We start from the raw sequence: 54416 nt of genomic DNA on the forward strand, positions 1-54416 counted from the left end.
TATTTAAGATATAAAGGAGGGGCTGGGGCTGTGTAGCTCAGAGGCAAAGCACTTGCCTCGCACGTGGGAGGCACTGGGTTCAATTGTCAGCACCACATAAAAATAAAATAAAGATATTGTGTCCATATACAACTAAGAAATAGGAAACAGACCAAGATCATGTTTTATTGAGGAAAAAGAAAAAAGTGGTTTTAGGATATAAACTCAAAATGATTTTCTGAAATATTTACACAACGTGTACTGTGTGAAACGTTTATTTCACATAATGAGAAACTAATGAACTCAACAATTGCTTGAAGAGGTCATGAGGTCTGTGGCAGTCCCTTCCTGCAAGGGACAATGTGGCATCCAATAATGTAGTGGCATAACAAGGCTCACCTGAGACCCAATGCCAATCTTCCTAGTCATGTTCAAAAAGGGTACAGGAAATGGCTTTTCAAAATTACTTGATAGAAGTTCACATTTTATGCTCATAGGCCTCACACAGTCTTAGTTTAAATTCTTGCTGCATTTGAAAGGTTAAGCAGGCACTGCACCTTTACAAAAGTATTGTCACCTCCATCCTTTCTGATAGGGGAACCTCTATATTAATTACCCCATTACCACATTATATCAGTCATCCTTCACAGCCAGAAAATTCACTTTATTCAGTGCTTGGATGATTTGAGTACAGATGCCTCCTTTTCTGTAAGTAAATGCTTTGCATTTTTTTTTTTCTTAACACAGAGATTCACCAAGGACAGTAGAAAATTGAGTCGAAAAAGTCTTGTTCTTTAATTTTCTTAAATAATCCTCATGTATCTTTCCACATTGTGGAAAAAAAGAAATACGCAGTCTGGATATAATGCTAAGATTGCAGAATACTGGCACACATCTGTATTTTATATGTATTATAGTCTGACACTAACAGATGACAAGCTTATACTGCAAGAAGTTTACAGATGAAACTTTACATTTGAAAGTTTTAGATGTGCCAGAATTCCAAACTGCTCCAAAAAGAGTACATAGGACTAGGTCTGAAAGTAACTCCATCCCAGTTCTGTTTGGTCACAGCAGCTGCACTCTGTATGCACCTATCAGCAGCTTAACCTAGGGAAAGGAAAAATGTATGCATTAGTATAGTCTAGACATAACAATGGCAGTACCAATGCCTAAAACAGGGGTTACAACTGCTAGACAGAGATGTTCTCAGATTTAACCTTCATCCCATTCCTGCCACATTGTCTTACAAATTTTTCAAGTCAGACCCCCATGCATCCAGTACTCTTAACCATAAGGAGTACTCCTCTCCATGACAGGCACACTGAAATTTCCAGAGACTAAGATAATTTTTTTCTAAATGATCACCAAATATCATGGGACAGCAACCTGAGTAGTAATGCTAAACATGAAACGAGGACTCTTACCTTGGCAGAGGGTGCTTCTGTCAACCTTATAAAGAGCTTATTGGGGCCTGCAACAGGGCTGAAGGAGTAAACAAAATGACTATCCTAGAGTAGAAGGAGACAAGGAAACAAAGTTAGCATTTTTTCAGACAAACCTCAACATCTACAAACAGATTATAACTTTAGTACTAGGGATTCTCACAATGGTTAGATAAGCACTCTACTGCTCAGCTACACCCCCAACCCTTATGTATTTCAATTTTGAAACAGGGTCTCACTAAGTAGCCCAGACTGGCCTCGAATTTGTAATCCTCATCCCTCAGCTTCTCCATTCCAATGGAGAATCGTGTATAAATCAGTGTCCTACAATTTCTTTTCCTTTGATTTAAAAAGATACAAATCATAGAAACAATATCCAGAAAAAATGTCTCATTCAGCCCAAGGAAACAATTTTTGAAGTGGCAAAAGAAGTATATAAAGATTCTTCAAGATCTTTTATGATGTCCAAAAATTTATAGCCACTGAAAGATAATGACTAAAATGAGCATAAATACAACCAGTATATACAATGGTTGTATTTAGGAATTTGAGGCATTAAAGTTTCCTAAATTTTAAGTAAATATTTTTTTGGAATTATGATGGTAAGAGATCTGATACTTTATGGTATTCTTATGTCCTAAGAATACTTTATGGTATTCTTATGTCCTAAGAATTTACATTCAGAATAATGTTGGTTCTAAGACAATATGGAAACATTGACAAAAATTTAGGATGAGTATGTGAATTTGCTCATTCCCAACAAGTGGTATATAGATATAAATTTAAGTAATATGAGCTTTTAGTTAGAAGAACTTTCAGTATTGGACTACAGAAATTCTTACCAGAAAAACAGGAAGTTGAAATTTATCATTTAAAACTACAGCTTGTACACTGCATGGTCCACAGAGCCGAGCAATAACTTCTTTACCCAAAAAGTTTGCATGAAAAATAAAGAGGAGGATGCCAGAGCCTGAGGGAGGGAAGGATAAGGGAGTTATTAACTTCCAGACCCTGAGGCAAGGCACCCCTGCAAGATGGGAGTCTCAATGAGACTCCACCCAAAATTTATGGAAGACCCTCACTCTCTAGCTTCATAATGCGACTTTCCCTTGCCTAAAGCACAGAGGATAAAAGGCCTGCAAAGAATGTACGGGCAGTCTTTACTTTTAGCACCACTATCAAGTAGCAAACAGGATGTGAGGTTGTTTTTGTAACTTTGGGGCAGGGAGCACAGACAGCCCTCACTAGGGCCTGCAGTGAATTACTGGCAGAAGAATCACAACTCTTGCTTTAAGGACAGATTTCTGTTTCTGCCAAACAAAATGACTACATAAGTGTCTTAGAGGAGTGTTGTTCATTAATTCTACTGAGGTAAGAGTTGTTTCAATAAAAAAAAATCATATTAACTGTAGCTCTTAAGAAGCCATGGTTGGTCTATCTAAATAAACTCATCTATAATGTAGATGAATTTAAATATCTAAAACTTTTAATGTGCTTACAAATCACAAGACTGACAGAAGGGCCAGTCTGGGCCTGTGAGCCTACTGCTTGTCTTTAGACCACATTCAAGGATCAGGGTTTGGAAAAATCTATCAGGGTATTAATTTAAGGATGACAGGGCATCTTTGTAGGATTTCAGATGAATAATAAGAATTTCATAGGATTCAGACATTGTAAACTTGCAGCAATTAACAAAACAAAAATAAACTTGGTAGGCCCATCAGTCTAGTCATGTCAGTTCCATCAAATAGCCCATCCCAATAATGTCTGGGTGAATAGTCAAAACTACAAAGTATGACTTCAATGCTGAGTTCACTGAACACTAACATTATAATTGGCTATCTTTAATTGGTGTAACTGGACTTAATTTTCTTTAATACATTTTTCACTGATGAATACACACTTTTTAAATAGAGGTTGGAGACTTAACAAAAAGCCAGAGCCCTGCTTCTTATCTATAGCCAGAGACAGCGTTATCTGTACCTTCTGTATGCAGCCTCTTTGTCCTAAAGAAGGGTCATGGTCTTCCTAAACAGGAGCTTTTAAGCAGTGGCTAGAAAGCAGGGCTGTAGTTTACATTTCTGTTTACTAAAATTTATGGGGAAAGACTTTTCTTTTTAAAGGGGCAAAAATTATTAGTAGTAACAATTCTAGCTTAGAATATTTAAACTATTTTTAGTAATGCTCTAAAAACAGTTATAATTATTAAGACTCAACTCCCATACATTTTAAACAGGGTTAACAGTATTCTGAGGACCCTTCAACATTGCCTGGGATTGTGGCTCAGTGGGGTCTCTTTTCTGCCACAGCAGCTCTGCTGCTAATTTTATTTTACATAATTATTATACATAATGGCACTTCCTTCAGGTTTTGTTCAAAGAAAGAGTTGTGAAAATCAGTTGATAATTGTGACACTTCAAACTGAAAGAAGCATGAGGATAAAGTATAGGTTTACCTTCTGGTATGTTTTGTGGAGGTTTATAATTGAAATCTGTTGAGAAATCTGGCCCCTCACAGAGTCGATGGCATGCTATTGGGAATACAGGTTCCAGTAGAGCAAGACGAGCTTCAAAGTAATCCTTGATTGTCTCTTCTGCCACTCTTGAAAGCCTAGTAAGAGGACAGGACTAGAGCTGTTAATGTAGATGAGTTTAAATATTGCATTATACTGCATAAACAAGAATGTTAATGAACTTTAAAAAAATGTTTAGTGGAACGTTAGCTAGTCTAATTTGATAATTACACATGGTATACATGTATCAAATTATTACAAAGGTATCCCATAATTTGTACAATTAAAATTTCAGAAAATATATATTAACATAGAAAAGAACAAGACAATTTATAATTTAGAACAACAATCTGCCTGCCCAGATTGAACGTTTTATTCCTCATCTTGCTCCTCTGCTCTTTTCCTCTTGCACTGGGTACTGACATAATGTACTGTGAATCCGTCTCACTGGAATTTAAGTTCCAAGATGGGAATTGTTTTCCCTACTGCTGCCTCTATATTCCTGGTACAAAGAAAGACTGTGCTTAAATAAATACTTGCCTAATGACAAATGAAAAATCAAAATTGAGAGCCCCTCAATCCTGGAAAACAGGAACACTGGCCAGTGGCTGGATCCTTGCAGCTATCCCATGTGGACAGAAGAGATGAACTGGCTTTCTGAGATTCCCAGCAGCTATATAAGGCACACTGTGGAGCAGGCAGTTGGAGATGCCAGCACAGGGCCTTTTTGGCTTTTGGTTTCTTGTCTAAGATGTATTTTCTGTTCAGAACACAGATGCTATGTCTGGAATTACAGCAGCACTCTTGCAGAGACCAAGAACCTAGTGATTTCTTAATATAGTGAGATTAGGTGGTGAGAAGAATGGCTCATCCTCCTGGGGCTGCCTACCCTAAGATACTTCTTGTATAGAAAATAAGCACTTTACTTTCTGCAGTTATTAGCTTCTATTTCTAGAATTTCTAGCAAGTCTTACCAAAAGAATTTTTGTTTTTTGTTGTTTTTGCAGTGCCTGGGATGGAACCCAGGGTACTTGCACATGCTTGGCAGGAGCTCAATGCACGCCGAGCACACCTTGGAGGGGTTACACACCCCCGACACCCCCGGCCCACCAAGAAAATTCTTAAGTGATTAAAAAAAAATTGCATTATAAAGTATGAACTTTGAATAAAATAAAATTTAGAATTCAGGAGCTGGGGTTATGGCTCAGCAGTAGAGGGCTCGCCTCGCATGTGCAAGGCCCTGGGTTCGATCCTCAGCACCACATAAAAATAAATAACAGTTACTATGTACAACTACAAAAAATAAATATTAATGATAGTGTGGGAGGCTGTGGAAATAGCAGGGCAGCAATAAACCTAAAATTGCTTTAAAAAATAATTTTGAGAAAATGTCAGCCAAATTAAGTTCATACTTAAGATTTTAAGGCAATACTCTCGGATATGCCAATGTTATGTTCAAATTTTCTAAGACTTTCATAATTCATCTACTAATAAAAGAAACCCATTGGGACACATACTTAACCTTTTTCTAAGCAGTTGTCTCACATTTCAATTATGAAGTGTCCAAATAGATACATAATACTATGAGACTTAACCATGGTACCATCACTTCATACTTACGTCTCTAAATGGCTCTTCAGCAAATCATACACAAGCACATTGTTACACTGCTTTGCAAAATGCAGCGCACTATTTTGGTGCTTTGACAAAATATTGCAGTCAGCTCCACATTCAATTACAAGCCGTACAATGTCTGAATTTCCTCTTTTACAGGCCTATGTCAGGAAAAGAGTAATAATTTACCCACTTGTAAACTGTAACTACAAATTAGTGTCAGTCTCTCTTTCACACATGTTTAGGAGTTCTTTGGGAAAAGGGCAGGGCATGATGGAGAAGGGGCAAGACAATAGGGGGCCAGGTCTCAGCAAGTGTTAGCAACTGTGCGGCATACTACATGTACCACTAGACCTCCCTGACACACTCACCAGGGTGTACTTGTCTGCCAACACTTTGCCCAGGCTCTCCAGACTCCCACCTGCCATCCTCCTTTCACTCCCCTGGTCTTTCCCACACTTTGGCTTTTCTTATATTTCTGTCTCTTATTTTCAACCTGTGGCTAGGCTACAGTTACTGTCACTAAGAATGATGACTCACACATATGAATTTCTACCCACACCTGTCTCCTAGGCTGTGGGTTCCTCATCCTAAGTGAAATGCCTGCCGAACAGCTGAATGCCCTGCTTGCCTCTGTGCTGCTTACACTCCCAACTTAAAACAAGGCCTCACCTGTTACCATAATCTGTGAATCCTATAAAGTTGTAGAACTAATCTACTTTTACCCCGTCACTATTTAGGTATAGACCGCCATTTTTTCACTTAATTTTAGAAGCCTGCCTAAAAACTGCCAGTCTTTTCACCAATCCATTCTCCCTCATCACTAAGGACTATTAAAACATCCAATTGATCCTTTAATCTGATGATCTCTTTCTCCATCTACCTTTCAGTAGCTCCAAAGTCCCCTCAAGATTCATTCCCAGTTCCTCCTCAAGCTGTACTAAGTGCTGGTGTCCACTCCTCCTCTCCCCTCCCTGCTATGGAGGTGTCAGTGCCTGCTGTTCAGATGCACTCAGTGGTTTGTCAAGGAGATGATTCTTTGAGGTACCATCTCTGGTTTACATGTATGGCAATAACATACATAAAGGAAGAGTAAAGACTCAAAAGCTCAGGCTGTTGAACAAAATGACATTTTCATGAACCAAAAATGAAAAAGAAAAAACAAAAACCCTACATAGTTTAGACCCCAACTGTGGTCAAAGATCAGAAAGGGCTAGTAGCCTGTGTCCTTAGAGCAGCAGGCTCAGAACAAAACTCAGTGCCAGGCCTGCTGCAGAGCCAGGAGTCACACTGTGATCTGGTCATACTTGACAAGTTTAGAACCAGGTGTCAGATCCCTCCTTGGATCACAACTTACATAAAGTTGCATCCTTGGATCACAACTTACATAAAGTTGCATCTCCCAGTTAGGAGATGGGAAGACAAGAGCCATCTACAGTTTGGTGTCTGGACCTGTTATGTCCTAACACCATGCTAGGTCATGAATATGGAACTGTCAGAGAGGAATGAACCATACTGGGTTGGGCCCTGAGAGGCAAATCAAACCTGCTACATAGAGAGCAATACTGGGGGCCTCCAACCACCTGCCACTCAAAATACATCTGCAAACTGCAATTCCAAAGGAAATAGATTTATCAATACAAAATAATACCAAACCGACAGCACATCATGCTTTCCTAGTCCCATGTCTCTGAACATTGATCTAACATGATTACTGCCATCTTGTTTGTAGTTGCCATTATGTCACTATGTGACTCCAGCACACATCTCAAACCCTACTAAATAAAGTTGGCAGGCTAGGGGTATATCTTAGTGATAGAGCACTTGCCTAGCATGTGTGAGGCCTGGGGTTCCATTCCTAGCAGAGTTTTTTTTTTTTTTTTAAAGCCAAGTATATGGTCTTATGCCATTAAACATGTTAATAGTTTTTGAGAAAGGCAAAAACTTGGCTTATCATATACACCCCTTCTTCTTGTCTTAGAGTATGGGGAATCCACCTGTCTGCTACTCAAGACATGCTTCTGCCAGAAAGTCCCCAATAAATTACCCTTTATGCCATTCAGGACCTGTATGACTCTTCAGCTCCTTTCACTTTTGGCAGAGAATTCTCATACAATGGGACTGTAGTTTTTCTAAAACAATTGCAGTCCTCCTATTTTTCTGTTTCCACTGATGCACTCCTGTTATTTTATATCCTTTCAGAACACAGCTTTATGCTTATCACATCTACCCTAAGATTCACCCTGGGTCCACAAGGCCAAGCTTGGGAGCACTTTCCTATGTTTGCTCCAATCACATTACTAACCACACCACACCCTGCTGCTCTGCTGGGCCACTTCTACTCATCTGTAAGCTGCTAGAGTCCAGGAACTATTCTGTACCCATGTTCTCCCCATCCCCAGCACAGGGTCTGACAGTGGTAGGCACCAACATGAATACTTGCAGAGACTGAGGAACTTACTTTCATGAGTGCTGTCTCACCATTGCTCTGCTGGACATTTACAAAAGCTCCAGCTTCCAAAAGAATAGCCACTGTGGTTAAAAAGTTCTATTAAAAAAAAAAAAAAAAGGTTTAATTTCCAAAATTCTTTACACAGTTTTTAGAAATTATGAAATATTAAGTCATCAGGAAAACCACTGGGCAGATTTCATCCCAAGTGTTGGGTGGCTACTACTTTGCAGTGTTTCTTCACTGCAAAGGTCCACAGCAGCATAGTGTTGAATGTTGAGGGTGGCGCCTGCTTGGGCACCTGCTCATAATCATGTGCTTCTATGCCAGCAAGTGCTATCTGACGTTTAGTCATTGGTTTCTATATAAGAACCTCTGCAGGGGCTGGTGTTGTGGCTCAGCGGTAGAGCGCTCACCTCGCACGTGCGAGACCCTGGGTTAGATCCTCAGTACCACATAAAAATAAATAAGTGAAATAAACGTATTGTGTCCAACTACAACTAAAAAATAAATATTTTTTTAAAAAAAGAACCTCTGCATATAAATCCTTTAAAAAGTTAATACATGGGAACATTTTAATTAATAGCCAAGAGCAGAACTTAATTTCAGTTTGAAAAATAATGTTGAAATCAGTACTGGTACTTTAGAGGCCAAGTTTAATATAAATTACTTCCAGCTAGATAAATCACATTTTGAAAATTTAATTACTAAGTACTAGTGATGATAACAAAATCCATTCATAATATATCACAGGTCAACTGAAATATCAAAGTATAAGGTTATGTTATCATATGACCATTATATTTCACTGCAGAAACAGACTAAATTCCTGATACAGTGAAGTTACAAACCTTCTCAGCGGCATGGATGAGGGCTGTGGTTCCATTCTTCTGTCGTCCATTCACTTTTGCACCTTTGGTGATAAGAAGTCTTAAGAGGTCATCCTGCCCGCCTGCTGCAGCAAGCATCACCAGTGTCATCCCACTGGAATCCTTTGTTGGTTTATTAACAAAAAAGCTTATTAGTCTTTAATCAAAAAATTTCTGGTACCAAGTCTCTTCACCGAAGATGTTTCAATGCGAAATCACTAAAGGTACTGATTTAAAGCATCTATTTTTCACCACAATATGCTAAAAAATAATTAGAAACCATAACCTTTAGAACTATTTTTACACATGACTGTTGGCATAATTTTTAAAACTTTACAACATCCGTGTATTAAATTCTAAAAACACATCAACAACAGTTTGCATGATGTAAAAATGAATGTTGAATTATTTGGGGGCAGATGGATCAAATTCTCTACCTAGAAAATCCAAAGCAAGTAACTTAAGTATATAAATGAAGAGTCAAATGTACAAAGTTACTGTATTCATAGATGGAAGACTCAAGATACAAATAAAAAACAGTTCTCTGCCAAATTAATCTACATATTTTATGCAGTTTTAATCAAAATTCTAACATTTTTTCCCGAAGTATTATCCCAAAGGATTAAACCTTAAAAATATACAAAAAAAGCAAAAACAAAACAGAAGATATCATCTTTTCAATGTGAGAGTAGACACTCAAAAGCACTGACAGATGTGACTATCCTAAAGTAAGAATTCTTTAAGCAATATAAGACTTCAAACAAAAAAAACTAAGAAGAAAGGGCTGATACGCTTCTACATAAAAAACACATATACACTAGTGTGAAAAAACCCCCAACAACAAAGAAAAGATGGGCAACTGCTATAAATGGGCCACCACCAAAAGGACACACACAATGGCCACATGAAAACAGTACTTTTTCATTTTTCACAGAGGCAGAGGGTAAGCCAGAGCGAAGCCCAGACAGAGCAAAACCAAAAGAAATCGTCATTTTGAGAGGTTGGATTTATAAGTTCTGTATGTTTATACAGCTCTATACAATATATGAATTTTACAAAATGAATATGCATTACTTTTGTTATTAAGAAAAAAACTGGGTGAGGTCGTTGTAAGCACTAGTAGAGGTGTGAGTTGAGACAGGGTTTGGGGCGCGTTTGGTGGAAAACTCATTGGGGGCCAGATTTGTTTGTGTTCTTTCTCTGGACTCAAGCAGCAGTGAAAAACATGAGTCCCTTAAGATCAAAACAAAAGCACAGAAGAAGCGGGTCAGATGCCAGAGAAAATAGAAATCACCTGGAATAAAAAGATGCTGAGAACTGCTGGCTTATGCACCACTAATGAGACACGACACCCCAAAAGGGAGCGCTATGCCAAGATCAAGATTTCTCTGAAAGTCTGTGACTCTGCAGACCACCTCCGTGATACTTTGATCCATGAAATATGCCATGCAGCTTCCTGGCTGCTTGATGGTGTCCGAGATTCTCATGGTGATGCATGGAAGTATTATGAGAGAAAATCCAATGCGGTGCACCCCGAGCTGCCCAGGGTCACTCGTTGCCATAACTATACAATTAACTACAAGATTAATTATGAATGTACTCAGTGCAAAACCAGGGTTGGCCACTACACCAAATCGTTGAACACAGAACGCTTTATCTGTTTCAGATGCAGAGGGCCTCTGGTCATGCTGCCATTAACTCGTAAAGATGGAACCCCCATTGAGCCCCATGTGAGACCATTTGCCAAATACGTGTAGGAGAATTACCGAGTGGTGTTTCAAGGGACAGCTGGGATCAGCCATGGGGATGTGATGAGAAAGCTCAGCAAGGATTATGTTGCCAGTAAACAAAAGAAGAATCCTTAGAGTATGTTTATATGAGCTGAATCCTTTACTGATGAAAAGTTTTAGAAAAAAGTCTCTATTATTGTGAAGTTATGAATATTAGAGTTTAAATACATGTTTTAAGATTCTTGTTATTCATGATTATTGTTCTTAACTAAGGGCTCTATTGCTAGTCATTTTGTCCAGGACCATACCCTGAAACACTCCGGATCCACCTTGGGTCTTATTTTGAAAGCAAGTTTTAAAATGTAGAAGAAAATAGAGAAGAAAAATGAGTTTTTAAGAGTGGCAGATTGAGAGAATGAAAAGGATACTGGGAAGAGAACAGTTTTAAAAGCAGCAGTTTACACAGGACTGTTGTCAGATATAACCTGCTAAACCCACCTAGACAGAAAAGACAAACATGTTGTGTGAATTCAATTGCTGATGACACCGAGTGAAGCTGTCAAGCTATATAATTATTCAACAAATAAAATGTTTTTGCACCTCAAAAAAAAAAAAAAAACTAATATCAAATTTTTGTTTGTTTTTTGGCACGAAGGATTGTACTCAGGGGAACTTTCCACTGAGCTACATCCCCAGCCCTTATTAAACTTACAGACAAGGTGTCAACTAAATTGCTGAGGCTGGCTTCAAACTTACAATCCTCCTGCCTCACCTTCCAAGTCAATAGAATTACAGACATGTACCACTCAAATATCAAAAGAGCTATTTTCCATGTTCCTTGAGATTTTTCAAAGACATATTACCTCTTGGTCCAGGTTGTATTCTTCATTTGAGTTAAGTGCAACCTTTACAGTAATATAATCCCCATTTTTCACAGCATCCCTCAACAAGTCTAAAATGAAAGGAAAGGTGAATTAGATTTTTATTTATATATATATATATATATATATATATATATATATATATATATATATATATATATATATTTGTGAAAGGGAACTGAATAATTCCAAAACCACTCACTACTTGGAATTGTATCTGTTGTGACAAAAGTCTCATCTTCTCCATCGAGGTGCTTTTGAAAATCTTCTAATTTCATCCATTCCAGCTGCAGGTCCATGCCCAAACTCAAAATCTGTTGCCTACCATCTGGAATATACAAGGGCCTTCCTTATTAACATACACTTTTCTGAAGTATTATAAAAACCCACAATGTTTTGTGGTGTTTTAACCAAAACTTTATGTATACTTTTAACATAGGTTAATAAATAATTCCATCTTTAACTGATAAAATTCCTGACTCTCTTGAGGAATTTTATAATAAAAACTATCTACATTTAGGTATTCCAAAGATATAAAGATAAATGGGTAACTTGTAATTGTAAAATGGTGAAATATGAAATTTTTAAAACATTTATTTATGCTGTTCATCTACAACTACCAAAAAAAAAAAAAAAAAAGATGAGAGAAGTTTAGAATAGCTCTGAGATTTGTCAAGCACATCAGAAAATGATAGGCCTGGTTTTCACACAGATCAGAGTCCCCGCCCCTCGCCACTCCAGTCACAGAGGAAGCCAACATCACAGCACCAGGCAACCATGTGAACAGGACAGAGGAAGATTCATACTAATTGAGATAATACCATCAATTCACAGGACTACTGTAAGAGAGAACAAATATAGACTAGAACCATTGAAAAGACTTTAGCTACAGTTCAGATTCTGTTCTCTAATGAAGCAAAGTGATTTTAAAAATCTATGTTTATTCATACTATGTTCTGTATTGTTACTTCTGGACATGATAGGTTTATCTTTCTCTAATTTTAATAAAAATTAGATGTATAACAAAGAATGCATGTTGTGAAGCAAAACAATCAAAGTATGCATCTGTGACCAGTCTTTCAGAGAACCTGTACCTTCACCCCTAACTGCCCCTCCACAGTGTTATTTCCATCCAGAATCTAGTTTAGACTGATTTGGTCAGGCCCTTTCTTAAAACAATTTTGCCACAAACAATATATACCCCTAAAAAAAAAAGTTTTTGTTTCTGAGCTTTACAAAATTATAGTTCTTCAAATATTCTGGATACCAATGCTTTGTCTTTTCATTTTTTAAATAGTAGCTATAGTGAATAGATTTTATAGTCAATTTTATCACTCTTCTTTTATAAATTTTTTGTCTTAAACATTTCTCTACACCAAGGGTCACAAAGTTATTGCCCTTCTTAATCATCTAAATACCTAACATCTAAATATTATCTGTCAAGGCTTCATTCCATCAGGATTTCATGTTCATCCATGGGGTTTTGTCTGCATGAATAACCAATTATTCTGACAAAAATAACAGAGCTTTTTCATTCTTGCATGGTAACCCTTCCACATAAGACCAGTAAAGCCCTTGAATATAAACCCATAAAATAAAAATTATTTCATATTAATAATTATGACTATTCAGTCTATTTTTTCTTAGGTCAGTTTTGTTAAACTACAATTTTCCAGGAATTTTCCCATGTTATTCAGCTTTCAAATCTATCCTAAGAAACTGCACATAGAATCCCTTCATCTTTTTTTTTTAATATTTATTTTTTAGCTTTAGGTGGATACAATATCTTTATTTTATTTTAATGTGGTGCTGAGGATCGAACCCAGTGCCTCACACATGCCAGGTGAGAGCGCTACTACTTGAGCCATATCCCCAGCCCAAAATCCCTTTATCTTTTAATCTGTACATAATCTGTAACTTTTTTTCACTTGAAACATTATGATTTCATTCCTTTCTTTTCCCCTTTTCAACAATATCAGAGGCTTGTCTTTTCAAGGAACCAATTTTTAAATTTACTGATGTTCCCCACTGTTTTTTTGTTTTGTTTTGGTTTTGTTTGGGTAATTCTAAGAACTAAACCAAAAGGCACTTTACTACTGAGGTAAAAAACATTCCAAGCCCATTTTTATTTTTTATTTTGAGATAGTGTCTCACTAAGTTACCCAGGCTGGCCTTAAACTTGTGATCCTCCTGCCTTGGGCTCTCAAGTAACTGGGTTTATGGGAGTGCTCTCAGACAGCTTGCATCTGCTCTTTATTGCTTGGTGTCCTAACAATAGTGCTATCTCTAGCATTTGCACTCTTGAGCAACCATCTTCCTCCACCTTGCCTACTGGTCCTGGAAATTAACCCAATTTCCTACAAGCTCAGCAATACATCCAGAAATATGTTTTACATAGTATCTAAGATCTAGTTGTTTTGCACTAAAAGAGGATCTCCCAGAATATCTTGTCATGCATTCAAATTATTATTGTCAGCTGAAATCCCAGCTACTCAAGAGGCTGAGGGGCAGGATGATCCAATAATTTGAGGCCCATCTGGTAGCTTAGTGAGGCCCTGTCTCAAATAAAAAACAGGACTGGGTATAGCTCAGAGGTAGAGAACCCCTGAGTTAAATCCGTAGCACAACAAAAAATAATAAAATAAAAAATTCTCAATCTACTTATCAAGACTTACAAATGACAACCTCTTACTTATCAGATTAAACTTCCTTATGCACATGGTAGGCAAGTGCTCTACTCCTGAGCTACATTCCCAGCCCCTTTTACTTTTTATTTTGAGAAAAGCCAGACTTGAGGTTGCAATCCTCCTGTCTCAGGTTGAGCAGCTGGTATTAATATGTGTTTACTACCACATCAGGCCACTATAATTTTATTTGGTGTTATTTACTACAAAGTTAAAAGTTAAAAATAAATGTGTATGTGACAATTTTCAAAAAGAAATCTAACGGTGCACAACTGGGCTAGAAAATCAGAAAACTTTATAATTTCTAAATGCACTAAACGTATGAGCAGAAACTTAGAAAATATGTTACCTCATTTAAAAGTCAAAGAATGACTTGATCTTCAATATACAAAAGACTTATCCAGTGATGCAAATAAAATCTTGTTATTTTCTGATATGAGATCAGAATTATAGTCAGAAAAGAGTAAATAATACAGTACATTACCCAGAAATTCTACAAAACAATGCCAAACAAATTCACCTGAATTCTCATCCATGTGGCACATACTGTCCAAAATCTCCTGATCACCTTCTGCAGCAATGTATGCCCAAGTGTCAGTTTCATCTCTGGTATTCCTCCTCTCTTTAAATGAATACTTGTTTTCCTTGGTTTTATGATCTTCTGTGGTTTTACAATCAAGTGGTATTTCTTCTCTTTTCCGATTATTCTCAGGAACATCATTTTTCTCTTCTGTAGTTTTTTTAAATAAATCGAATGCATTTCTGATTTCTTTAAATGCTAGTTCAAAAATTAAAACTGATGTTAAGTATGAGTCGTAAATTTCTTTTGCAATCAAAAGAAAATCTGGGTTTAGTATTAAAGAATAAGTATTTTTTCCCCAACCTTGGGATTTTTAAATTTTTAAAATATTTTTTTATTTGTTCTTATTAGTTATAAAGTATTTTCTTAATTTTTACTAATATTTCTCTTGGTTATAAAGCAAGATCAGATTTACTATCAAAGTCACAAAGTGATTTCAACTGGTTTTTCTATTAGCAGCTTGTTATCAAAAGGATGTCCGGGGTGAATAGCTGTCCAGGTATTCTGAACTATTCCCCTAAAGTTGTGACAAAGGTCTAGTCATCTTGAGCAGCTGGTATTATATATGTTTACCACCACATCAGGCCAATATAATTTTATTTGGTGTTAAAGTTAAATGTTAAAAATAAATGTGTATGTGACAACTTTCCTACTGCCAGAGAAATCAGCCTAATAAAAATGTATCCTGGGGCTGGGGCTTAGTGGTAGAGTGCTCACCTCTTACGTGTGAGACCCTGGGTTCGATCCTCAGCACCACATAAAAATAAATAAGCCAAATAAAGGTATTAAAAATGTTTTTTTTTTTTTTTAATGCATCCTGTAATTAGGACAGAAATGGTTTCTGGTGGTGAATGGAAGAAATAGCAGGCTGCCAGAGTCCTGAATCTGTACTCAATAAAATGACTGGATACTACTAGCTTTGAATTCTCACTTTTAAGTGAGAAGAAAAGCTGGAGGTATAGTTCAGTGATACAACATGTGCTCAGCATGTATGAGATAAGAAAATTGGCAAAGTACTTAACAATTGGAAAGGACTCTATTATAAACTCAGGGTACACAGTAGACAGGTTTTACTAACAGGGATACTGAAAATTGGACCCATCAGTAAATACCATTATAAATGGGATGAACATTAGTTTCATTTGAGGTTATAAGTTCACAGCAAAAAAATGTGCCTGAAATTGATATACAAGTTATAAGGAGGGGAGCTGGAGCTATAGCTCAGTGGTAGAGCACTTGCCTAGCAATCACAAGGCCCTGGGTTTAGTCTCTAGCAATCAAGCACATGCAGACAGAAACACACATGCACACACACACATAAATACACACAAAGAAAAATGTTAACAAAGTAGAACTAATTATAAAATATTTTTAAATCTCTAATTATTCTTTCAAGAGATAGTAAACTTAAGATATAGTCACTTTATGTGTGATCCTCCAAAATAGCTATGCACCTGTCTGGCTTTAATTACCTGCTACCACTGCCAAACTCCAGCCTAGGCTTAGAACAAAATCTACTTTTAGGACTAGAGATATAACTCAGTGGTAGAGTGCTTAATAGGCATGCAAAAGACCTGGGATTCATCTCTAGCACCATAAATAAAAAGAGAAAAAAAAAATCTACTTTTAACATTACTTCAGTTAACATTTAACTTTTAACATTACTCCAGAGAAAAGATTATAATTACTATTTAGAATCACTTTTTTTTTTTTTTTTTTTTTTATCCTGGGATTGAACCCAGGGGAACCACATCCCCAGCCCTTTTTATTTTTTACTCTGAGACAGGATCTCACTAAGTTGCTTAGGGCCTTGCTAAGTTGCTGAGGCTGGCTTTGAAACTGCAATCCTCCTGCCTCAGCCTCCTCAGATGCTGGGATTACAGGTGTACAACAGTATTTCTAAGTGAACATATTTTCTAAGTACTTTTGGTATATAAATTGTTTATTTGGTGGGGTTTATTTAAATACAGCAATGGTGATTTTTTAAAACTAAAGTACTTGGTTCCAATAGTAACTTATGTTATGGATTCTTAATTATTACATATTGTCTTTTGCATGTGGTAATGAGAAAAGAATCTAGGGGCAATCTGCCACTGAGCTACATTCCTATACCTTTTATTAAAAATTTTTGAGTCTTGCAAGTTGCCAAAGCTAGTCTCAAACTTATGATCCTCCTGCCTCAGCTTCCCAAGACACTGGGACTACAGATATGCAACAATGCACCCTGCTCTATTATTAAGTATCTTGAATTGATCAAAATGTGTATTCAATATATTTATATATATAAATGAGAGTTTGATACAATTAACATAGTAAACAAAAAAGTTTGCTTCATTTAGCATCCACTAAAAGACACCTTTACTTTCCTGCCACAATGAATTTCCTGTCTCTGTGTAATTCTAACATTCTACCATCATACTTCTGAAAGGTAGGAAGAACATAGCGAACAGAAAGAAAATAATACAGACACATAAAACTGTTATACATGTTAAGCCTCCCTCACCAAAAATCTGAAATCTAAAGTGTTCCAAATTCTGAAACTTTCTAAGCACCACCAATGCCAAAAGAGAAAAATTCCACAGGTGACCTCATGTCATAGTCAAATACAAGTACAGGGGCTGGAGTCGTAGCTCAGCATTAGAGCACTTCCCTTGTATGTATGAGGTTTGGTTCCCAGCACCACATATAAGTAAGCAAATAAAATAAAGGTCTGTCAACAACTAAAAAAAATATTCCAACAAACAAAAAAACACACAGGTACACTAAAAATACTGTATAAAATTGCCCTCAAATTATATGTACACACACACACATAAATGATTATATGAAATATAAATGAATTGTGTTTAGACTTGGGTCCCATCCACAAGATAGTTCATTATACATATAGGCAAATATCCCAAAATCAGGGGGAAAAATTCTAAATCTGAAATACTTTTGGTCTCAAACATTCCAGATAAGCACATTTCACCTGTGTAATAAATTTAGGTAACTGGTTAAATAAAAGTAGTAGAAGGCTCTAAGTGAATATTCACTATTCCCCAGTGAATAAAATTTTCCGATTTATAACACTGCAGGCTAAAAAAAGAGATTATCTTTACAGGAAATTAAATTCTTTGTATAAAAAGATGGCGACAAAATTGGCAAAATGTTTTTATTTACACTTACTCTTCAATCCCTTTGGCTCTTTTCGACCTTTTTCTTCCTTGTCTAAATCATGTCTTTTCTGGTACTTTTCTTTAGGTTCAATTTTTTTGGTCTCTTTCTCCTGAAAAAATATTTAAAACTCAAAACAAGAATGGATAAAGAGCTGATAGTGTAGATTTGAAGACTGAAAAATGTAGATAGGTACATGGTGCTATTATCTACCTATATGTTAATAGGGTACATGATCACTGATCATTTAATCTTTTTTACACTGCTTCCTCAATCAATATTATCCTTCAACTATTTGATAACTTACACAATATCAAATTCAAAAAACCTAATGCCAGCTTCCCAACTCTTCTTTGGGAATTTTATTGTTAAAAAATAAAATGCTGGGGGCTGGATGGTGGCTCAGTGGCAGAGCACTTGCCTTGCACATATGAGGCACTGGGTTCCATCCTCAGCACCACTAAAAATAAATAAATAAAATAAAGGTATTGTGTCAATCTACAACTAAAAAAAAATGTTAAAAAATAAAATAAAATGTTGGGCTGGGGTTATAGCTCAGTGGTAGAGCACTTGCCTAGCATGTGTGAGGCACTGGGTTCGATCCTCAGCACTGCATACATGTCTATTGACAACTAAAAATATTTAAAAAATAAAATGTTATAAAAAATAAAATTCCAAGAATATTTCACCTAGTCTCATCAAACATGACTATTTTTATTTCTCCATACTCTCCCTTCATCCTTATATATAATTCATTTTTCACATGTATGTATGGTTTCTTTTCCATATTTTCTAAAGTTTTCCCTTTTTATTACATTGACCTCAATATTTCAATGGATACCACACTTCTCAAATTGATACAGTTTCTTAAACATTTTCCCCATATCTAGACAGTATTTTATTGTTTTTTCACTGCTGAGGATAATACAGCCATAAATATCTTTGGGTAGAGAGCATTTCCCCACTTTAAAATGATTGCCTTAAGATAAATTCCTAAAACTGGGAATAATGGACATAAAGAAAGTAGTCGTTATCATAGCCCTTGATAAATACTACATATGGATACTTTAATAACTTGGAAAATATTTTCATTTGTATGAAAGATCCTACAAAAAATTTTATTATAACAATGGGACAAATGATAATAAATAATTTTGTATGAATTAAAACTTATAATGTTAATGTACCCTGTATTTAAGTTTTATATTCTTAAGACAATAGAGCAAAATACCAAGTAGGATGGAAAAAGCTAATAAATTAAGTTCATGAAGCTACAGTCTGAGTATACAACAATTCCCTAATGACAGAAATACTTCATAGTTCTACCATTTTCTTTTCATTATTTGTGAAACCTCCCGATCACTTGACACGCCTTGGTCTGCTTTGGGTATTTATGTACTCTAAGATTATCCCTACTACCCTTACCTCCTCAGTTGAGTCAGGGGACCTGAGGACTCTCTCTTCCCCACCAGTCCTGGAATCCTTCTGTGTTTGAGCAGATGAAGGTGGGCTCAGTTTATCTAATTCTGTGTTACTTCTACCCTTGTCTTGATTCCTTTGTTTTTTAGGTATAGTTTTTTTCTCTGAGAAGATGATGTTCTTGTTTTCTAGCCTTTTGCTCTCTTTTGGTTCTTCAGTCTTCCTCAACTTCTTTTTTTTCCTCTTGGCTTTGACATCAGCATCCTCATCAGCACTTACAGTTTCATCCAACTGTTTCTCCAAACTACCCTCTTGAAGTGCCTCCTGGCATGTTTTATCTTTTATACTTTTAATTTTTTGTTTCTCTTCTCTGTTGTCATTAAGTAACTCTTCACTGTCATCCTCCTGAAAAGGAGAATCATTAAGCACACTTGATTCAGACTCTAGCTGAGATTCAATACATTTCTCTTTTTTTGTTTTTCTGTTTTCTTTGGGATCTTCTCTCATTTTAGTCTTTAAATCTCTTATTTCAGCCTTTTTAACTTTCTTTAATTCCTTAGCTTCTTTGATTTCATCCTTTTTGGGCTTCTTAGAGTCCTTTAATTCTTCTTTGGCTTCCAAAATTCTTTTCTTTGTCCTTAAATCAAATACAAAATTTTCAGAGGAGCTCTCTAGCTCTGGCCTGGTTTTATCTTTTAGTTTCCCAGTCTTTGTTTTTTTCTTTTTTAAATCATCCGGGCTTTTCTCTTCTTTGTGCCTTATTTTTTTCTTTTTCTTCCTTGGGGAAGTATCTTCTTTTGTCTCACTTTGCTGATCACTATCAGAGTTTGCTTCAAATATGTCGTTATTTAAAGATAGTCTCTATAAAATACAAAAAAGGATAGAACACTAACATAATTTTAAAGATTTTGAAAAACTAATAATAATTTTAAATGTTTAAAAAAGTGGTACTGCCGGGAGCAGTGGTGCACACCTGTAATCCTAGCAGCTTGGGAGGGTAAGACAGGAGGATCAGGAGTTCAAAGACAGCCTCAGCAACAAGGTACTAAGCACCCTGTCTCTAAATAAAATACAAAATAGGGATAGGGATGTGGCTCAGTAGTCGAGTGCCCCTGAGTTCAATCCCCAGTACCTTAAAAAAAAAAAAAAAATGATACTAATAAAATCTGGGAGAAATTTTTTAAAGCATATTCAACTTCTTAACATTACCTACACTGAAGCTGTATAAAATATTACCTATTGGGGAAATACTGGGAAATAATATTGCCCAAATTATATTATATTGTGTGCATGTATGAATATATAACAACAAATCCCACCATTATGTACAACCATAATGCACCAATTTAAAAAAGATACTACTTATATCTCATTTAGCAAATAGGTCCTGATAGTAATAATAAGCATCAACTAAAAAAAATGGTAAAATACAAGCTAGATGTGGAGTTATATGCCCATAATCCCATCTATTAGGAGGCTGAGGCAGGAGGATCTTAAGTTTGAAGCCAGGATGGACAATTTAGTGAGATTTCAGTTCAAAACAGAAGTTTAAAAAGAGCTGGAGATATAGTTCAAAGCGAGAGTGTTTGCTTGGCACATGTAAGACCCTGAGAGGGATGGGATAGATGAACAGAGAAATAGAAAATGTCAAATCCCTTGAGGCCCCATGTATATGACTTTAACTTCAAACTTCCCCAACACATAAGAAAGTAATTTTCACATTGTTATAAGCAGTTATAATCCAAAGACAAAAATTTTTAAATACTTTGAAATACAGGATGTTCTTAAATTTGCTGTTACGTTTCACAGTTTTATATGGACCAAGCAAGCTGTACAGAAATCTTACTTCCCTGATTAATTGTTAAATAATGTTAAATATTTCCTATTAAATTATATTTTCCAATTCCAAAAATTTAAAAAGTAATTAAGAATAAGGTATTTGTATAGACACAAAATGTTGTGAAAACTATTTTAAGTTCCCATTTCCCAAAACTGTCTTATCTTAAATAACTGGAGAATGGAAAGTAGGGGAAAAAAAGACAGGTAAACTTAAAATGTTTCACGTACAGTGCCTAAGAAATGGATGCCACCAAGGTTAAAAAGATAGAGGGAACAAGGTGGTACTGGCTTAAATTTTTAAATCTCCCTGAATCACTCCATAAAAAACAAAGCAACTGGGCTGGGGTTGTGGTCTAGTGATAGAGCACTTGCCTAGCATTTATGAGGCACTGGGTTTGATTCTCAGCACTGCATATAAATAAATGAATAAAATAAAGGTCCATCAACAATTTTTAAAAAATTAAAAAAAAAAAAAAAAAAACAAGGCAACTACAATTGCAAAACAAAATCCCACAGACACCATTTATAACAAAATTAGGTGGTTGGGGTCAGAATTGTAGTTCAGTGGTATAGCATATACTGTGTTGGATAGACACACACACATACACACACACTCACAAATCAAGTGGCAAATTATCTCCAGAATATAAATAGGTAGGGACAAACTATTAAGAGCTTTAAGATCTACACAGTTATACATACCTATATAGGAGTAAGGGAAAACAGCAAACACTAGGAGATTGTGGTGTGAGAAATAACAGATTCTTTGAGAAGAACACCTCACCCAGGTGAATTATGCATAAGTGAATTATGCACTATGAACTCCCCAAAATAACCAGAGTCGCAGAAAAGGGAGGTGGGATTGGGGGTGTAGCTCAGTGGTAACGCACTTGCCTTGCACACATGAAGCCCTGGGCTCAATCCCCAGCTATGTTTTTTTTTTTTTTTTTAAGAAAAAAAAGTAACCAGAGCAAGCTCACTCCCGTCACTTGCACAAAGCCATAATGAGGAGAAACTGCTATGACTGAATTCCAGATAAAGCTGCACAGAAACAAAGAAAAGATCCAGAAATCAGCTGGGCACGGTAGTGCATGCGTATAATCCAAGCAACATGAGAGGCTAAGGCAGAAGAATTTCAAGTTCAAAGCCAGCCTCAGCAACTTAGTGAGGACTGTCTCAAAACATAAAAAGGGATTGGGATGCGGCTCAGTGGTTAAGTGCCCCTGGGTTCAATCCATGGTACCAAAAAAAAAAAAAAGGAAAATTCAGAAGTCAGTGGTGGTTGGGTAGGGTGAAACAGAATCTTAAAAAACCCTTATAAAGTAATGCCATATTTTTGAACCCTTCAATACATAATAAAGGCAGCTGCTCAGGAGCCGTGGAACTAAAAAGAACCTGTTTTCTTCTGCCTTCTAAAACTTAAGGAAAAGTCATTTCATATAAAAATAAATAGTACTAAATGATTTGGATAGAATATTTTGTTAAATTGTTAAGAAAAAAGAAGACTAAGGAACTCAGTCACAAGTCAGGCATGGTGGTGGTGTGATCCTTGTAATTCCAGCTACTTGAGAGGCTGAGTCCAGAGGTTCATTTGAGTCCAAGAATTTGAGCCAGCCTGCGTAACATGAGACTCTTAAAAAAAAAAGAAAAGAAAGTTTTGGGGCTGGGGCTTAGCTCAGTGGTAGAGCACTTGCCTTGCACATGAGAGGTACTGCGTTTGATCGTCAGCACCACATAAAAATAAATAAATAAAGATATTGTACCAACTAAAACTAAAAAAATATTTAAAAAAAAGAAAAGAAAGTTATAGAACTGGAGTTCAAAAACAACAAAATCCTAAAAACAACAAAAACATGCCAGAAGGCTTGGGATATATATAGCTCAGTGGTAGAACACTTTCTTAGCAAGTATGAGGCCCCAGGTTCAATTCCCAGTACTATAAAAAAGAAGAATAAAAAAAAAAAAAAAAATGCCAGAAAGACATGCCTCTAAAACATTCAAACAAACAAACAAACAAAAAACTCTGAAGCATCAGTCAAGAAGTCATTTGTAAGAGGAAGAAATCTGGATCAGATGTTGGAGAGCAATAGGTAGTACATATTTGTGGCACGCATGAACACAGATGAAGAGATGTTGAATGATGCAATTTTTCTTTTACTGACTCAATTTCTACATTTACAATGAAAGAATAACAAAGTTTGTAAATGGCCAAATGATTCTGCTAAAGAGGGAAAAGCCCAGTGACCAGATGTATTTCTTGCCACATGCCCATTCACTTATAAGACCTCAATGATTAGGCCCAAGTGTCATACAGTAAATAATTGAATACTTTGGAAATGAAAGAGTTCACAGGCTGATAAAGAAAACAGATATTTCAGTCACATAAATTAAAAACTCAGAATGTTATTAATGCCTGGAAGTTTCAATTATTTTATAAAATAAAGATAGCTTTGGAAAAGAAACTTTCAAATAAAGAAGTATTTTCCTAAAATTAGGATATTCTTATCCTTTTTAAGCTCAAGAATGAGCTTCAAACACACTTGTCTATCAATAATTTAAAAATAAGAGGAGGTTGGGTGTGGTGGCTCCCACCTACAATCCCAGGAACTCAGGGCAGAGACAGGAGAATTCCAAGTTTGAGGCCAACCTGGGCAACTTAATGAGATCCTGTCACAAAATAAAAAAAATTTTTAAAAAGGGTGGTGGGATATAGTTCAGTGGTAAAGCACCCCAAATCCTCCTCAGTACTAAAAAAAAGAAAGAAAGGAACCACAAGTTGGCTTTAACCAGAGGTTCAAAAAGTAATTAATAAATGAAAATTTAAACACCACCATATGTAAAGGGAGCATAAAGTTAATATTCCATATGACAAGACTACTTGGGAATTATTATTATTTTTTTTACATTAAAAAAAATTTTAGTGGTAGTTGGACACAAACCTTTATTTAGTTTTATATGGTGCTCAGATCAACTAGTGTCTCACACATGCTAGACTAGCGCTCTACCACTGAGCGTTTCTTGAGAGTTTTAAAAGATTTCTTACAAAGACAGGGAAGAAATATATTATAGAAAGATTTTGAACAAAAGGCCTAAATTTTGAGTTTTATATATAAACCAACTGCTTAATAAAGCAGACATGTGGGTACATGTATATGCTTTAACAGAAAAAAATAGGGAAGGGGGGCTAGGGATGTGGCTCAAGCAGTAGCGCGCTTGCCTGGCATGCGTGCGGCCCGGGTTCAATCCTCAGCACCACATACAAACAAAGATGTTGTGTCCGCCGAAAACTAAAAAAAAAATAAATATTAAAATTCTCTCTCTCTCTCTCTCTCTCTCTCTCTCTCTCTTTTGGTCTCTCAAAAAAAAAAATAGGGAAGGTAGCAGTAGTATCTATTCTAGAAAAATGAAATACAACATAAGGAAAAATTTTGGGGGAAATAACAATCTAATCTGAACTCATTTTTATAAAGAGTTTCTGTTATAAAAATTATAAAACTGAGCATTTTGGTTGGTAATTTAAAAACTATACTATGGAGCTGGGGTTGTAGCTCAGTGGTAGAGCACTTGTCTAGTACATGAGGCATTGGGTTCAATCCTCAGTATGATATAAGTAAGTAAATAAATAAATGAAGGTATTGTGTCCATCTACAACTAAAAAAAGTAAAAAATGTTTGGACATGCATTCACTTCAAAAAAAAACATACTATTAAAAGTCCTGCCACCATAGCATAAATTTTAAAAATCGGCAATTCCACTCTTCTAACTGGATTTCAAGTTACGAGCCCAAACTAAAAGACAACCTAGCATAATGGTTAAGAGTGCAGTTGCCTAGTTCTATGAAAGTGGGTGAACTTGGGCTAGTTAACTTAGGTAAACTTCAGTTTCTAACCTTAATCCATACAGAATGCTAACCCAGTGTGTATAAGTTACTATTCAGCAAATACCAGTTGCTTCTGTTAGTGCTATTATTACCATTAACAAGCATTGCACATAATCAGAACAGGGTCCTAATATAGCTTTGGCCATTCAAAAAAACACTAGGTATTCTTTTTTTTTTTTTAATATTTTTATTTTATTTTTATGTGGTTCTGAGGATCGAACCCAGTGCCTCACGCATGCTAGGTGAGTGCTCCACCTCTGAGCCACAACCCCAGCCCTGCACTAGGTATTCTTAAAAATCTCCAACTGTAGGGAGAAAGGGAATCAATGTTCAGTCCTTACAATAAATTTTAAGTGGGCTAGAGATGCTCAATGGTAGATCACTTGTCTACTGTGTGTAAAGGCAGTGAGTTCGATACCTAACACTAAAATAAAATAAATTATAAGCCAGAGTCAGCTGTCTATGTGAGAAATACAGTGTGCCTTCACTGTATTTACTAATAAGTTTTTACTAATAATATCAAGTATTTACTAACAATAAGTTAGTTACTAACTAATAAGTTCAAGAATCCTTGCCAATATTCTAAGAAATGACTATATTTGGCAGGCAGGGCATGGTGGCACACAGGATCCTGTAATCCTAATGACTGGGAGGCTGAGACAGGAAGACTGCTAGTTAGGAAACTCAGCAAGACCCTGTATCAAAATAAAAATTTTTAAAAGGCTAAGGATGTAGCTTAGTGGTAGACTGCTGCCTAGCACATAAGATAGAAGGAGGAAGAGATGGACAATTACTTCTTCTTCTTTTTTTTAAATATTTTTTTAGTTGTCAGTGGACTTTATTTATTTATATGTGGTGCTGAGAACTGAACATAGTGCCTCACACATGCCAGGCAAGTGCTCTACCACTGAGCCACAACCCCAGCCCAGGACAATTACTTCTAAGAAGAAAAAGAAAATTAATGGCAAAAATGAGAAGTTGAGTACAAATTGGTTCAATTTGTAAAGAGAAATTATAAATGAAATTAGTAAAAGGTTAATGGAAAAACTCATAAGATTATACTAACTCAATTATTCATGGAATGACAGAATAAAGGATAAAATAATGAGGGAAATTAATACAGCAAAAATAACAAAATTTGTGCATGAGTTTAACATTATCCCACTTCAGTCCACCTTCCAATCTTTTTCCAAACTTTTAAGTACAGAAGTTTGACTCATCTGAGTTCGTCTGATTACTCTTGACTACCATCAGGAAGAGCTATGTATAGCCAATGAAATAGTTAAATTATGATATGGCTTTGTTTTCTTCTCTTTTAGGTTACTCTTTCTTTTCTTTTCTTTTATCTTTTGAGGTGCTTGGAGACTGAACCCAGGGCCTTGATGCAAACACTCTTATCACTGAGTTACAGGTCTATCCCACTCTTAAAAGAAAATATTAACCAACATTCAAGTCTGCTATCTCCCCCAAAACTATGTGTTGAATGCCCGGTCCTCAGGGTGATGCCACTGGAAGAAGGTGAGGGCCTAGTAGGAAGTCCTTATGCCCTCAAAAAGGATTGCAGACCCTGGTTTCTTCCTGATTCCTGGCTTATGAAGGCAAATAGATGGCACCTCCACATGTCCCACCTTTGCCATCCAACACCCCCACAGGAATGGTCTGTGTGATATTGAACTGGAACTTTCAGAACAGTAAACAAAAATCTTTTCTGTTTATTATAAGTTATTTATCTCTGGTATTTCATTATAGTGTTAGCTGACTAACACAATGACTAAACTAGTTTGTGAAATGCAATTTACAGATTGGTTACAGACAGAAAAGTACTGCAAAAATTACTGAAAGCAGTCTGTGATAATAAATTAACTATATGAAATTTACAATAAACTATTGCATATTTAATTACTTGTAAGATATTTTTTATACAGTTAATGTCAGTAAAATTCATCATAAACTTAAATACAAAAAGCCAAAAGAGAAATGTGATACCTGAATATCCTTCTTGACTGTTTTAGTTTTGTTTTCTGCAACTTTCTTCCTAAATTCAAGAAGAACTTCTTTACAGTCCTCCAAATGAATCTCAGGCTCCCATGTATCATCATCTGATGTATATCCTTTCCATCGAACTTTATAAAGGATTTTACCCTGTGGTATAAATTAAAAACAGGCAAATAAAGCATACCATTAGCTGATTACATTTCTAAAAACAATACAACTGCTCAGAATACATGAAAGAACTTGAAAACTACTTTCAAATAGAAGTTAACATCATATTATAAACTATATATATTCATCTCCTGAGGCAAGTGGGTTAATAAAGAATAATACTATTGATCTACTTTTTACAAACCAAAAACTAATTTTCTGATTATGTAAAAAATTCAATGTATAATATTGGAAAAGCAATGAAAAATAGGAAGAACCAAGTAAAAGTCACCCAAGGATAAAAATTTTATCTCATTTCTTTACTTACTGCATTAATCATGTTTAGTGCTTTTTAAGATATTAAAAATATAATACTATAATGGTTAATCTTGGTCAGGTGTGGTATGCACACCTATAATCCCATCAGTTTAGGAGGCTAAGATAGGAATATTGAGTCCAAAGCCACCCTGAGCATTCTGTCTCTAAATAAAAATACAAAATAGGGCTGGGGATGTGGCTCAGTGTTTGAGTGCCCTTGAGGGTCAATCCCCAGTACAGCCCCCACCAAAAAAAGATTAATCTTGCTTTCACTCACATATCAAGCTGTTTTTAAAACATTAAAAAAAAATTTTTTTTATTTTTTAGTTTTCAGCAGACACAACATCTTTGTTTGTATGTGGTGCTGAGGATCGAACCCGGGTCGCACGCTTACCAGGCGAGCGCGCTACTGCTTGAGCCACATCCCCAGCCCCTTAAAATATTTTTGAAAGACATGATTTTTAGTGACTGAAGACTGTTTCATCACATAAATACAACAAAACTGTCCTTTTATAAACCAAGTACTAAAAAAAAGATGAAACAAAAGCAAAGAACAAAATTAAAGAATATTCTTCCTACGGGAAAAAAAACAAACAAGTATTATTGTGATTGTTTTTATATAAAAAGTTGTAACATCCTTGTATATTCCTGATAGGTTGATGAAATAAATCCCAACAGATCAATTAAGTTTAAAAAAAAAAAAAAAAGCAAAACAAGTTGGGAATACAGGTGAAGTGGTGGTAAAGTACTTGCCTAGCACATGTGAGACCCTGGGTTTAACACTCCCCCACCCCAAAAGAAAGAAAGATAGGGAAAAAAATCCAAATTGGAAAGGAAGAAGTAAAACTCTCTATTCACAGATGATGATACTACATATAAAACGTCCCAAAAAGTTCCACAAGAAAGTTACTTGGAAAAAAAAAAAAAATGCAAATTACCTAAAAGAAGAAACAAATTCAACAAACATGTAGAGTACAAAAGAACACAAATCATTTACCCACAATGAACCAATTCAAAAAGGAAATTAAGAAAGCAATTCCATTTTACAATAGCATCTAAAGGAATACTTAGGAATAAATTTAAGCAAGGAGGTTGAAGACTTTTGCACTAAGAATTACAAAGTACTGCTAAAAGAAACTAAAGATGGCCTAAAATAAGTAGAAAAGCATCCTGTATTATTAGGTAGAAAGACTTAATATTTTAAGATTATTACCACCTAAAGCAATCTACAGATTCAATGCAACCATTATCAAAATTCCTACTGCCTTGTTTGTATAAATGGAAAAGCCAATTCTCAAATTTATATGGAACTGCAGGAATTCCTGAGCATCCAAAACAAAAGAAAAATAAATAAGATAAAGCAGATGCATTGTACTTCCTCAAAATTAAATCTTTCTCCTATCAAAGGACATTAACAGGCTGGAATGTAGTTCAATGATAAACAATTGCCTCGCATGTGTGAAACCCTAGATTCAGTCCCCAGTGCCCAATAGACAAAAAGACCAATAGAATGAAAAGATCCACAGGATGAGATAAGATATATATACAACTCTTTAATTTACAAGCAAGATAAAAAACATAATTCAAAAAAATAGACAAAGGAAGGCTGGGCATGGTAGCACATGTCTATAATCTAAGCTACTGGGAAGACTAAGGAAAGAGACCACAAGTTACAGGCCAGCCTCAGCACCTGAGACCCTGTATCAAAATAAAAAAATAAAAGGGCTGAGGGTGTAGCTCAGGTGTAAAACACCCTTGGATTCAATCCCTAATACTGGACAGGGGGCGGGGGACAGCAAAGGACTAATAATTACTTCTCCAAAGATATACAAACCAGCAACAAGTAAAGATGTTCAACCTCATGAGTCCTTAGGGAAATGCAAATCATAACACAAAATGAGATACCATTCCACACCCAGAAAATTACTGAAGCAACAACAGAAAATAACAAAATAATCAGTGTTTGAAAAGATAGAGAAAATGGAAGCTCCAAACATGGGTGTTGAAAATGTAAAATAGTACAGTTACTGCAGAAAACAGTTCCTCACAAAGTTAAAGAGTCACCCTATGACTCAGCAACCTCACACAAAGGTATATACCCAAAAAAACTGACAGGGACTCAAACAGATATTTTACACCAGTGTTCACTACAGCATTATTTACAAAGCCAAAAAAAGATGGAAGCAACCTAAGTGTCCATAATGAATAAATGGATAAAAAAAATGCAATACATAGCCGGGCGCTGTAATCCCAGCAGCACTGGAGGCCTGAGACAGGAGGATCTAAAGTTCAAAGCCAACCTCAGCCTCTGTAAGGCACTATACAACTCAGTGAGACCTTGTCTCTAAATAAAATGCAAAACAGGGCTGGGGATGTGGATCGGTGGTTGAGTGCCCCTGAGTTTAATCTCTGGTACCCCTGCCCCCGCTCCAAAAAAAACCATAAAAAAATGCAATACATACAATGGAATATTATTCAGTCTTAAAATGTAAGGAAATCCTGTTATATACTACAACATAAATGAACCTTGAAAATATGCTAAGTGAACTAAGCATAAGCTAGATACAAGAAGACAAATATTTATTATTTCACACATGAAGTACCTACAATAAGCAAATTCACTAAGAAAGAAAGTAGAGGTTACTGGGGAATAGGGGAAGGGAGGAGAAAGAATGGGAAGTTACTGTTTAATGGTAAGAGTATCTAGGATAATGGGTGTCTGGGTTTGGGAAATAATGGTGATGGTTACACAATACAGGGAATGTAATTAATGTCACTGAATTGTATACTTAAAAGTGGCTAAATGGCTCATTTTGTGATATAAACACAATTTTAAAAAAGACCTTTATTTACCTGTTGCATCTTTTGCCCATTTTTCTTGCTCATTTTTAAGAATTTCTTTTTTCTTTTTTTATGTATTAAAGATTGAACTTAGGGGTCTTTTATCACTGAACCACATCCCCAGTCATTTTTAATTTTTTGAGAAAGGTTCTTGCTAAGTTGCTGAGGGGCTCACTAAATTGTTCAGGCTGGTCTTGAACTTGCAAAAATCATTCTGCCTCAGCCTCCTGAGTTGCTAGGGTTACAGGTATGCATGATGAGAATTTCTTTTTAATACTTCATGGTTATTAAATCTTTGTCATATTCCAAATGTTTGCTTCTCCAGATTCTGCTCAATTCACAATCTCACTGAGAAGCAAGAACATACAACACAGTTGTCCAAATGAACTGCAGAACACCATATAGCAATATATTTAATAGGAGCCTGATTTTATTCATACTACCATTAAAGCAATAAACTTCACAAGCTGGATATGGCAGCACACACCTATAGCCCTAGCTATTCAGAAAGCCAAGGCAGGAAGATCCCTTGAGTCCAAGTTCAAGATCAGCCTGGACAACACAATTAAGACCCTATCTCAAAAACAAATAACTAAATAACGTTCCAAGCTGACTGCCAAGATCTGATGACATTAAGAGGAAGAGATAAGGCTGGGAGGATGGGGAGATGGGCGCCTGGGTAACTTCTAGGACAGTAGAACACAAAGGGCACCTGCAGTTATTTGCTAAGAAACTTACAAAAAGGCTATTTTTAAATCAGGACATTTGAGGAAGTCCATGCCTCTTCAAAGAAAGAAAAATGCCTGATTAATATTTTGAATGTACTAAAGGCTGCATGAATACCTCATGGACACAGAATACCTTACCCAGGGTTGGGCAGGGGGCTAACTTCTTAAACTTACAATTCTATATAAACTATTAGACAACAGCTGCTCTTGAGGATCTCTTTTTGGGAGATCTGCTTTGTATTACTCTAATAAATCCTGTTACTTTGCTCTCCCCTTTGTGGATTTTATTCTTCAAATTCATGAGACAAAGAACCCAACTCTATGCTCTGTGCTACCCTGATATGTCACTTTACCTTTCAGTCTTTTGGGGGAGCAGATATTGGGGACTGAACTCAGGGGCACTTGACCACTGAGCCACAAAACCAGCCCCATTTTGTATTTTATTTAGAGACAGGGTCTCACTGAATTGCTTAGCACCTTGACTTTGCTGAGGCTGGCTTTAAACTCATGATCCTCCTGCCTCAGCCTCCTGAACTGCTAGGATTACAGGTAGGCGTCCAGTTCAATCATTGTTTTAGTCAGTTTTTTTGCTGCTGTGACTAAAGAACCAGACCAGAGCAACTGTAGAGGAGAAAAAGTATATTTGGGGGCTCATGGTTTCAGAGGTTTCAATCCACAGACAGCAGGCTCCATTCCTTGGAGCTCAAAGTGAGGCAGAACAACATGGTGGAAGAGTATGGTGGAAGGAGGAGGCTCACATGACGAAAGCAAAGGGACACCTATACTTGCCAAATACAAATATATAGTACCAAAGCCACCAAAGCCATATATAGAACCTACCTCCTCCAGCCACATCCCACCTGCCTTCAATTACCACTCAATGCCCATCAGGGAATTAATTCACTGATTCAATTAAGCTTCTTATAAACCAATCATTTTTCCTCTAAACCTTCTTGCATTGTCTCACACATGAGCTTTTGGAGGACACCTCGCATGCAACCCATAACAGTCATACTCACTCCTTCAATCATTCTGTCATCTGTGGAACATCAATAATGTTTTATAATTCAGCAACAATAACTAAGTGGGGGGAGAACAATGTTATATCAGATGAGAATGTAAGAGCATTTATGAAGGTTAGTTAAAATTGAAGAACTAAAACAGATTAGACAGTATTTTTGTTTAAGAAACTTAAATTATAAGGGAATGGGGAAGAAAAGTAATCTTAGTAGTATGAAATACTGCCTAAAAGAAAGCAATATGGTTGGCCTTGGTAGAAATATCATATAAAGAAGTATATCATTATTGTAGAGTATAGAAATATGCTAATTTACCAATAACAGGTCACAGGAATGCATGATATTGTTTGCGTGTATGTGAGTAAAAATTCTGGCACTGGGGATGTAGCTCACAGGTAAAGCACTTGCACAGCATGTGCAAGGTCCTGGATTTTATCCCCAGCAAAATAAAATAAAATGCAAATTTGTCATTAAATGTAGTTTTTAAAAACAATACTTAATATCAAATGGGCCAGAAAAAAATAAAGCAAATATGATAAATTATTTTTAATATCTTTATTTATTTTTATGTGGTGCTGAAAAATCAGTGCCTCATGCATGCTAGGCAAGTGCTCTACCACTGAGTCACCCACAACCCCAGCCCTGATATATTATTAATAACTGGGAAATCTGGGTGAAGATATATGAGAGATCCTATATAATTCTTATAATTTTTCTGATAATTAAAATAAAGCAGCCAAGAAACTAGTAAACTTTACTATGAACACAGTCATAAATTTAATGCTTAAGCCTGGTACATTGGGGCATGCCCAGCTACTCTGGAAGTTGAAGGAGGAGGATCACTTGAGTTCAGTAGTTTAAGGCCACCCTGGGCAACACTGCAAAACCCCATCTCAAAAAAAAAAAAAATGGGGCTGGGTTGTGGCTCAGTGGCAGCGCGCTCGCCTAGCATGCCCGAGGCACTGGGTTTGATCCTCAGTACCACATAAATGTAAAGTATTATGTCTACCTAAAACTTAAGAATGAATATTTAAAAAAAAAAAAAAAAAAGAAAGGAAGGAAGGAAGGAAGGTCTGGGGATGTAGCTCTCAGTGGTGAACCACTTGCCCAGCATACATAAGGCCCTAGGTTCCCAGCACAGAAGGATGGAAAGAAGAAATGAAAAGGAAAGAAGGAAGGGAGTCTCAACTAGGCTTGGTGGCACATGCCTATAACTCAGCTACCTCAATAAGATTCCAAGTTTGGACAACTTAGTAAGACCCTGTCTCAAAATAAAAATAAAAAGGCCTGGGGAGAGCTGGGGCTGTGGCTCAGCGGTAGAGCATGCGTCTCACATGTGTAAGGCCCTGGGCTTGATCCTCAGCACCACATAAATAAAATAAAAAGGTGCTGTGTCCACCTACAACTAAAAAAAAAAATTTTAAAAAAAAAAGGCCTGGGGATATAGAACAATGCTAGAGCAGTAGAGCATGTGCCTAGGGTGGGCAAGGCCCTCAGTTCACTCCTCAGTAGTGGGGAGAAAAAAGTTTTAATAAATTTCAAAGAGTATAACATAGAGAATTCTCTGACCAAAATTCAAGTAAACTGAAATTATTCTTAAAAGATAAACAGAAGTTGGGTTGGAGTGGTAGCTCAGTGGTGGATTGCTTGCCTAGGTATGTGAGGCACTGGGTTCAATCCTCAACACCACATATAAATAAATAAAATAAAGGTATTGTGTCCATCTATCAAAAAAAAAAATATATATATATATATATGAAGATAAACAGAAGCCGGGAGTGGTGGCGCACACCTGTAGTCCTAGCTACTCAGTAGCTAGGAAAATGGTAAGCTGGAGGCCAGTATCAAAAACTTAGCAAGATCCTGCCTCAAAATAAACAATAGAAAGGGCTGGAGATGTGATACAGAGGTAGAAAGCCCCTGGGTTCAATTCCCAGAATGGAAAAAAGGCAAAATGATATGAGGTAGATACAGCAGAACACACCTGTATAATCCCAGTTACTCCACAGGCTGGGGAAGGAGGACAGAGAATTTTAGGCCAGCCTGAGCAACACAAGAATACTTTCTCAAACAACTAAAAATAAATTTTAAAAAAGTTATAAAGATTTCTACCCAGAAAGGTATAAGATTATTGAAAGAAACTGACCTTAAATATATCTAAATTCAATGCAAATCCTAATAAAAATCCCAAAAGTTTTTAACACATGTATTAATCCATTTTTCATCCCTGTAACCAATACCTGACAAGAACAACTTAGAAAATAAAAAGTTTATTTGGGGATCATGGATTCAGTCCATGGTTAGCTGATTCCATCACTCTGGGACTGTGATGAGGCAAAACATTTTGGAGGAAGAGTAGATCAGAGGAAAGCTGCCTCATCTCAAGGCAACCAGGAAGCAGAGGAAGGTGGGGAATGGGTTTCAGAGAAGATGAACCCTTCTAAGGATGCTCCCTGAGACCTACTTCCTCCAGCTACATCCCACCTGCCTACAGTTATCACCCAGTCAGTCCGTAAAATTATTAATCCAGATAATGGACTAAATGGATTAATCCACTGATCAGGTCACAGGTCTCATAATCATTTCACCTCCTGCCTCAGCATGGGAACATTTGGCAGATCCCTCATATTCACAACACCCTGGAAGGAAACTGACATGTTTACCCTACAACTTCCAAGGCATTATTAAAAATCAACAATAAGGACTTCCTCATAAAACCTGACCCCTGTATTATACTATGTAGAATATCATTTCTAAGTTAAGTATAAATACAAAATGTGAAAGGCAAAATAGAGCTCATAGAAAAGAAAACCATAGAAAATATGTAGGATACAGAAAGATTTCTCAATAAGACACAAAAAGTACTCAACATCAAGCCTTAAGATTAAATATTACTACAAGAAAGATTTGGGGTGGGTAGTATGGTTCCATGGTAAAACACTTGTCTACCAAGCCGGAAGGTCTAGGTTTCCATCCCTAGCACTACAAAGTAAATTAATTATTTTTTAAAAAATATATATATAGGGGCTGGGGTTGTAGCTCAGTGGTAGTGCATTTGCTTATTAGCAAGCGTGAAGCACTGGATTCGATCTCAGCATCACATAAAAGTAAATAAATAAAATAAAGGTATCATCCATCTACAACTAAAAAATTTTTTTAAAAATATATTTTAGGGCCCATTTTGGGTCTGGGCACCTGGAAGTCTCCCCCAAACAAAGTCAAAGAAGCCGTGAAGGTGGCCATTGATGCAGGATATCGCCACATAGACTGTGCCTACGTCTATCAGAATGAGAATGAGGTGGGAGAAGCCATCCAAGAGAAGATCCAAGAGAAGGTGGTGAAGCGGGAGGACCTCTTTATTGTGAGCAAGTTGTGGTGCACCTTCTTTGAGAGGAAGCTTGTGAAGGAAGCCTGTCGGAAGACCCTCAAGGATCTGAAACTGGACTATCTGGATGTCTATCTTATTCATTGGCCCCAGGGATTTCAGGCTGGGAAGGACTTATTCCCCAAAGATGATAAAGGCAACAACCTCATCAGTAAAGAAACATTCTTGGATGCCTGGGAGGTCATGGAGGAGCTGGTGGATGAGGGGTTGGTGAAAGCTCTTGGTGTTTCCAACTTCAACCACTTCCAGATTGAAAAGATCTTGAATAAGCCTGGACTCAAATATAAACCAGTGACTAACCAGGTGGAGTGTCACCCATACCTCACCCAGGAGAAACTGATCCAATACTGCCATTCTAAGGGCATCACTGTCACAGCCTACAGCCCCCTGGGCTCTCCAGATAGACCTTGGGCTAAACCAGAAGACCCTTCACTATTGGAGGACCCTAAGATCAAGGAGATTGCTGCAAGGCACAAAAAATCCCCAGCCCAGGTTCTGATCCGGTTCCATATCCAGAGGAATGTGGTGGTGATCCCCAAGTCTGTGACCCCAGAACGTATTCTCGAGAACTTTCAGGTCTTTGACTTCAAATTGAGTGATGAGGAGATGGCGACCTTACTCAGCTTCAACAGAAACTGGAGGATCTGTGTCCTGGTGACCAGGCTAATTTGCCAGACTAGCCCTACAATGCCGATTACTGAAGCTGAATCTCCTGATGAGACACCTGGTGGATTCTTTCTCTTCATGAAGTGGAATTTGCTCTCCCTGAGGCTCATTTTAACTAAATTTATATGAAATTATATTGTGCTTGATCTTGTCAGAATCTAGGCAAAATTTAAAAAAAAAGTTTATTAGTGCATTATAATTGTACATAATGGGATTTTTTTAATGCTCTAATTGTCCATGCACGCAACATTAGTTGCTCAATCTCCTTCCCAGAACTTTCTTTCCTTCTCCTCCTCCCTCCCCCTAAGCAAGGTTTTATTTAGATCCATATGTTGACCCAGGGAAAGACTTATACAGGGAAGTATGACTCAGATGAGTAAATGACTATTTCTTCCACTTATTTGATCTGAACAAATGTTTGTTAAACTACAGGGTCTCTGCTACCATTGAGGATGCAAAAATAAAAAAATAATGAAAGTAATATATATATATATATATATATATATATATATATATATATATATTAGTTATCAGTGGACATTTATTTATTTATTTATGGTGCTGAGAATCAAACCCACTGCCTCACACATGCTACGCAAGCACTCTACCACTGAGCCACAACCCCATTCCTAATTATTATTATTATTATTTTTAAAGACAAGGTGGTGCATTCCTGTAATTCCAGCTATTTAGGGGTTGGGAATATAGCTGAACAACACAGCACTTGCCTGGAATGCTCAAGGCCCTGGGTTCAATCTCTTTTGTACGCCCCAACACACACACACACACACACACACACAAGATTTTTAACATGGAAGAACTGAATTCAGAGTATGTAAAAGTCTGCAACAAATCAATAAAAAAGAAACAGGTAAAAAAGGGATTTGAAAAAGTACTCCATAAAAGAAGAAAATCAACTGAACAATAAATGTAAGAGAAGATGTTCAATATTTTCAACATTGATTACTAATGTTAAGATCTATAAAAATACAAACAAACACTAGAAAATACCATTACATACCCACCGCTACTAGTTAAAAATATAACTATACAATTAAAATTTTCATCAACCACTGGTGGTAGTGTAAATTGGTACAACCATATTCAAAAACAGTTTCCACTTAAAGCTGAAGATAAACATATACCTATGACCAAGAAATTCCACTCCTAGGTTTGTATACCAAGAGAAATGTACACGCACAATATACTAGGAGACATGTTCAATGATATTAGCATTACAACAGTCAAAAACCATTGCCCAGGGGCTGGAATTGTAGCTCAGTGGTAGTGCACTTGCCCAGCATGTGTGAGGCCCTGGGTATGATCCTCAACATCACGTTAAAAAAAAAAAGTAAATATAAAGGTATAAAAAAAATTAAAAAACAATAAACAATAAAAATAAAGCTATTGTCCAAATGCCCACCCATAGTAGTAGAAAAGAGATCTTGCTGGGCACAGTGGCACACACCTGTAATCCCAGAAAGTTGGGAAACTGAGGCAGGAGGATTTAAAGTTCCAGGCCAGCCTCAGCAATTTAGTGAGATCCTGTCTCAAAATAAAAAAATAAAAAAGGCTATGGATATGGCTCAGTGGTAGAAAGCCCCTGAGTTCAATTCCTAGTGCCCCCCAAGACAGATTTTAATACATTCATATACTAGAATTCTGTTCACTAATGAAAATGAAAGAAACAATAACTCTCATACAATTTAGATTAATCTCACTAACATATTATTGAACAAAAATGCAGACAGAGCTGGGAATATGGTTTAGTAGTAAAGTGTTGCAATAGACTGGATGTCTAGGACAGCCCAAAAAATACGCATTTCTGGAACTAGTTGTAAAATTTTAAAAAATAATCCTTATCTACTAAATAATATAAAAATACCACAAATATCAGAAAAAGTATCAGTTTATTATGCAAAAATGATTTCAATTTAACTGAAACTAGAACATGACATATGTCATAACATGTCAGATTCAATTTTTCTAAAAACTCAAAAAGTACAGGTGACAATAAACTAAAGGAAGGGATATGGTTAAATATATAAATTCAGTGTTTGTTTTTTTAATTTTTTAGTTGTAGTTGACAATATCTTTAATTAATTTTTTTTTTAAATGTGGTGCTGAGGATCGAACCCAGGGCCCTGCACGCGCCAGATGAGCGCTCTACCACTGAGCTACAACCCCAGCCCAAAATTCAGTGTTAATACCATTCCTCCAAGCCAGTTTTCATCACAAGGATTTCAACAAGCCATTTCCTTGAGAGAAAAATCAGCCAAGGTATTTTTGAATTATATTACATATATTCTTTAAATTTTAGGTGCTTTATTCTCATTTAAAACTTTTTTTTTTAAATATTGTTTTAGGGGGCTGGGGATGTGGCTCAAGGGGTAGCGCGCTCGCCTGGCATGTGTGTGGCCCGGGTTCGATCCTCAGCACCACATACAAAGATGTTGTGTCCCCCGAAAACTAAAAAAATAAATAAATAAATATTTAAAAATCCTCTCTAAAAAGAAAAAGAAAATTAAAAAAAAATATTGTTTTAGTTGTAGATGGAAACAATATCTTTATTTTCGTTTTTATGAGGTGCTGAGGATCGAACCCAGTGCCTCACACAAGCGAGGCAAATGCTCTACCATTGAGCCACAACCCCAGCCCTCATTTAAATTTTTTATTAGAAAATGTGGGCACACAGAGTGTGGGCAAGTTTAAAAAAGAAGAACCATTTTATCCATAAAATGTTGTCCATATTAAGCTTTACATGTGGTCTGGCACTGTTCCAATCTCTTACCATTCCCTTTTCCCAAGAGCTTCTCTATGTTCTCCAGAAGTTAAATAAATGAATGAAATTGGCAGGGATTAGAAAGTCTGGAAGGCAGTAATAGTGCATTGTAGAACTGTAGGGAGCAAGATGAAGTAGAGGGTAAGAGTCCGATTGTTACCATTTGCAATTTTTTAAAAAAATATTTATTTTTTAGTTGTAACTGAACACAATATCTCTATTTTACTCTTTGATGTGGTGCTGAGGATTGAACCCAGGGCCTCTCACGTGCGAGGTGAGCGCTCTACCACTGAGCCACAACTCCAGCCCCATCCATTTGCAATTTTTAAGAAAAGCCTCACATACAGAATTTTTTTAATGTGAAAATTCCTGAAATGCAAATGTTAGCAGCTAATTTCAATCTCAGAAAACAACAAAAAACAGTGTGTCAAATAAAACAAGTCTGCAGGCCAATAAAGTGACAAATAGTTTACCTTATTCCATTCTCCTGGAATTACAACCCCTCTGCTCAGTCAATCCCTAATTTCCCTTGAGTGCCCAATCTGCTTCCATCACTTTATACAGTACCACAATTATCTATACAATTTTAATTGTATAGATAAATCCTGTGTATAAATTCACAGAATATGCCAACTCAATTTAAAATGTTTAGTGACATCTTTTCCTGCTCTTACATTAGAATTTTTATTCTTTGTTTACTCTATTACTCTAAGTAAGTTATAAATAACATACAGTGGCAATGAAGTATACATATAAACATATTGGAACTTTTTTTTTCTTTTTGGCCTGGGGGATTGTACCCAGCGGTGTTTTATCATTGAGCTACCAATGAGACAGGGTTTCACTAAATTGCCCAGGCTGCCTTCCCACTTGCAATCATCCTGCCTCTGCCTCCTGAGAATATGGCCAGTTTTCAGATTGATTATTCAAACATTCAGTTAGCAATCAAAAAAATAATACATATAAACAGGCCATGGTGGTACACACCTGTAATCCTAGTAACTTGGGAGGCTAAGACACAAAAATCAAAAAAATTACACATAGGGATAGAGGGTCTGGTTCAGTGGTACAGTGCTTGCTTAGAATGTGTGAAGCCCTAGATTTGATCCCTAGTGTGCACGCACATGTTTAGACTCACTCACACAAACATATACACATATAAAATGTATAAATTAGCAAAAAGTGACTCAGTTGGGTTTCTGATTAAATTCGAACATCTAGACTATAAGAAGGCCTAATGAACCACTTTCAGGACTCTTAAGTTTGTCAACAGGTAGATGGCTGACCAATGGTCCAGCTCACTTAGCAATAATAGATAAAACTGCCACCTTCCTGTTCTGTTGAACTAATACCTTTCAATTTATACACCACTCATTCACAAGAGCACCAAAAATCCAAGGTCTTAAGAACTAGAATTTTAACTCAACTTTACATTTTAAAGTCTCTCTCGGGACTGGGGTTCTAGCTCAGTGGTAGAGCACTTGCCTAGCATGTGTGAGACAATGGGTTCAATTCTCAGCATCACATATAATAAATAAAATAAAGGTTCACTGACAACTAAAAAAATATTTAAAAAAAAAAAGTCTAACTCTCTTCCACCACCTTACACCTTTACATTTCTTTGTTTCATCTACTTTAGACTAAAAGATGAAACTTAAAATACAGTGCCTACAATTCTTTGACATTGGCAAAATTAAAAACTATGTGTTGGGCTGGGGATGTGGCTCAAGAGGTAACGTGCTCGCCTGGCATGCACAGGGCGCTGGGTTCAATCCTCAGCACCACATAAATATAAAGATGTAGTGTCCGCCGAAAACTGAAAAATAAATATTAAAAAATTCTCTGTCTCTCTCTCTCTCTCTCTCTTTAAAAAAAAAAAAACTATGTGTCATCTTACTTCTGAAAATATTACCCTCCTAATATCAAATATTAGCCAAAACGGTCTCAAATTGGCTCCTCCTCTCATCTTAAGGTGCTCACAATAGTTTGGGGGAAATTATACATAAAAATATTTCTATCTTGGTTGGGAGTATCTCAGTGGTAAAGCACAGGCTTACCATGCACAAGGCCCCGGGTTCAATTCCCAGCACTAAAATAAGAGAAAAAGAAAAAAAAAAAAAAAATCCTACCTTTACTCACTGCAACCAATGATAATATTAATAATATTAGATTTCAATTCTCTGGACAGAACTTTCCAATGTCAGCCTCTGTGCATGCTCCAAATAATATATCTATATCATCAGGACAACATGGCACACAGTAGTTGATAGAAAATGTATGCTGACTGAATGGATTAAAAAAAAAAATAACACAAGGCAACATATGACAAATGGGAGATATCAGACAAGAAGATGAATATGACTGTAAGGTGTTTGGTCATCTCATACCTACCTACTAAAACAGGTTATTTTCTTATTATCTATGCTTTCCTTTGTCTAGTGTGTTTCTTCCCCCAAGCCCATGGTTCATTCACTCATTTAAAAATCTGATACACACAAAGCAGATACTGTGTGTTACTTACATGCTAGACACTGAACTAGCAAAGATTAATAAAAATCATATATTCCCCAAATTTCTTTATGGGGTGTGTGTATGTGCCATGAATTGAACACAGGGGAGCTTAACTACTGAGCCACATATCCAACTCTTTTAATTTTTCATTTTGAAACAGGGTCTCCCTAAGTTGCTGAGGGCCTCACTAAATTGCTGAGGCTGACTTTGAATTTGCAATCCTCCTGCCTCAGGCTCCTAAGATGCTGGGATTACACACTGGCTATGCCCCAGATTTTTTTTTTTTTTTTTGGGGGGGTGGTACCGGAGATTGAACTCAGGGGTATTCAACCACTGAGCCACATCCCCAGTCCTATTTGGTATTTTATTTAGAGACAGAGTCTCTGCTGAGGTGCTTAGCACTTCTCAGTTGCTGAAGCTGGCTTTGAACTAATGATCTTCCTGCCTCAGCTTCTTAGCCACTGGGATTACAGGCATGCAACACAACTGTGCCTAGCTATCCCCCAGATTTAAAAAGCCCAAAATCTAGAGCAGGACAGACAAAACATATAAAGGATAATACCTTAAATGCCTTAACAGAGGTCCAAACAAGGAAGAACAAAGGCAGAGATGAGAAAGCACCTCACTCTGCAGGAATCCCAGTCAAAAAAGGCTTTTAAATAGAAATGAACTTTGAAAGAATGAGAAGGATCACCAAGAGATGAAAAATAACAGTCCAGGCTAGGAGAACTTCAGTGCACAAAAGGTGTTTGCAATGTCACCCTCTTGGTGACACTAGGGTTTTATTCGAGGACAACTGGGAATTCCCTAAGATTTTAAGCCAGAGAATGGATTCTGGTTTCAGAAAACACGGGGACGATGGAATGTATAATGGGCTAAGAAAAGCAGCATTATTTTTCACTATCACTCCTTTGTAGCACACAGCAGCAGCCCCGTGAACCTGAATACTGGTGACAACATTAAGTCCTACCAGTCATCTGCACCCTTGTGATCCTTACCCATCACATCCCAAACTGCATTATCTCTTCTGCCAAAAGAACACTTAAAACTTCCTGAAGCATCCTTCACCAACGTGGCCCGAAGAGTCCGGGGATATCATTCGGCTTTCTATCATGATATTTCATGCTTGTGTTTAGCTCAGACGGGCTTGTTCCTCCTCTCCTCCAGTTTTGTGTCCGCATAGCTGGTGTTTCCAGCTGTAGTCCTCCCCTGCCGGGCCCCGGAGCTCCCCACCCTCCCTTTCTACTCTCCCGCACTGTCCACCAGGTCAGGATCCCTCCCAGTCCTCCCCAAACGGCTCCACACACCCTCTCCATCCAAGTCCCATCCTCCCTAACCAAACCTCAAGCCAGGACTCCCTTCTCGATCCTCACTACCCTTCCCTTCAGGTCTGGACCCACTTTCGTGTCCTCCCTGCAACCAGAGCCTCATGCAGGACCCCTCCCCATCTTCCTCGCCCAAACCCTCACGCCACGACGCTTCTCCCAGTGCAGATCCTCACGCCTATTTTCCCCTCCACGTGCCGCCTACCACATACCCCCTCGGTCTTCATGTCCAGGATCTTCTCCACCTCGAAAACATCTTCCCCGTCCTCCTCGCTGTCCCCAAAGGCCTCCGCTCCTCTCGTGGATGAGTCCTTCTCTTCGCCCGCTACTCCAACTCCTTCTCCTTCGACTTCAGGTGACTCACCATATCTGTCGGCACCCGACACAGGTACTACGGTCACAATCGCACCCTCTGCAACCGGCATGGGCGGTAGCGCCGCCATCCTAGGACCCCTGTAAACCGCGGTGGAAAACCTACTGCGACATACACCCTTACGGAGCCTAGCGCCCCGCACTCGGCCCTAATCCACCTAGGCGGCGTGACGCGGCCTTGAGGAAAACCAGCCAATGGTGGACTCCAAGCCCCGGAGTGACACATGCAGTAACCAATCGGGTAAAGGCAGGCGCGCCAGAGGCCAGTACAGCCTACGGGAAGCTGGTGGGCGGGTGGCTGGGCGCCCGGGGCGGAAAAACGCTGTTTGGGGGAGGGGATTGGGAGGGACTGCGACAGCGCGCGGGCTTGCGGGGGTTAGAGAAGGAGGTGAGAGGGTGTGGGTTTGCGGGGGAGACCCAGCGGTACAGACTTGTCGGAAACGACGTCCCAGGCGCAGACACTTGGAAGTGGCTGCCCCTTTCTTGGACCCAGCCTGCTGTCACACCCCAGCAGGACCGAACGGATGCCGGAACGTGTGTGTACATATATATGTATATACACATACATATATACACAAGCACATATATAGATAAATATATATGGTTTTGGATTGGTTTACAAGGTGTCAGTAAGCCTATCAACTATAACTCATAGAGCTGGTATGTTTCAATGAGTATTGTTTTTTCACTTCTAATGAGTATTATTTAAAAGATAAGGACAATTTGTTGAACTAAAGAGCATTTATTTCCCAAGTTCTAGTGCTTTTTATTATTATTGAAAATAAAATAGCCGGGCACAGTGGCGCTCGCCTGTAATCCCAAATGCTCATGAGTCTGAGACTGAGACTGGAGGAGTTCAAAGCCAGCCTTAGCAAATTAGCGAGACTCTGAGCAACTTAGACTCTGTCTCAAAATAAAAAATTATAAAAGGGGATGGGATGGGATTCAGTGATTAAGCACCCCTGGGTTTAATCCCCAGTACCAAAATAAAACAATTTAATTAAATGAAAACTAAAAGGATATGTTCAGAATATGAATAATTGGTAGCCACCCAAAGCAAAACACTGCTAGGAAAATCCACATATGGATAAAATATTCTTATCACTTTGAAATTCAAATAATTGAAGTCTTTGTGGTAGCAAGTTTTTATTATTGTTGTTTGTTTTAATTTATATTTCTTTGAACAGTGGACTTAATTTTACAAGATGGGCCTCTCTGACAAGTCTCTGAAGCCGAAACCCATTGGAAAGAATCACTAGTTCTTTGAGTTAGTTATTATTTGTTTAACTAATAAACACATACTATGTACCAAGACTAGGCATTAGAAATAGAAATACAAAGATCAACAGAACAGGGTTGTGGTTGTAGCCTAGTGGTAGAATACTTGCCTAGCATATGTAAGGCGCTGGATTTGATCTTCAGCACCACATGAAAATAAATAAATAAAATAAAGGTATTGTGTCCATCTATAACTTAAAAAAAGGTTTTTTTTTAAATCAACAAAGCATTGTTTCTGCATTCCCAGGACCCTCAGAATAATGGAAAATGCACAATTCCAACATTTAGATTTTGTAAAAAATATAACCAAATAACAATTAGTTGTTGTGAGAAAACTAATTTTTACAGAATAATTCCAGTAAATAAGAGTAGAAGAAAAGTTCGAATTAGGAAATCGCAATATTGCATGAAAAAATAGGGGGACTGGAGGGTGTAATTCACTGGCTTGATCCCCAGCATTGAGAGCAAAAATCCAGGGAACCAAACTTGTAGGTGAGTGGTTGTTGAGGAACTGAATATTTGCAGGGTACCTAAGCATCTCCACAGATTACTTGTTAGTTGTAAGGGAAACCTAACTCCTCATGGAAAACCTATTGACTATTAGCATTAATAAAAGTTGAACTAGATTACATAACTTCTGTTCAAAATAATGTTGATCCTTGATCTACTCAAACCTTTACTACTGATTATGAGTTTATGTGATAAAAGAGAAAAAGGAAAAGGAAATACAATCAGACAAATCCAGAATGTGGGGTAGCACAATGTGCAATGTGCAGTGGTGCATGCCTGCTATCCAGGAGACTCAGGAGGCTGAGGCAGGAAGATAGAGTTCAACTCAAGCCTCAGCAACTTAGTGAGACCCTGTCTTAAAATAAAAAATAAAGGGCTAGGGTTGTGGCTCAGTGGTAAAGTGCTCGCCTAGCATGCAAGAGGCACTGGGTTCGATCCTCAGCACCACATAAATGTAAAATAAAGATATTGTGTCCACCTAAAACTTAAGAATAAATATTTTTAAAAAATAAAATAAAAATCTGGGGATGTAGCTCAGTGGTTAAGTGCCCCTGGGTTCAATCCCTAGCACCACACAAACACACAAAGGCTGGGGATTCAAAGATGAACACAGAAGCCCAAAGGACAAGGCTTAGTTGAGAAAAGGGTTCAGAAGAACCTGACAAGTGGTTGACAAGGATTCTTTGTTACTCTAACCACTTCCCAGCACTCTGGTGTTTTCCCTGGAGTTAGGGCAACAGACCAGGCTCTGCCACCCATCCCAGAAAACCAGTTGAAGAGTCAAGTGGTGGTAAGGACAAGAAAGAAGCTTTATTCTTTAGTGTGCCTGCACTGAGAAGAACAGAGAGGTCTAATTACCTAATGTCTTCAAGGAACTAACTTTGAGGCTTTATGGAAGAGGAAAACAAAGGCAAAGGTTGGGTGTTTGTAGAACTGACAAAACGTGCAATCTTGATCAAGCGGTCAGGATTAGACATGAGGTGCTTTATTGGCACTAAGAAGGTTGCTGATGCTTGGAAAGTAGTTTTAGTCTTTTGTCATAAGATTTTCATCAATCCAGGTGCACTGGTCTTGGAATCCAAGGTAAGTACAGGAAAATATGACTCAGAAGAACTCAAAAAGAAAAAGGAAACAAGTCAAAACTCAAGACAGGGTCAGAGAGACCAAATAGATCAGAGAAACAAAATGAATTTAGTTAAGTCAGTGAGAGGAACCTGCTTCAGTGTAATTGAGAGAAATTTCCAGATTCCTGTCTTGTCTGGTGTCTTTTCCTTTGGCAGAGTAGGAGAAGAGGGAACCAGGCATCCAATGTTTATGCTGTTTTGGGTACCAGGGTTTGTCTGAAGGGTAGGTTTCAGTCTTTCTGGACTTGAAGTGCTGATGGGAATAGGGATTTGGAGGCCAGGTTGGGGTCACTGAGAACAAAGGTGAGTAGCCCTGCTTTTTTTTTTTTTTTTTTTTTTCAATCCAGAGATTGAACCCAGTGTTGCTCAAACTTAACCACTGAGCCATATCCCCAGCCCTCACTGAGTTGCTTAGGGCCTCACTAAATTGCTGAGGCTGGCTTTGATCTTGCAATCCTCCTGCCTCAGAATCCCAAACTGCTGGGATTATAGGCATATGCCACCACACCTGGCAGCAGCATGGCTTTTTATGGTCTGTAGAACCTTAGCAAGATACCAGAGGAACAAGTGATTATGAGCACTAGAAAAGAACCAAGCAAATAAATCTCTTTAGGAAACTATACACACAATCCCAGAGAGGTGCATCCCCTGAGTAACCTGGAAAAGAACTACAGAATCTCTACCTGGGTTAATTGGCAAAGATATCCCCTTTGCAAAACCATCCTAAAAAGACTGGGAGAAGTGACTATTTTTTCAGATTTCCAAATCTTAAATGATTAGTAGGCTTTAAAAAAACTAGGGAGACATGGCCCCATAAAAGGAACAAAATAAATCTCAGGGATGGGGATGTAGCTCAATAGTAGAGCGCTTGACTACTATGTGTGAGGCCCTGAGTTTAATCCCCAGTACATAACATACTTACATAAATTTCCAGAAACTAGTCCAAAGAAATGCAGATCCATGAATTATCTGACAAAGACTCCATAATAACCATCTTCAATATGTTTAGTGAGCTAAAAGAGAACCAGATAACTAAACAAAATTAGAAAACAATGTCTGTGCAAAATCAAAATATCAATAAAGGAACAGAAACTATAAGAAAGAACTAAATAGGGCTGGGGATGTGGCTTAAGCAGTAGCGCGCTCGCCTGGCATGCATGCGGCCCGGGTTTGATCCTCAGCACCACATACAAACAAAGATGTTGTGTCCACTGAAAACTAAAAAATAAATATTAAAAAAAATTCTCTCTCTCTCTCTTAAAAAAAAAAAAGAAAGAACTAAACAAATTCTGAAGCAGAAGAATACAATAACTGAATGGAAAAATTCACTAAAGTGGTTCAAAAAAAGGCCTGACCAAGCAAAAGACTCAGTGAACCTAAAGACAGATTTGAGTAATTTAATTTTTGAATAATTGAAATAATTTGAATAATTGAAATTATTGAGTAAGCCAGATGCAGTGGTATATACCAATAATCCCAGCTACTTGGAAGTTTGAGCAGAAAGACAAGTTCAAGACCAGCCTCAAAACAAACAAACAAAACAGAGATAGAACACCCTGGGTTTAATCCCCATGTTTTAGTCAGCTTTCTCATTGCTATGACCAAAAGACCTGACAAGAACAACATAGAGGAGGGAAAGTTTATTTGGTGCTCACAGTTTCAGAGGTGTTAGTCCATAGATGGTTGACTCCATTGCTCTGATCTGGAGGTGAGGCAGAACATCATGGCAGAGGGTGTGGAGGAGTAAAGCAGTTCAGAAGATGGCAATCAGGAAGGAAAGAGAGAGAGAGAGAGAGAGAGAGAGCGAGCGCACGAGAGCTCGAGCTCGCGCTCCATTCAAAGTATAACTCCCAAAGGTGCATGCCACCAGTGACCTTTCTCCTCCATCCACACTCTACCTGCCTTCAGCTACCACCCAGTTAATTCTTATTAGGGGATTAATTCACTGATTAGGTTATAACTCTCATCATCATTTCATCCCAACCTTCTTTCATCATCTCACACATGAACTTTTGGAAGACACTTCATATCTAAACTGTAACATTCCACCCCTGGCCCCCAAAACCTCATGCCAAGTACATTTTTAAGAGTCCAAGCATTACCCAAAAGTAAAGCCCAAAATCTCCTTTGAGACTGAAGGCAAACTCTCAGCATGAACCCCTGTAAAAATCAAAAGCAAGTTACCTATATCTAATAAATAATGGCATAGAGTAAACATTTGCATTCCACAGGAAAGAAATAGGGGCATAGAAAGAAGGAATGGTATCAAGCAAGACCAAACTTCATCTAGGCAAACAAGCTCTATAGTTCTATGTCAAGCATGTGGGGCACATGGCATCACAATGCTTTCTAGAGTTTTTGTAGCTCTGCCCCTATGGTCTTGCTTGTTACAGCCCACATAATCTGTGTTTTGCCTTTTTTCTGCTTGATTCCTTAAGTTTTCCTTGACTGATGCCCCACATTACTGATATATTTTAGTCTCAAGTCACTGCAACTTCAGCTTCCTTCTCACATCTTCATTGCATCACCCTCTCAGGGGCAGCTTTCAGGGATTCCAACCCTGCTGCACTTTGCCTGACCTCTCAAGCCTTCCTTTGAAATCTGTGAAAGCCTTCATGACCTCCTAACTCTAGCATCCTGCAATCCTTCAGAATTATCACCACATATTTGATACCAAGGTTGGTCTTCCACCATATATATATATATATATATATATTTTTTTTTTTTAGAAAAAGGAAAAAGAAGGTTTATTCTAGCAAAGCAGAAACACAGGGACTCCTGTCTCAAAGGCTGTAATTATCGGTCTTCCACCCTATTAAGCAGTAGCCAAGCCACCTGGGACTACAGCTGCAGCACTTAAATGCCTGTGTAGCTGAGCACAGTGAAACAACTTCCTAGAACCCCTGTGTAAACCAGGTGTTTTTTATACCCTTAAGCCTGAGAAGAGAGTGGTCTATCCATGGCACTGCCTAAATTCCAGACTGCCTTGAAATTGCCTCCACCAGCTTAATTAGTTCATCATCCTTAAATTTGGCCTCACAGAAAGTCTCAGGACATGGCCAAAATGTAGACAATTTCTTTGCCAGTCTAACAAAAATAGCTTCTAGTCCAATTTCCAAAAAAAGTCCTCCTTTGAAACCTCATAATCCCAGTCTTTACTGTCCACAGTCCTAGTGGCATTTTTGTCTGAGCTCCCACCAGAATTTTCCATTAAACTCCACTTACAACATTTTAAATCTTCCCACCTCACATCTCTAAACCTTTCAAAATTCTTCCTCTCTCAAACTAGCTCCAAAGGCTTTTGAACCACATGGTCAGGTAAGTCACAGCAATGACCCCACTCTCAATACCAATTTCTGTTTTTAAATCAGCTTCTCAGAAGGAAGATGGTGGCGAGGGGAGTGCATTGCCCCCGTGTGCTGCTTCACTGTGTGGGAGTATGACAAGTCAGGACGGCTAAAGGATATCTTGTTAGGAATTTCCAACAATAGTGGGGTGCTCCGGAACCTGGAGGAAGGATTTCCATTGCACGAGGATCAGCTACGGGGACTCAAACGCGAGAGGTTTGTCGCACGGAGGGTAACACTGCTTATTCAGCAAATCGCCCCGCGGCTACAGTCTGCAGCGCGCTCTGGGATAGAGACGCAGGGTTACAGTGCTGCAGTTTCTGCCAGCCGCGCAAGCACCGTACTCAGGGCTGAATTCTGGGTTCGAGACGGGGGAAGGAAGCGGTCCATCTCGGTTCTCCACACCGGTCAGACCACAGAGGAGGCCAACAGCCACCATGTTGGTAAACTGACGTCACCACCCCTGTTTTCGACTGACCGCAGCTCATTCAGCCATAGAACAGGTAATTTCAGGCTGCAATTCACCTGCGGCTTGCAGACAGATTGCTAGGGTTCAGCGCCTGGGTGCTTCTTAGAACCTGATCTTATCGGAGGGAACACCGAGCGCGGGGCGGCCGAGTTCCGGCTCCCGGAACCGTCCCGGAACCGCCCTGGCCCAGGGCTGCTGAGCCTGCGGAGGCTGCTTCTTGGACCCTGCTCCTATCAGAGCATACAACAAGCACTAAGCAGCCGAATTCCGGCTCCCGGAACTGAGCCCGCGGGGACTGCTTCTTGGAGCTTACACTTATAGGAGCTTACACCGACCACGGAGCGGCCAAGTTCCGGCTCCCGGAACTTCCCTGGCCCGGGGCTAGGAGCCCGCGGAAACTGCTTCTCGGTCCGGGTCCTGCTGAGGGCCAGTCAGGACTCACCCGGTGCTTTGGTTGCCCGGCAAGGGGAACGAAATGCTGCCATTCGCATAGGATACCAACATGGCAGAGATCTGATGTCTGCAGAAAGCGGCGGAGGAGAGAACTTCATCAATACCAGCGGTGACATAAGCAGTTGGTCTCCTGGTAGGGGGGGTGAGGCACAGTCACTCGAGTCTCCTCAATTTGTCGTCGAGCCAGAGGGGAGGAGCCGGGCCGCCGCCAGCGCCCGGAGCAGGCCCAGCGGCTCGCCATCGTGGTGACCGCGTGACCCCAATTGGAGAGGGGGCGGAGCGGAGCCGCCACCCGCACCCGCAAGGTGGGCAGACCCGCGACCCTGTGGTACATGGGCGTGGTAGGAGGGGCAGGGCAGAGCCGCCGTTCGCGCTTGCAAGGTAAACAGACCTGTGACAGCCTGGCGGGTCAGGCCCAGTGGCCTGCCAGTGTGGTACACACGTCACCCCAACTGGAGTAGGGGCAGAGCAGATCCTTCTCCCACGCCCGAATCAGGCCCTGCCGGTGTGGTGGTCACGTGACCCCAATTGGAGTGGGGGCGGAGCGGAACCGCCACCCGTGCCCGCAGGGTGAGCAGACCAGTGATCAACCTGCAGATCAGGCCCAGGGGTCCGCAGGCATGGAAGGAGGGGCAGGGCAGATCCGCCGCCCGCGCCTCCAAGGTAGGCAGACCTACAACAGACCGGCGGATCAGGCCCAGGAGCCTGCCGGCGTGGTACAAACACCACCCTAATTGGAGTAGTGGCAGAGCAGAGTCGCCGCCCGTGCCAGGAACAGGCCCAGCGTCCTGCAGGCGGGGTAGTCACAACACCCCAATTGGAGTAGGGGCAGAGCAGAGCCTCCACCCGTGCCCGAAAGGTGGGCAGATCTGCGACCGACCAGTGGGACAGGCCCAGTGGCCTGCCGGTACGACAGACACGTCACCCCATTTGGAGTAGGGGTAGAGTAGAGCCGCCGCCCGCGCCTGCAGGGTAGGCAAACCTGCAACCGACCGGCGGATCAGGCCCGGTGGCCTGCCGGCGTGGTACACTCGTCACCCCAATTGGAGTAGGGGCAGAACAGAGCCGCCGCCAGCTCCCAGAACAGGCCCAGTGACCTGCCGGCGTGGTAGCCACGACACCCCAATTGGAATAAGGAGAGAGCAGAGCCGCCGCCCGCACCTGCAGGAAAGATACGCAAGCAGTATGAAAAGACAAGGAAAGAAAGGACCACAAGCAATGCAGGTCAACGCAACTTTAGAAGAGGTAACAGCTGCAGCAGATGGAATGTCAGATAAAGAATTCAGGATATACATGCTTCAGATGATCTGGAGCATCAAGGAAGACATTAAACAGCAAAATCAGACAATGAAAGATCACTTCGACAACGAATTACGCAAACAAATCCAGGAAGCAAAGGATCAACTATACAGGGAGATAGAGGTTATAAAAAACAAACAAACAGAAATCCTAGAAATGCAGGAAGCAATAAACCAACTTAAAAACTCAATGGAGAATACTACCAGCAGAGTAGAACACTTAGAAGATAGAACATCAGACAATGAAGACAAAGTATTTCAACTGGAAAAGAACATAGACAGCTCAGCAAGACTGTTAAGAAACCATGAGCAGAACATCCAAGAAATATGGGATAACATTAAGAGACCAAACTTAAGAGTCATTGGGATACAGGAAGGTACAGAGCTCCAAACCAAAGGAATGAGAAGTCTATTCAATGAAATAATACAAGAAAACTTCCCAGACTTGAAGAATGAGACAGAATCCCAAATCCTAGAAGCCTACAGGACGCCGAATGTGCAAAATCATAAGAGATCCACACCTAGACACATTATAATGAAGATGCCCAACATACAGAATAAGGAGAGAATTTTAAAAGCTACAAGAGAAAGGAAGCAGATTACATTTAGGGGTAAGCCAATCAGGATAACAGCTGATCTTTCAACACAGACTCTGAAAGCTAGAAGATCCTGGAATAACATATTTCAAACACTGAAAGAAAATGGGTTCCAACCAAGAATTGTGTATCCAGCGAAATTAAGCTTCAGGATGGAGGATGAAATTAAAACCTTCCACGATAAACAAAAGTTTAAAGAATTCGCAGCTAGAAAACCATCTCTTCAAAACATCCTCGCCAAAGCATTACAGGAAGAGGAAATGGAAAATAACAATGAAAACCAACAGTGGGAGGTAGGACAGTAAAGCGGGGGGGAATAATCAAAGAGGAAAACAAACCATGTTTAGTAACAGAAATAAACAAATATGGCTGGAAGAACAACCCATATCTCAATAATAACCCTAAATGTTAATGGCTTAAACTCACCAATTAAGAGACACAGGCTAGTAGAATGGATCACAAAACAAGACCCAACAATATGCTGCCTACAGGAGACGCATTTGATAGGAAAAGACATACATAGGCTGAAGGTGAAAGGTTGGGAAAAATCATATCACTCATATGGACTTCGGAAACAAGCAGGAGTGTCCATACTCATATCAAATAAAATAGATTTCAAGCCAAAGTTAATCAAAAGAGATAAAGAGGGACACTACATACTGCTTAAGGGAACCATACACCAACAAGACATAACAATCATAAATATTTATGCCCCAAACAATGGTGCAGCTATGTTCATCAAACAAACTCTTCTCAAGTTCAAGAGTCTAATAGACCACCGTACCATAATCATGGGAGACTTCAACACACCTCTCTCGCCACTGGACAGATCTTCCAAACAAAAGTTGAATAAGGAAACTATAGAACTCAATAACACTATTAATAACCTAGACCTAATTGACATATATAGAGTATACCACCCAACATCAAGCAGTTACACTTTTTTCTCAGCAGCACATGGATCCTTCTCAAAAATAGATCATATATTATGTCACAGGGCAACTCTTAGACAATATAAAGGAGTAGAGATAATACCATGCATCTTATCTGATCATAATGGAATGAAACTGAAAATCAACGATAAAAGAAGGAAGGAAAAAGCATACATCACTTGGAGAATGAACAATAGGTTACTGAATGATCAATGGGTTATAGAAGACATCAAGAAGGAAATTAAAAAATTCTTAGAGATAAATGAAAACACAGACACAACATATAGGAATCTATGGGACACATTGAAAGCAGTTCTAAGAGGAAAATTCATTGCTTGGAGTTCATTCCTTAAAAAAAGAAAAAACCAACAAATAAATGATCTCATACTTCATCTCAAAATCCTTGAAAAAGAAGAGCAAAACAACAGCAAAAGAAGTAGAAGGCAAGAAATAATTAAAATCAGAGCTGAAATTAATGAAATCGAAACAAAAGAAACAATTGAAAAAATTGACAAAACTAAAAGTTGGTTCTTTGAAAAAATAAACAAAATCGACAGACCCTTAGCGATGCTAGTGAAGAGAAGAAGAGAGAGAACTCAAATTACTAGCATACGGGATGAAAAAGGCAATATCACAACAGACACTTCAGAAATACAGAAGATAATCAAAAACTATTTTGAATCCTTATACTCCAACAAATTAGAAGATAGTGAAGGCATAGATAAATTTCTTAAGTCATATGATCTGCCCAGATTGAGTCAGGAGGATATAGAAAACCTAAACAGACCAATATCAATTGAGGAAATAGAAGAAACCATCAAAAGACTACCAACTAAGAAAAGCCCAGGTCCGGATGGGTATACAGCAGAATTTTACAAAACCTTTAAAGAAGAACTAATACCAATACTTTTCAAGCTACTTCAGGAAATAGAAAAGGAGGGAGAACTTCCAAATTCATTCTATGAGGCCAACATCACCCTGATACCTAAACCAGACAAAGACACTTCAAAGAAAGAAAACTACAGACCAATATCTCTAATGAACCTAGATGCAAAAATCCTCAATAAAATTCTGGCGAATCGGATACAAAAACATATCAAAAAAATTGTACACCATGATCAAGTAGGATTCATCCCTGGGATGCAAGGCTGGTTCAATATACGGAAATCAATAAATGTTATTCACCACATCAATAGACTTAAAAATAAGAACCATATGATCATCTCGATAGATGCGGAAAAAGCATTCGACAAAGTACAGCATCCCTTTATGTTCAAAACTCT

The 54416-nt window shown here is 38.2% G+C and overlaps 1 protein-coding gene and 1 pseudogene across 3 annotated transcripts; one reads left to right on the forward strand and one right to left on the reverse strand.

Moving 5' to 3' along the window:
* Window positions 1-622: 622 nt before the first annotated feature.
* Window positions 623-43279, reverse strand: Mphosph8 (M-phase phosphoprotein 8). 3 transcript variants are annotated; one of them, XM_027941554.2, is made up of 14 exons: window positions 42967-43279; window positions 27024-27179; window positions 19325-20179; window positions 17912-18011; window positions 14684-14893; window positions 11682-11807; window positions 11462-11550; window positions 8851-8991; window positions 8012-8098; window positions 5557-5711; window positions 3880-4034; window positions 2267-2394; window positions 1407-1490; window positions 623-1089 (listed from the first exon to the last, which is right to left on the reverse strand). In XM_027941554.2, the coding sequence occupies exons 1-14, from the start codon at window positions 43195-43197 to the stop codon at window positions 1048-1050; spliced, it is 2559 nt and encodes an 852-aa protein (XP_027797355.2). In that variant the 5' UTR covers window positions 43198-43279; the 3' UTR covers window positions 623-1047. The 3 variants fall into 3 exon arrangements, with proteins under 3 accessions (XP_027797355.2, XP_027797353.2, XP_071467467.1); XM_027941552.2 differs by having other exon boundaries at window positions 14684-14941; XM_071611366.1 differs by lacking the exon at window positions 14684-14893.
* LOC114097590 (aldo-keto reductase family 1 member B10 pseudogene) lies at window positions 34369-36335 on the forward strand (annotated as a pseudogene).
* Window positions 43280-54416: the final 11137 nt, after the last annotated feature.

The sequence above is a fragment of the Marmota flaviventris genome, chromosome 4 (genome assembly GCF_047511675.1).
Source record: "Marmota flaviventris isolate mMarFla1 chromosome 4, mMarFla1.hap1, whole genome shotgun sequence".
NCBI lineage: Eukaryota > Metazoa > Chordata > Mammalia > Rodentia > Sciuridae > Marmota > Marmota flaviventris.

What these genes read in the sequence shown, in the direction of transcription:
- Mphosph8 (XM_027941552.2), bottom strand. Translation starts at nt 43,197, where the DNA reads ATGGCGGCGCTACCGCCCATGCCGGTTGCAGAGGGTGCGATTGTGACC. An exon ending in TGGACATGAAGACCGAGGGG is followed by an intron (nt 27,180 to 42,966) that starts GTATGTGGTAGG and finishes TTTATACCACAG; the next exon opens with GGTAAAATCCTTTATAAAGT. An exon ending in TCATCCATGCCGCTGAGAAG is followed by an intron (nt 8,099 to 8,850) that starts GTTTGTAACTTC and finishes TTTTTTTAATAG; the next exon opens with AACTTTTTAACCACAGTGGC.